The 69,606-nt window shown below is 42.9% G+C and overlaps 1 protein-coding gene and 1 pseudogene across 2 annotated transcripts; both read right to left on the bottom strand.

The window, feature by feature from the left end:
- Positions 1–9,492: 9,492 nt before the first annotated feature.
- On the bottom strand, positions 9,493–20,944 carry LOC309813131 (DLA class II histocompatibility antigen, DR-1 beta chain-like; annotated as a pseudogene). Its single transcript has 4 exons — positions 20,849–20,944; positions 15,231–15,512; positions 11,710–11,979; positions 9,493–9,554 (listed from the first exon to the last, which is right to left on the bottom strand). The product of its transcript is annotated as a DLA class II histocompatibility antigen, DR-1 beta chain-like (transcript).
- Positions 20,945–29,435: 8,491 nt separating this feature from the next.
- On the bottom strand, positions 29,436–68,820 carry GCLC (glutamate-cysteine ligase catalytic subunit). The gene is made up of 16 exons (XM_082638001.1): positions 68,219–68,820; positions 50,031–50,143; positions 49,013–49,195; positions 46,684–46,797; positions 45,048–45,106; positions 44,799–44,932; positions 40,279–40,353; positions 39,690–39,806; positions 38,486–38,624; positions 37,952–38,064; positions 37,382–37,474; positions 36,980–37,084; positions 32,482–32,563; positions 32,302–32,405; positions 32,091–32,211; positions 29,436–31,031 (listed from the first exon to the last, which is right to left on the bottom strand). The coding sequence occupies exons 1-16, from the start codon at positions 68,366–68,368 to the stop codon at positions 30,820–30,822; spliced, it is 1,914 nt and encodes a 637-aa protein (XP_082494127.1). The 5' UTR covers positions 68,369–68,820; the 3' UTR covers positions 29,436–30,819.
- Between the last annotated feature and the right edge of the window lie 786 nt (positions 68,821–69,606).

The raw sequence follows: 69,606 nt of genomic DNA, 5'->3' as shown, positions 1-69,606 counted from the left end.
TTATGATTTTTTTGCTATACAGGTTGCTAGTCCTACCTCATTCACTTAAAACTTGGTATATTAGTCCTTTGCGTGGCTATACCACAATTCATCCATTCTCTCTCTTAATATTAAGACTGTTTCTTTTCTCTTCAGTTACTTTTTTTATATGTCATCTTGGGCACATGTATGAGAATTTATTTAGAATGTTTTTATCTAGGATTATCCAACTACCCAAAGGGATATACACCAATATTTAACATATTTTATAATTTTTTGATGTACAGAATTTTCATAATCAAGACAAAGTTGTCAGTTTTTCTTTTTTTTTTTTTTTTGCAGTATGCAGGCCTCTTACTGTTGTGGCCTCTCCCATTGCTGAGCACAGGCTCCAGATGCCCAGGCTCAGCAGCCATGGCTCACGGGCCTAGCCGCTCCGCGGCATGTGGGATCTTCCCGGACTGGGGCACGAACCCGTGTCCCCTGCATCGGCAGGCGGACTCTCAACCACTGCGCCACCAGGGAAGCCCAGTTTTTCTTTTTGAATTTGGAAATAATTTTGTTATTCCTAACCTGGTGCAACAAACATTCAATTACAAGTCTCTTTAAGCTCATGTAGGATTGTTTCTTTTAGATAGATATTATCTTAGTCCATTCAGGCTACTACAACCAAATACCATAAACTGAGTAGCTTATAAACAGCAGAAACTTATATCTCACAGTTCTGGAGGTGGGAAGTCTGAGATCAGTATACCAGCAAGGTCGAGTTCTGGTGAAAACCCTCTTCTGGGTTTGCAGACTGTCAATAGCTCACTGTGGCCTCACATGGTGGAAGGGAAGACTCTGGTCTTTTTGGCCCTTTATAAGGGCACTAATCCCATTCATAAGGGGTCCACTTTCAGGACTTAGTCACCCCCCAAAGCTCTACATCTTAATAGCATCACATTAGGGACTAGGTTTCAGCAGATACATTTTGTAGAGGCACAAACATTCAGAACATTGCAGATATATGGATGTGGATTTTATTGTTGTCAATCATGTAACATTTGCACTTTAATATTTTAATAGATACCACCAAGCTCCCACTCACTCATGATGCTACTAATAATAGATGAGAGAATCCATTCCCACAGACTCTTGTAAATCCTTTATTTAAAAAACCCAGACTATTATATTTGTCAGTTTGGGGGAGAAATATTTCATCACATTGCTATTTGAATTTGTATTTTTTTCTGATTATTGGTGTGTTTGAGTAAATATTTTATGTTTATTGGCCTTTGGTGTATTTGCTTCTGTAAATAGTCTGTATCTTTGCCCACTTTTCTGTTGTTTATTTTTGTTCATTTTTTTGTTGATTTGTTGGCAATTTTACATAATAAGAAAGTTAGCCCATTGTCAGCCTTGTGTGTTGCAAAGTTTTCTGAGCTTTATATATTTCTTTAAAATTTATTTAATCCATGCAAGAAATTTTAAATTTTTATTCAAATACATATTTTTCTTTATGCCTTCTAGACTTTCTGTCTTGCTTAGGAGGGCTCTTTTTCTTTTAAGAAAGATTATTTTAACAGGCTTCTTGAGGTATAATTTACTTACCACAAATTCACTCTTTGTACATGTAAATTTTTTTTTTTTTTTTGCAGTACGCGGGCCTCTCACTGTTGTGGCCTCTCCCGTTGTGGAGCACAGGTGCAGGCTCAGCAGCCATGGCTCACGGGCCCAGCCGCTCCGCGGCATGTGGGATCCTCCCGGATGGGGGCACAAACCCGTGTCCCCTGCATCCGCAAGCGGACTCTCAACCACTGCGCCACCAGGGAAGCCCAGATAACTTTTTGTTTTTTTACTTTTTACCTTTTTGAAAGCAGGTCTTTTGCCTCTTTCTTATTTGCCCATTTCTGTTCCCCTCTAACCTTAAAAGAACCTAATTATAGGAATGAGATCACTAGGCAATTGAAACTAACTCCCGACTTATGCTCTCCTGAATGCACACCATGCCTTGTCTAACCTGTTGATTCTTTTCTTAGATAAAAAACAGTTAAAAAATAACTAGCTCTCTACCCCCAGCAGCTCAAACCCCCAGGCAATCCTGCAGGAGATCACGCAGGCAAGATAACATCTGAAGAGAGAGTCAGCCAGTCTGCACTCAATGGACAATGATGCAGAACCCAGCCTCCTGCCTTGGTGATTCACTGAGATTCTTTCCCTCCATTTTTCCCTTTAAAAACTGTCATGGCTGAGCAGAATCTTTGGAGTTGGTTTGGGAAACAAGTCCACCTTCTCCCCAGATTGCTGGCGCTTCTGATTAAAGCACGTTTCCTTTCTACTGACACTTGCCTCTCAAATTATTGGCTTATGAGTGGTGAGCAACTGAACCTGGGTTCAGTTACATTTTTATTTCTGGTAGAAGAGCTCCTTCTTACATCTCTTGTAAGGAAGGTATATTTTGATGAGCTCTCAGCTTCCGTTTGTCTGAGAAAGTCTTTATTTCTCCTTCATCTCTGAATGACAACCTTGTCGGATAGAGTATTCTTGGCTGACAGTTATCTTTCAGTATTTTGAGAATGTCATCCCACTCCCTCTTGACCTGTAGAATTTCTGCTAAGAACTCTGCTGATAAACTAATGGGGTTCCTTTGCAGGTTACGATCCTTTTTTCCCTGGATGCCTTTAAAAATTCTCTGTCACTGACTTTTTTTTTCTTTCTTTTTTTGGCTGTTCTGTGCAACATGTGGAATCTTAGTTCCCTGACCGGGGATTGAACCCGTGCCCCCTGCAGTGGAAGCATGGAGTCCTAACCACTGGACCACCAGGGAAGTCCCTGTCATTGACTTTTGACAATTTTAACATAATGTGTCTTGGAGGTGGTCTTTTTGCATTGAGTTAATGAGGGGCTCTATTTGCTTCATTGACTTGTAGATTCAGTTCCTTCCCGTGGTTGGGAAGTTCTCAGCCATTTTTTCTTTTTAATTATATTTTTAAAAGTTTATTCTTTTTTTTTTTTTGGCTGCGTGGGGTCTTCGTTGCTGTGTGCGGGCTTTCTCTAGTTGAGGCGAGTGGGGGCTACTCTTTCTTGTGGTGTGCGGGCTTCTCATTGCGGTGGCTTCTCCTGTTTCGGAGCAGGGGCTCTAGGCGCACGGGCTTCAGTAGTGACTTGTGGGCTCTAGAGCGCAGGCTCTGTAGTTGTGGCTCACGGGCTTAGTTACTCCGCGGCATGTGGGATCTTCCCGGACCAGGGCTCGAACCCGTGTCCCCTGCATTGGCAGGTGGATTCTTAACACTGCACCACCAGGGAAGCCCCTCAGCCATTATTTCTTTAAATAAACTTCTCTCCTCCCTTCTTGCTCTCTTCTTCTGAGATACCCATCACCCTAATGTTGCCCTTCCTAAAAGAGTCAAATGGCTCTCACAGAATTTCCTCATTCTAAAAAGATTTTCGTGCTTGCGTTGGCAGTACATATACTAAAATTGGAACCATACAGAGAGAGATTAGCATGGCCCCTGCGCAAGGATGACACGCAAATTCGTGAAGCGTTCCATATTTTTATAGGTAGCTAGTGGGAAGCAGCCACATAGCAACAGGGAGATCAGCTTGATGCTTTGTGACCACCTAGAGGGGTGGGATAGGGAGGGTGGGAAGGAGATGCAAGAGGGAGGAGATATGGGGATATATGTATATGTATAGCTGATTCACTGTTATAAAGCAGAAACTAACACACCATTGTAAAGCAATTATACTCCAATAAAGATGTTAAAAAATAAATAAAAAGATCTTTCTCTTTCCTCTTCTACTAGTATCATTTCTACATTTCTATCTTTGAGCTCACAAATTCTCTCTTCCATATGGTCTTCTCTATTTCCAGTGCTTTCTTTTTTTTTTTTTTTTTTTTTTTTCCTTTTTGCGGTATGCGGGCCTCTCACTGTTGTGGCCTCTCCCGTTGCGGAGCACAGGCTCCGGATGCGCAGGCCCAGCGGCCAGGCTCACGGGCCCAGCCGCTCCGCGGCATATGGGATCCTCCCAGACCGGGGCACTAACCCGTATCCCCTGCATCGGCAGGCGGACTCTCAACCACTGCGCCACCAGGGAGGCCCCTATTTCCAGTGCTTTCTAAAGAATTCTTCATCTCGTTTATTAGTTCTTTAGCTCCAGAATTTCTGTTTGGTTCTTTTTTTTTTTTTTTTTTTTTTTTTAGCGTTTCAATCTCTTTGGGAAAGTATTCCTTCTGTTCTGCTTTTGTGAGCTTCCGTTGCTCGTTGAGTTTCTTCCTGACAGCTGTTTTGAATTCTCTATCAGTTAGATCACCATATCCCATGACCTTATGATTGGTTTCTGGAGAAGTGTCTTTTACTTTTGTGGTACACTGTTGCTGTGGTTCTTCATGGTGCTTGATGAGTTGTCCTCTGCCAGCACATTTGAAGTAGCGAGCACACTTCGATTCTAATGAATCGTGGGTTTGGAAGTTAGAGGCTTTTCTTTTGTTTTCCAGTAGGTGGCACTAGAGCACACGGTTTTGGTTTCTCTTACCTGAGCTGCCTCTGGTTATATTTGCGTTCTTCTGTCAGAGGTGTTGCAAGGTGCTCTCACTGTCACTTCTTGTGCCTCTGGAGTCATTGGTGCTTTGCTGCTGCCAGTGTTGCTGGTGTTGCCACCTGAGGCCCTGAGATGGGGGCTCTTCTGCTGTGTCTGAGATCCCCTGAGTTGCCACTGGCTGTTGTTTCAACCTCCAAGTACTTTCTCTTTCCCAGAGGTCAGGGAGTGGGTCTGATCACAGGGTTGGTTCTCCATGCAACCAGCCCCCACCCCTAAGTGGGGTCCAACTGTCACCTCATTAATATAACGAGACATCTTTGTGGCTCTCATCACTTTGGAAATTCCAAGGGTTTTAGGAGAACTGTGCCAGATGGGGAAAAAGACCAAATATAGATTTCATTTTATGAAACCCAATATCACACTCTGGGAAAAAGTAAGTTGCCTCTTGTGTAATTAAAAATTTGTTAAGATGGTAAGTCTTATGGAAAGGATTCTTATCACAATAAAGGTGGGGAACACAGGGAAATTTTTGGAGGTGATGGATATATTTAGCCATTGGACAGTTACATTGATCAGCTCTGGAGGTGCCCTACCTGGGGCCCATCTGCTATGTAAAATAAGTAAAAAAAAAAAAAAAAAATCAAAGCCAAATTGATTGGGTTTTTTCTACTACTAGCAGCAGAAAGCGTCTTCATTGAAATAGTCATGCCATACATTTTAATTCAACCTTATAATTTCACACCAGGTTTCAAATAAAATGAGAGGAATCATTTCTTCATCTCAGATAACAAAACAAGAGTAAAGCTGCAACCTTAGGATCAAATAAAACTTATCTCAACTGTATGTCTATTGCAGACATGACTATCCCCTTATTTAATTCCTATAGCATGATGACTTGTTTAGTGTAAATAATACACAATGCAACTAAGATGTTCAAAAAATAGACTGAATTTGCTTAAAAATTGAATAATAGTCTCTGACACTGGAGGAATTGTGCTCAAATGATTATTACTTTGAAATAAACTTCTAAATCAATCACTTACACTTAGGATTTCCTTCTATTTGAAACTGACTCTTCAAATGGAACAAAATAGCAGAATCCTCTATTTTCTCAACCAATTTCTTTCTCTGAGACTCGTCCAACAACTTTATATAATCTATATTACTTATAATTACTTCTAATATAATAATTTACTTATATTCTCAAAGTCTATGGAATTTAGAATTATATAATGATTTAATAGTTGCACAATGTTTTATACAAGGGTAGAATATTTCTTTGATTTACTTTTCTAGCTTATTTCGAATCACATACTTTTTGTCAAGTTTGCTTCCATTCTTATCATCTGTTTTCAGTTTATGTATCTCCATTTTAATCTTTTAGATTAAATTTACCATTTACCATTTACCAAGCCCATTTACCATTGCAACAAAAAGAATAAAATACCTAGGAATAAACCTACGTAGGGAGACAAAAGACCTGCATGCAGAAAACTATAAGACACTGATGAAAGAAATTAAAGAGGATGCCAACAGATGGAGAGATATACCATGTTCTTGGATTGGAAGAATCAGTATTGTGAAAATGACTATACTACCCAAAGCAATCTACAGATTCAGTGAAATCCCTATCAAATTACCAATGGCATTTTTTACAGACCTAGAACAAAAAATCTTAAAATTTGTATGGAGACACAAAAGACCCCAAAGAGCCAAAGCAGTCTTGAGGGAAAAAAAATGGAGCTGGAGGACTCAGACTCCCTGACTTCAGACTATACTACAAGGCTACAGTAATCAAGATCATATGGTACTGGCACAAAAACAGAACTATAGATCAATGGAACAGGATAGAAAGCCCAGAGATAAACCCACGCACCTATGGTCAACCAATCTATGACAAAGGAGTCAAGGGTATACAATGGAGGAAAGACAGTCTCTTCAATAAGTGGAGCTAGGAAAACTGGACTGCTACATGTAAAAGAATGAAATTAGAACACCCCCTAACACCATACACAAAAATAAACTCAAAATGGATTAGAGACCTAAATGTAAGACTGGGCACTATAAAACTCTTAGAGGAAAACATAGGAAGAACACTCTTTGACATAAATCACAGCAAGATATTTTTTGATCCACCTCCTAGAGTAATGGAAATAAAAACAAAAATAAACAAGTGGACCTAATGAAACTTGAAAGCTTTTGCAGAGCAAAGGAAACCATAAACAAGATGAAAAGACAACACTCAGAATGGGAGAAAATATTTGCAAATGAATCATTGGACAAAGGATTAATCTCCAAAATATATAAACAGATCATGAAGCTCAATATTAAAAAAAAAAAACAACTCAATCCAAAAATGGGCAGAAGACCTAAAAAGACATTTCTCCAAAGAAGACATACAGATGGCCAAGAAGCACATGAAATGCTGCTCAACATCACTAATTATTAGAGAAATGCAAATCAAAACTACAATGAGGTATCACCTCACACCAGTTAGAATGGGCATCATCAGAAAATCTACAAACAACAAATGCTGGAGAGGGTGTAGAGAAAAGGGATCCCTCTTGCACTGTTGGTGGGAATGTAAATTGATACAGCCACTATGGAGAACAGTATGGAGGTTCCTTAAAAAACTAAAAATAGAATTACCATATGACCCAGCAATCCCATTACTGGGCATATACCCAGAGGAAACCATAATTCAAAAAGAAACATGTTCCCCAATATTCATTGCAGCACTATTTACAAGAGCCAGGTCATGGAAACAACCTAAATGTCCATTGACAGATGAACGAGTAAAGAAGATGTGGCACATATATACAGTGGAATATTACTCAGCCATGAAAAGGAACGAAATTGGGTCATTTGTACAGACATGGATGGATCTAGAGACTCTCATACAGAGTGAAGTAAGTCAGAAAGAGAAAAACAAATATCGTATATTAATGTATATATGTGGAACCTAGAAAATGGCACCGGTTTACAGAGCAGAAATTGAGACACAGATGTAGAGAACAAATGTATGGACACCAAGGGGGGAAAGTGGTGGGGGGTGGTGGTGGTGGTGTGATGAATTGGGTGATTGGGATTGACATGTATACACTGATGTGTATAAAATGGATGACTAATAAGAAAAAAAAATAAAGTTGTACCTAATATAAAAGGGGTTTTTAATATGTGTTTGCCAAATAAATTAATCAATTAATTAATTTACTGGTGCACACCATATTTAGTGTTAAGTGATATAAAAAATAAATTTTTGATTACATAAAATATTTGAAAGTTCTTCAATTAAAAATGATTAAATAAGATATTCAGACAAGTCAAGCTTTCAAATCTGTTCATTACAACATATTTTCTCATTGTCATTTAGGCCACCACTTTTACAAACCTTCCATTGTTTCTATATACACATGTGAGTAGAATAGAATGGAATGGAATGGGTATAGCTAGATATTCTTATTCTCCTCCTCTAATTTATTAAGCGAAATGTTGTATACTACACATAGTCTCCTGTACCTTGCTCCAAATATATTTTGGAGATTATTCCATAGCAGTGTACAGAGAGCTTCTCATTTTTTTCTAGCTGCAGGGTACTTCATCGTTTAGATCAGTGTATTCATGCATTCCCTTTTGTTTCCCAGCATTTTCTCTGTTTTCTGCTAAGGTAAGGTCCACACAGTATTCTCTCATGACAGACAGTTTGTCACACTATCTTGGGGGGGGGGCCCTCAGAAATACATCTTTTCCACTACAGTGGCTTTGTCCTGATAGCTTTCTGAAAAGAGCACATCCCAAGTCAGCGTCAGCATGCCACTGATTTTTATTCAAGAGATAGAAAAAAAACTGAGGTGTTGAAGTCTACCCTTAATAATAAGGGTAGAAGTACCCAGGTTTAGATATTTTCTTTTAAAAAAATCAGGGAAAAGAGACAAAAGAATGTGATTGAAGGCATCATATACTTACAAGTTACCTGCATGTCTTGTATTTGTTGTCCCCTTTCTGTATCCCATGGTGTGAAGGGACTTGTGTGTTTGTCTTTGAGAATGCAAAGATGTAGGAGACCAGGAAGTGGGTTCAGCAAGGGCTTTCTCCTAGCTCAGGGCAACACGCCTAAATACAGAATGCAGAAAACCCGAGATAAAACAGGGAAGGAAGCAAGAAAACCTTCCAGGTCACATGTGTCCAAAATTCCGGAATGTAAATGAAAACCATCTTTGTTTTGTGATGCAACTCTCCCTTTCTTTTTTCCTTCTATTTCTTGTCCTTGATGCTGTATGAAGCAGAAGATTCACTCCCTGTGTATTCCAGAAAATAAATATAAGGAAATGTGGGCCAAAGGAGGCAGCAAGCGTAGAAAACAAAGAGGATCAGGAAAGAATGAAATAAGGTACTGGAATCAACAGTGGGAACTTCCAGGTCCAGGTGAGGGGCTGAGGAAGCCATCCAGGACATTTCCTGCAGGGTCATTCAACCAGATCCTGAGCAAACCAGATCCTGAGAAAGTACTCTTGTGAAGAATGAGTGCTAAGCAGGAAACCTTTTCGTGCTGTGAAGAAGCTGGGACAGAAGGTTCTTCTTTTTTTTTTAATTTTTTTTTTTATTGAAGTAGAGTTGATTTACAATGCTGTGCCAATCTCTGCTGTACAGCAAAGGGACTCAGTTACACACATATAGACATTCTTTTTTATATTCTTTTCCATTATGGTTCATCACAGGAGATTGGATATAGTTCCCTGCACTATACATTAGGACCTTGTTGTTTATCCAACCTATATATAATAGTTTGCATCTGTTCATCCCAAACTCCCACTCCATTCTTCCCCCACCTCCCCTCCCCCTTGACAACCACAAATCTGTTCTCTATGTCTATAAGTCAGTTTCTGCTTTGTAGATAGGTTCATTTGTGCCATATTTTAGATTCCACATAGAAGTGACATCATATGGTATCTGTCTCTTTCCGACTTACTTCACTTAGTACGATCACCTCTAGTTGATGGGACAGAAGGTTCTTGCTTGAGTGTCACCATCTTCGCTCCAGCTCTGGAGTCCTACAGGAGACAGAGGAGAGGGGGTGTTTCCAGACCTACCTCTTCATGCTGCTTCTTTCCCTCTTTTTGGGGGCCTCATGTTAAAGCCCTGTAGTAAGAAGGGGGAAATCATTCTTATTTTATTTATTTATTTATTTTTTTTGCGGTACGCGGGCCTCTCACTGTTGTGGCCTCTCCCATTGTGGAGCACAGGCTCCGGACCCGCAGGCTCAGTGGCCAAGGCTCACGGGCCCAGCCGCTCTGCGGCATGTGGGAGCTTCTCGGACCAGGGCACGAACCCGTATCCCCTGCATTGGCAGGCGGACTGTCAACCACTGTGCCACCAGGGAAGCCCGGAAATCATTCTTAAGCCTCCCTGAGCCAAAGATACTTTAAAGCACAGGCCTCTTATATTATTTATTTATTTATTTTAAACTGAAGTATAGTTGATTTACAATGCTGTGTTCATTTCTGCTGTATAGCAAAGTGATTCAGTTACACACACACACACACACACACACACACATTTTCTTTTCCTTTATGGTTTATCCCAAGATACTGAATATAGTTCCCTGTGCTATACAGTAGGACCTTGTTGTTTATCCATCCTATATGTAATAGTTTGCATCTGCTAACCCCAAACTCCCAGTCCATCCATCCCCCACCCCCTTCCCCTTGGCAAACACAAGTCTGTTCTCTTATTAGCTGGTGCAAAGCTTTATTGCAAACCGCCTAATCAGAATTCAAAGTCTTTCTCATTTTATCTGTCTCCTGTCTTGTCATCTCCACCACCATTTCTAGGAGGCCAAATCTATCTAAAAGAGGATGAAAGGGCATTACCTGTGGGCTGAAGTCCAGAGTATCCTAGGAAAGGGAAGGGAGGATGTATACTTAAAAGATACAGAGGAAAGTCTGTCCCCGGATACAATGTCCCCAGCCCCTGACTCCCCCCTCTCACCTGAGATTTCTCTACATCACCACCCATATCACCTGATGCCAGGGTGGAGAGGAGAGGAGAGAAGTCCCTGAGAGCATGTGACCTAGGAAGCTTCCGTCACACAAATCCAGCATCATTTCATCAGGCTTAGCGTCTCTTCCTGCATTTGCCCCAGGATCTCCATCTGAGATCTCCATGCATGATAACCCTTCTCTTATCTCTACAGGCCATCACCTCTTATATTTCACCCATAAATAACTGTGGACTGTTGATTTCTGGATTTCCAGGAAATTTGAGATCGACTGGGTAAAGGTTGCTCAATGTGCCCTCTGAATATCGATGTCCCTGTATGATGACCCTGTAGGATAGGGTCATCGATATTCAGAGAACTCACTGAGCAAAGGCATACTTCTTCCTCCAAAAAACCTGCAGGGCATCTCAGCTAATAACAGCTTCCTTACCATTTTAATTCCTGATTAAGAGCAGCCCCACCCCAAGGAAGAGCAGACCCATAACACAGGCCCCGATTCTACTCAGCATCTTGCCTTGTGAAGGTTCATACCGTGTCCCTGAGAAAAGAAGCTAGTTTGGGTGATTTTTACCCTGAATACAACTTCTCTGAGACTCTGAGAGCTTTGACTGGGGGTAGAAGCCTGATCTGAAAGAACTAGAATAATTGGCCATTCCTAGAAAAGGAATGGCTACAAGGTTCAGGCAGTGAATCGTTTAAATATCACAGCCCTGGCATCTTCAACACACGTCTTCAACATCTGTTGGATGAGGAGCCTGGGACTGGATGAGATTGAACTCCCCTCAGGTCAGGAACATCCCTGTAGAGAATGTGCCCCTTCTCAGGTCACAATAACATCTCAAAGCAGGAGTGTCAGAAGCACAAGCCCAGCCCAACACAGGGGACTGGTGTCCGGGACCAAGGGGTGACCATGACCTGTGATGTCATGGGAGGCTCAAAACAGGGACATCCTCTATTCTGCTTGTCAGGCAGAACTGCCTCCCCAAGGAGTATAGGTATTTGTAGAAACCATCATGGGATGTCTGTAAACTATCAGGGGATTTCTATCACAGGGTATCACTGGGCAGCCCCAATAACCTAAGCTGAAGGAGAGAAGAACATGGAGCAAATGCACATATGCTGTGGGAAGAGGAGAAACTTGACACTCGGGGGTAAGCAAGTCTCCTCCCTGATGGATAAGGAATTTTCGAGGTTAGAAAGCTTCTCACTCCATTCCACTGTGGCAGGGCTCATCCAGCTGGGGTGCTCCACGTGGCAGGTGTAGACCTCTCCACTCTGAGGAACTATTTCAAGCATCACTATGGTCTGGAAGGTCCAGTCTCCATTAGGGATCAGGCCTGTGGAGACCACCCCCCGCCTCCTCTTCCTGGCCATTCTGGAAGCACCTGACTTCAGTGTGGCCTGGATAGAAACCATTCACAGAGCAGACCAGGAGGCTGTGGTGCCACAGGGGCTGGGTTTTGCAGGATACACAGTCACTGTAGGCTCCAGTAGGAGAGAAAATGTAGAGGGAATAGTGAGGGAGATAGTAAGTCTCCTGACCAGATGCAGCCTTGGGCAGGCCAGGCTGCCATGTGGCTTAGGAGAAGTCAGTGTCATGGGTCTTTAATTTAACCCTTAAAACAGGGCCTATTAGAGTTGAGAGATGTTGAGCAAAATTGTGGGGTTTCTTTTCATAATTCAGAACAGGTACTTATTGTTGAATTATTTACAAATTTTGCAAGACACAGCGTGCCTTCAATAAAAGGGTGATTTCTGTAACTAGGCTGCCTGGGTTCAAATCCAGGCTCACTTCTAACTGGTTAATCCTGGGAGAGTTTTTAAATCCCTCTGTGCCTCAGTTTTCTCTCCTCTAAAGGAGGATAATGATATGAATTTACCTCTTCAAGTTAAATGAGTCATATATACAATGGAATACTACTCAGCCATAAAAAGGAATGAAATAATGCCATTTGCAGCAACATGGATGGACCTAGAGATGATCATACTAAGTGAAGTAAGTCAGAAGGAGAAATACAAATACCATATGATATCACTTATATGTGAAATCTAAAATATGACACAAATGAACTTATCTATGAAAGAGAAACAGACTCACAAACATAGAGAACAGACTTGTGGTTGCCAAGGAGGGCGGGGCTGGGGGAGGGATGGAGTGGGAGGCTGGGGTTAGCAGATGTAAGCTATTATACTGTATATGGAATGGATAAACAACAAGGTCCTACTGTATAGCCCAGAGAACTATATTCAATATCTTATGATAAACCATAATGGAAAAGAATATTTTAAAAAGGATGTATATATGTATAACTGAATCACTTTGCTGTACAGCAGAGATTAACACAACATTGTAAATCAACTATACTTCAATAAAAAATATTGATCATCATATTAAAAAAAAAGAGTTAATGGACTTAAACTATGTAAAGAAATGGCTGGGGGAATTCCCTGGTGGTCCATTGGTTAGGACTCTGCTCTCACTGCTGAAGGCCCAGGTTCAGTCCCTGGTCAGGGAATTAAAGTCCCACAAGCTGCACATGGGGGCCAAAAAAGAAAAAAAAAGAAGTGGCCAGAACTTAGCTTTCAGTATATGTCAGTTACTTATTGAATGTTTTTACTGTGAAAGAAAGTGTGATTCACAGCTTCAGGGTAAATTAGGGAACAGTAGTGGGGTAGATAGAGATATAGAGTCTGAAATCCTGGTTACACTGCCTCAATGGACTCACATCTTAGAATAGCACAGAAATGGTTCTTCCCCTGAGAAGCAGAAATAGACAGAGGTCATTCTCTAACTCTATGAGTTGTGTCTCAAGGAAAGCATGAGTCCTGCAGAGGAAAAGGAACAAGGAAAGTTAATCATTTAAAAAGTTTTTTATTGTTTTATACTCAGCTGATGGATTTCTCTCTCTCTCTTGTTCTTTTTTTTTTCCCCCCCAAAAGCCACATCTAGTTTTGCAATTGTTATCGTTTTAGAATTCTCTCTCCTTCTAAACTGACATTTGAGATCAGGGCAGGGTCTGGGACTCTTCACATCTGAGACAACCTCTAGCACTCTCAGGCCCTCAATAAATACAATTATTTTAAAAGAAAGGAGAGGGATTTCCTCGGATGTCCAGTGGTTAAGACTCCGCCCTCCCAATGCTCGGGGCTTGGGTTTGATCCCTGGATGGGGAACTAAGATCCCACATACTGCAACTAAGCCTGCGTGCCACAACTAGAGAAGCCCTCGTGTGGCATCTAGACCCAGCACAGTCCAAAACAAACAAATAAATTAATTAATTAATTTTAAAAAAAAGGAGAAATGGGGGACACATTTGTACAGTACCACAAAATAGCAGATTTAAGATTGATGGTAAATCATTAGTCACAATTTTTCAGTTTCTATTTCAGTAAGTAAAACATGTTAAATTCTTTATATGGAAAATATTGAACAGGATCTAATAGAAACCACAAACTGGAGAAAATGTTGAATCAAGTATCAGCAAAGTGTTAATAATCTTACTGCATAGACAACCCATAAAATGACTGAGAAAAACACTAGAACCCTAGTGGCAACAGATTAATAGATAATGCTTTGAGCAGTCATTACAATTGGGGGTGGGGGGAAGAGAGAAGAACTTTAGAAATAAAAGAAATGTAAGTTAAAAATAATAAGATAAATTTCCAACTAAGTGGCAATATGGAAAATAAAATCTAACAATGGGGAATGTGAGGTAAATTGTTTACAACCATACAAAGGGAAAACACAACTACTTAAGTACTATTAGCATTATAAAAATAGTAACATCAGTATGGTATTATTAACTAACAAAATTGTATCTGAAAAGCTAGCTTCACAATCATTTCAAATATGTAAAAATATACACACTAAGAAAGCAAAAGAGTAGTTGGAAATTTAGACCTAAAAGTAGCCTCAGAAAGGTCGGAGGTGAGTGGGAGGTTCTTCTCCGCTGCACCCCTAATTAGTCTCCCTCACAAATTTCATTATCAAAGAAACGCGCCTGCACACAGACGCCGGCACATTTTTTTTTTTTTTTTTTGCGGTATGTGGGCCTCTCATTGTTGTGGTCTCTCCCGTTGCGAAGCACAGGCTCCGGACGCGCAGGCTCAGCAGCCATGGCTCACGGGCCCAGCCGCTCCGCGGCATGTGGGATCTTCCCGGACTGGGGCACGAACCCGTGTCCCCTGCATCGGCAGGCGGACTCTCAACCACTGCGCCACCAGGGAAGCCCACGCCGGCACATTTATTTCAGGGGTTTCAGGAGTAAGGAGGTGTGTGCCCAGAGCAGACTGGGGCTCCTCTCACGTTCTCCCAAGCCTCTTACATTCCTCACCTCTCCTCCCCTACCCTCCCCCAACCACAGACACCTGGAGGTCCCTTCCCGCATCTCTGATCATCCACCCCAGCCAGCCTTTTCCTCCGTCTCCCCTGCCCCAGACTCTCCCAGGGCGGCAGTGGAGGATGCCTGGAGCCCTCTCTCCTGCATCCCTCTCCCCATACCCCGCTCCCTCCCGGTCCTCTCAGACCCCAGGCCCACTCCCCCCACCATACACACACTCTCTCCCCTCTCACCAGCACACGTCGACAAAGTCTCACATTAGTTTTCCCACAGAAGGCTCTCACGTGTACCCTCCTAACTTGTATTTGTCCACAATCCTACACACTCAGCCTGGACTCAGTCCCTCTGTCTCTGTGTCTCTGTGTCTCTCTGTCTCTGTCACCCCCCACTCCCGCCCCGACCTCGCCGCCGCACGGTGCTGCTCTCCAAGAACTTGTAGTTGATCCTGCAGAAGGTGTGCACGGCGGCCCGCGCCCGCTGCAGGGCATCCTTCTGGCGGTTCCAGAGCTCCGCGGCCGGCCGCCCCAGCTCGCTCACCTCCGGGTCCTCCCCAACGTGGCTGTCGAAGCGCACCAGCTCCTCCCGGTTATAGATGTACCTGTCCAGGAAGTGCACCTGCCGCGTGCTGTTGGAGAGATGGCACTCGGACTTTACCTGCACCATGAAAAGTGCTGTGGGGACAGGAATGACGTTGTCACCCGGGCGCATGGGAAGAGACTGGCGGTGACGCCCACCAGGCTCAGGCCGGGGGCGCTAGGACTCCCTCGGAGGCTCTACCGGCACCCCACGGGTTCATCTTCCACCTGCCAGCGGTGGAGGAAGGACGTGCTGGGCGGAAGAGACCCCTCTGCTCCTGAGCCATTCGGGCTCCACTTGGCTTCCATGCTCGCCTGGACATCTCCAAGTGTGAACTGGACCGGGATTTGCCCCATCACCATATCCTCTTAGGAGCCTCCTTCATTCTGTAAGTACTTGGTTAGGGCTGTGTTTGTGCCCAAACTTTGCTGTCCCTTGGGACTCCAAGGAAGGGAACACAGCCGTCTCCCCTCCACTTGTGGAGCTTAAAATTTAGTGAGAGTGATGGACAAAAGCCAAACACGCAAGAATTTATACAGAAGTGAGAAATGTCAGGATAAAAGTGTGGCATTCGTATAGCAGAGAATGATAGGATGACCTAAATTAGGTTAGGGTGCCAGAGAAGTCATCTCTGAAGACCACTTTAAGTGGTAACATAAAAGCTTACGTGGATGTGAGCTAGAGGAAGTGTGTGTGTGTGTGTGTGTGTGTGTGTGTGTGTGTGTTTAGGGGAAAAAGAGAGACACATTTTAGGTAACGGTAATACTGTGTGGAAAAGCTGAAAGAATTGATGAACTTCCTCTAGAAAGTTCACGGAAGCACAGGGAGTGAGAAAAAGGAGGGGAAAAGATTAGACTGGAAAAATCACATGGAACCAGGCACTTAAAATCCTTTTTTGAATTTTGACTTTATGCTAAATGTAATGAGAACTATTGAAGAGTTTTAGGAGATTAAAACCATAACCCCAATACAGGTCCACAATCCCTTTTCTGCATTTCCAAATCTGGACAGCTCAGAAAATCAAATTTTCTAAAAATTTGCTGCTAAAATTCGTTTGGCAAATCTGACCTGTTGAGGGAAGGGGTCAAAAGTGTCTCAGAGCTCTTATTGGTTACATGTGGTTCTGTAGCTTCACTGTGTGTAAAGATACATATAGACATAAATATACACATATATGTCATATGAATACACATATTTTTGATTTTTTGGTATTAAATTACAGTATCATTGACATTATGTTAGTTCCAAGTGTACAAGATGATTCAATATTGTTAAAGGTTATACTCCATTTAAAGTTATTACAAAATAATGGTTATATTTCCCTGTGTTGTACAATATATCTTGTTGCTTGTTTATTTTATTCATAGTAGTTTGTATCTCTTAATCCCATACCTTTATCTTGCCTCTCCCCCCTTCTATTTCCCCACTTGTAGCCACTAGTTCACTCTTTGTATTTGTGAATCTGTTTCTGTTTTGTCATATACATTTGTTTTATTTTTTAGATTCCACTTATAAGTGATAACATAGAGTATTTGACCTTCTCTGTCTGACTTATTCCACTAACCATAATACTCTGTAGGTCCATCCACATTGTTGCAAATGGCAGAATTTCATTCTTTTTTATGGCTGAGTAATAGTCCACTGTGTGTGTGTGTGTGTGTGTGTGTGTGTGTGTATATAAACACCACATCTTTACCCACTCATTTGTTGATGGACACTTAGGTTGCTTCTGCATCTTGAATATTTGTAAATAATGCTGCAGTGAACATTGGGTTGCATGTATGTTTTCAAATGAATGTTTTTGTTTCTTTCAAAAATGAAAATGAAAATAGTTTTGTCTTTAGATTTAGTTGAATTGTGAAAATGTCAAAAAGAGTTAAAGAATAACCCTGTGTTTAAAAGTAAGAAGAATAAAAGGAAGTTTCTGGTATCATTAAAGTAGCATTGCTGCAGAAATTTGAGGCATTTTATTGAAAAATATTGTAGCAGCCACCACTATTTATGACTTAAAAAGACAAGTTGTTGAAATAAAATAGAGATGTGATGACCAAGAACTCGTGACATTTTGAAAAACATGGTGTAAGGCAAAAAATAAAAATGAAGATCTTGAACTTGCTTTGATTGAACGGATTCAAAAAGAAAGGAATGAATTTGTTCAACTGTCTAGTTTTGGGGGTAATGAAACAAGCTAAATAAAACCACGAAGAGCTGAACTGGAAGGTGAGTGTGTGTAGAAAGTGTAAGTCTAGAATTTTTAGAAGCAGCATAGTGTATATAAAGCAGTGTTTTCAACCTCAGCACTATAGACATTTTGGACCAGGTGGTTCTTTGTGGCTGGGGAGAGGGAGCTGTTCTGTGCGTAGTAGCCTGTCTATCAGCTTTCCTGGCCTCTACCCGCTAGTTGTCAAAAGAAACCCCCTGTGTGCCAACTAAAAATGGTTCTATCTGGAGCCAATATTCTGCGGCGGGTGAAGGAACGGGGAGAAAGTGTGCTGAGCTGTCGTTGGGTGAGAACCATGGGTGTAAATCATATGAAAAAACTGTCCTGGAGAAACCACTCTCAATTATGGAGCAGCTGAGAGTGGCATAGAAAAATTTGCCAATATTATATCTGTTGAAAATCTTGGTCCTACATGATATATGTTTTTTAGGAAGCCAGTCCCAGTGAAGAGCTGTTTTTTCCAATAAAATAAATTTGTTCAGTCCAACCAAAGTTGACTGATTTCTTTGCCTTGGCAATTAGTCACTGTGATATTGTGATTTATGATAAGAAACATGTATTTGTTCTTCATCCACGTTTCTGCCACAGATCTCCTAAAACTCTGGAAATTTCCTAAGGGGTAAAATCAATAAATGAGTCTTTTATATTAATTAGGTGACTTTTGGATCCAGTCTAAGGAGATGTACTGGTCCATAGTCCTCCCTATCTCAATAAACAGCGTCACCATCCACCTAGTTATCATGCAAGACAAAATCCTGAGGGATAAGCTTTTGATTTTCTATCTTCCAACTCCCACCATTTAATTCATTAACAAGTCACTCAACAATCTATCCCAAATCTGTTCACTTCATCGCTACTACACTAAATGAAGTCACAGGCACATCTTCCCTGGAGAACCCTTCTACTCTCTCCTAACTGGTCTCCGTGACTCCACTTGGAACCCCTGCAATCCAATCTCCATGCGGTAGCTAGAATTAATTTTTAAAATAAATATAAATGGACTCTCCTTGTAACCCCTTAGTAGCTTCATATAGCTCTGTAAATAAAAGTCAAATTTCTCACTATGGCCATCAGGGCCTAACATGATTTGACTCCTGACTTTCTCTCTAACCTCATCTTATTCCACTCCCCAACTTGCTTTCTCTGCTTCAGCTCCTCTAACCTTCTTTCCGTCTCTTAAACACAGCAAACATCTTCCCACACTTTGACCTTTCCCTTGGTCCCTCTCCCTGGAGCATTTGTCCCTTAGATCCTTCCCATGTCTGGCTTCTTCTGATCATTTATGTCTCAATTGAATGTCACAGGGAGAGCTCTCTAGATACTTGCACTGAAGTCAGGTGAATACAATTTTCTCAGTCCCTTAACCCTTATATATATTTTAGAGCATTTATTGCTGTTTGAAATGTTTTTCTTGGTTCAATGTTTATTGGGTTGTTGTCTTTCTCTCTTGTCATTAGGTAACTTCCATGATCATAAGCGACTTTTTTTCTGTTATTCAAATAGAATCCTCTGTGCCTAGGACAGAGCCCAGTATATAATAGTTGTTCAAAAAAGTATTTGTCATCTAAATGAATAAAGCCATAGTTTTGGGAATGATCTTTGTGGGGCTCTTGGTAAAGCAAGAGGGGCTCCAGTTCCAACATACTTTTGTAATCATGACACCTTATGTCTCTTTTACTTTCCTGTGAGAAATTCAGACTAACTTCCTCTTTCTCCTCTTACTACTTGGAAGAAATATTCACAGGTAAGGAAAAGGTGTTTTAAGAGATAGGGAACATTTCATGAAGTTTCATTTCATCCAATGTGTCTGTTATAGTGCTGAGGGTTTGTGCAAACCAGGGATTTTTAGTAACAGTGATGACATAGTAGGGGAAAGAATAGGGAAAAACCAGAAGGAGAGGTAACCAAAGATGGCTAATTATGGAAAATAGATGGCATGATGAATGAACCTATGAAATTTGGGCCCAAGACTCCAAGAGGCCAGTGAGTTCCCTTGATTTCCTTACTGGCTTTCAACCCTATGGGATGGAAACAGCCTTCACACGCTCTGTATCCTGCTCAGGGTGTATGGTTTGAACCATATGAAATTGCTGATACTTGACTATTTGGCGTTTATAAAAATATAATTTCATAATTTATTCTATATTAGTTAAATCTCTTCTTGTGGGTTCAGGCCAGAGAAAGAGGAGATATAGGAGAAACTGATAGGATAGAAAGGTTCAAAATAGAATAAGCACTAATAAGCACTAACCTGTGTCAGGTTTTCAGTTCTTATGAGTTCTTTAAGGCATCATAGATTGCCCCTTAGATGCTCCTTAACTACAGGGTCATTCTCAGTACTAAGGATCCCTGCTTCAGGTACAGAGTGCTTTACGCAGGAGAAATAGGGAGAAAACTAACCTCAACTTTTGTCAGAGTACCTCCAGTACAGGCATACAGGCCTTATAAAGAGCGGGGTTTAGGGAGAAAGAAAAGGAGACAATAGATAACCAACAAGGACCTACTGTACAGCACAGGGAACTCTACTCAATATTTTGTAATAACCTATAAGGGAAAAGAATCTGTAAAAGAATATATATATATAACTGAAGTGCTGTGCTGTACACCTGAAACTAACTCGATATTGTAAATCAACTATACTTCAACTTAAAAAAAAGAAAAGAAAAGGAGACAATGGTGAGGTCTCTTGATACATCCTCACGTATTAGCGAGAGGTAGCTGCATCACAGATCCCATGGACATAACACAGGATCTTCTAGGATGATCTTTCTAATTCCTTTTGAGTCCCCATAAAATTTTCAGAGGATTGTTCCCATTTTCTGGCATAACTCAACAGAATAAAGGGAACCACGGATGGGAATTATTTTGAAATCATTAATAATCATTTTAGATTATTTTTGAAAGCACTTCTAAATCCTCTCAAAACCCCGAAGGAATGGGATGTAAGCTGGAGAGGTTTTATTAGAAGAGAGTTGACAAGAAATAGCCTATATGTATATATACGAAGGCACCTTATGCTGGTCTCATAAAGAGGGCAAGTACCCAGGCTCCTTTTGTTTGTGGAAGGAATTGAGGCTCCATATGATAAAGGTAAGTAGTCACTGAAGAAGATGTCAGGGTTTTAAGTGACATGGCCTGGACCCAGACAAAGCTAACTCCCTCCCTTCCCCCACATCCCAAAATAGCTCACCATCCAAGGTGTGCACTTACCTCTCCAGCCCAAGCCAGGAGCGGGCTCAGCACCATCAGTATCACTGTCAGTATTACTGTCCAGGAGCCTGCGGGGAACCAAAGGCACACCATGCAGGAGAAGAGAAGAAGACAAGGTGCAGGGGAGCAGACAAATCTCATTGAGGACTAGGACCCTCCTCCAACCCACATCTCAAATATTACCAACCAAGGAACTCATTTCTTAGTTCCTGGATTGGGTCGTCTCAGTTTTGGAGAACCAATCAGATTCATCTGTGAACATCATCATCAGTTGCTGGTTAGATACTCAGTATGAAGTTCCTCTTTTGAAACTTAGATTTCCTTCCTTAGGAGAATTGTTTTAATTTCGTGCTTTAAAGGTTTGATCCAGTTGTATTTATAACATTTTAACTGGGGCCCTATAGTGAGCCAGCTCTGTGCTGGTCAGTGATGGTCACCCAAGTTTTTCAGGATTGTCTCCAGATGCTGTCACTGAGTTTAGTGGGACCTCCAGGATACACATAGAGAAAGCGGCTTATCAGGGGCAATCCTTGTGGAATGGAGGGTCTTGAAGGTACCTTTGTAGAGCATGTAACTAACAATGTAATAGGGTCAATGTCCAAATCACATTCTACAGGGGACTGAGAGATTGATAATGGACTCAAATCAGCCCTTGACACAGCAACTCTGCTTTAGAATAATTAATATTTTATGTGAAAAAGTGATCAATCCCTTCCTCCTAGTTCCCATTTTGACTTCCTCATTTAATTGAGGATATTTCCCTTTCTTTCTCTTTTAAAAAGTTTTTAAATTTTATTTCATTTATTTTTTTATACAGCAGGTTCTTACTAGTTATCTATTTTATACATATTAGTGTATATATATCAACCCCAATCTCCCAATTCATCCCACCATCACCACCCCCCACCATCAGTTTCCCCCCTTGGTGTCCATATGTTTGTTCTCTATATCTGTGTCTCTATTTCTGCCCTGCAAACCTGCTCATCTGTACCATTTTTCTAGGTTCCACATATATGCATTAATATGCGATATTTGTTTTTCTCTTTCTGACTTACTTCACTCTGTGTGACAGACTCTAGATCCATACACACCTCTACAAATGACCCAATTTCATTCCTTTTTATGGTTGAGTAATATTCCATTGTATATATGTACCACATCTTTATCCATTTGTCTGTCGATGGGCATTTAGGTTGTTTCCATGACCTGGCTCTTGTAAATAGTGCTGCAATGAATATTGGGGAACATGTTTCTTTTTGAATTATGGTTTCCTCTGGGTATATGCCCAGTAATGGGATTGCTGGGTCATATGGTAATTCTATTTTTAGTTTTTTAAGGAACCTCCATACTGTTCTCCATAGTGGCTGTATCAATTTACATTCCCACCAACAGTGCAAGAGGGATCTCTTTTCTCTACACCCTCTCCAGCATTTGTTGTTTGTAGATTTTCTGATGATGCCCATTCTAACTGGTGTGAGGTGATACCTCATTGTAGTTTTGATTTGCATTTCTCTAATAACTAGTGATGTTGAGCAGATTTTCATGTGCTTCTTGGCCATCTGTATAGAACTGTCTATTTATGTCTTCCGTCCATTTTTTGATTGGGTTGTTTGTTTTCTTAATATTGAGCTGCATGAGCTGTTTATATATTTTGGAGATTAATCCTTTGTCCATTGATTCATTTGCAAATATTTATCCCATTTTGAGGGTTGTCTTTTCGTCTTGACTGTAGTTTCCTTTGCTTTGCAAAAGTTTCATTAGGTCCCACTTGTTTATTTTGTTTTTATTTCCATTATTCTAGGAGGTGGATCAAAAAATATCTTGCTGTGATTTATGTCAAAGACTGTTCTTCCTATGTTTTCCTCTAAGAATTTTACAGTGTCTGGTCTTATATTTAGGTCTCTAATCCATTTTGAGCTTATTTTTGTGTATGGTGTTAGGGAGTGTTCTGATTTCATTCTTTTACATGTAACTGCCCAGTTTTCCCAACACCTCTTATTGAAGAGACTGTCTTTTGTACATTGTATATCCTTGCCTCCTTTGTCATAGATTAGTTGACCACAGGTGCATGGGTTTATCTCTGGGCTTTCTATCCTGTACCAGTGATCTATATTTCTGGTATTGTGCCAGTACCATATTGTCTTGATTACTGTAGCTTTGTAGTATAGTCTGAAGTCAGGGAGTCTGATTCCTCCAGCTCTGTTTTTTTCCCTCAAGATTGCTTTGACTATTCGGGGTCTTTTGTGTCTTCATACAAATTTTAAGATTTTTTGTTCTAGTTCTGTAAAAAATGTCATTGGTAATTTGATAGGGATTTCATTGAATCTGTAGATTGCTTTGGGTAGTATAGTCATTTTCACAATATTGATTCTTCCAGTCCAAGAACATGATATATCTCTCTCCATGTGTTTGTGTCATCTTTGATTTCTTTCATCAGTGTCTTAATAGTTTTCTGAGTACAGGTCTTTTACCTCTTTAGGTAGGCTTATTCCTAGATATTTTATTCTTTTTGTTGCAATGGTGAATGGGATTGTTTCCTTAATTTCTCTTTCTGATCTTTTGTTGTAAGTGTATAGGAATACAAGTGATCTCTGTGCATTAATTTTGTATCTTGCTACTTTACCAAATTCATTGATTAGCTCTAGTAGTTTTCTGGTGTCATTTTTAGGATTCTCTATGTATAGTATCATGTCATCTGCAAAGAGTGACAGTTTCACTTCTTCTTTTCCAATTTGGATTCCATTTATTTCTTTCTCTTCTCTGATTGCCATGGCTAGGACTTCCAAAATTATGTTTAATAATGGTGGTGAGAGTGGACATCCTTGTCTTGTTCTTAATCGTAGAGGAAATGCTTTCAGTTTCTCACCATTGAGAATGATGTTGGCTGTGGGTTTGTCATATATGGCCTTTATTATGTTGAGGTAGGTTCCCTCTATGCCCACTTTCTGGAGGGTTTTTATCATAAATGGGTGTTGAGTTTTGTTAAAAGCTTTTTCTGCATCTACTGAGATGATCATGTGGTTTTTATTCTTCAATTTGTTAATATGGTGTATCACATTGATTGATTTGCATATAATGAATATTCCTTGCATCCCTGGGATAAACCCCACTTGATCATGGTGTATGATCCTTTTAATGTGTTGTTGGATTCTGTTTGCTAGTATTTTGTTGAGGATTTTTGCATGTATATTCATGAGTAAGATTGGTCTGTAATTTTCTTTTTTTGTAGTATCTTTTTCTGGTTTTGGTATCAGGGTGATGGTGGCCTCATAGAATGAGTTTGGGAGTGTTCCCTCCTCTGTAATTTTTTGGAAGAGTTTGAGAAGGACGGGTGTTAGCTCTTCTCTAAATGTCTGATAGAATTCATCTGTGAAGCCATGTGGTCCTGGACTTTTGTTTGTTGGAAGATTTTAAATCACAGTTTCAATTTCATTACTTGTGATTGGTCTGTTCTTATTTTCTATTTCTTCCTGATTCAGTTTTGGAAGGTTCTACCTTTCTAAGAATTTGTCCATTTCTTCCAGGTTGTCCATTTTATTGGCATAGAGTTGCTTGTAGTAGTCTCTTAGGATGCTTTGTATTTGTGCAGTGTCTGTTGTAACTTCTCCTTTTTCATTTCTAATTTTATTGATTTGAGTCCTCTCCCTCTTTTTCTTGATGAGTCTGGTTAATGGTTTATCAATTTTGTTTATCTTCTCAAACAATCAGCTTTTAATTTTATTGACATTGCTATTGTTTTCTTTGTTTCTGTTTCATTTATTTCTGCTCTGATCGTTTTGATTTCTTTCCTTCTACTAACTTTGGATTTGTTTGTTCTTCTTTCTCTAGTTCCTTTAGGTGTAAGGTTAGATTGTTTGAGATTTTTCTTGTTTCTTGTGGTAGGCTTGTATAGCTATAAACTTCCCTCTTAGAACGGCTTTTGCTGCATCCCATAGGTTTTCGATCATCGTGTTTTCACTGTCATTTGTCTCTAGGTATTTTTTTATTTCTTCACTGATCTCTTGGCTATTTAGTAACGTATAGTTTAGCCTCATGTGTTTGTGTTTTTTACATTTTTTTCCCTGTGATTCATTTCTAATCTCATAGCATTGTGGTCGGAAAAGATGCTTGATATGATTTCAGTATTCTTAAATTTACTGAGGCTTGATTTGTGACCCAAGATGTGATCTAGCTTGGAGAATGTTCCGTGCGCACTTGAGAAGAAAGTGTAATCTGCTGTTTTTGGATGGAATGTCCTATAAATATCAGTTAAATCTATTTGGTCTATTGTGTCATTTAAAGCTTCTGTTTCGTTATTTATTTTCATTTTGGATTATCTGTCCATTGGTGTAACTGAGGTGTAAGTCCCTCAGTATTATTGTGTTACTGTCGATTTCCTCTTTTGTAGCTGTTAGCAGTTGCCTTATGTATTGAGGTGCTCCTATGTTGGGTGCATATATATTTATAATTGTTATGTCTTCTTTGATTGATCCCTTGATCATTATGTAGTGTCCTTCCTTGCCTTTTGTAACATTCTTTATTTTAAAGTCTATTTTATCTGATATGAGTATTGCTACTACAGCTTTCTTTTGATTTCCATTTGCATGGAATATCTTTTTCCATCCCCTCACTTTCAGTCTGTATGTGTCCCTGGGTCTGAAGTGGGTCTCTTGTAGACAGCATATATATGGGGCTTGTTTTTGTATCCATTCAGCCAGCCTGTGTCTTTTGGTTGGAGCATTTAATCCATTTACATTTAAGGTAATTATCGATATGTATGTTCCTATGACCATTTTGTTAATTGTTTTGGGTTTGTTTTTGTAGGTCCTTTTCTTCTCTTGTGTTTCCCAGTTAGAGAAGTTCTTTTACCAGTTTTTGTAGAGCTGGCTTTGTGGTGCTGAATTCTCTTAGCTTTTGCTTGTCTGTAAAGCTTTTGATTTCCCCATCGAATCTGAATGAGATCCTTGCCAGGTAGAGTAATCTTGGTTGTAGGTTCTTCCCTTTCATCACTTAAATATATCGTGCCACTCCCTTCTGGCTTGTAGAGTTTCTGCTGAGAAATCAGCTGTTAACTTTATGGGAGTTCCCTTGTATGTTATTTGTTGTTTTTCCCTTGATGCTTTCAATAATTTTTCTTTGTCTTTAACTTTTGCCAATTTGATTACTATCTGTCTCGGCATGTTTCTCCTTGGGTTTATCCTGCCTGGGACTCTCTGCACTTCCTGGACTTGGGTGGCTATTTCCTTTCCCATGTTAGGGAAGTTTTCAACTATAATCTGTTCAAATATTTTCTCAGGTCCTTTCTGTCTCTCTTCTCCTTCTGGGACCCCTGTAATGTGAATGTTGTTGCGTTTAATGTTGTCCCAGAGGTCTCTTAGGCTGTCTTCATTTCTTTGCATTCTTTTTTCTTTATTCTGTTCCATAGCTGTGAATTCCACCATTCTGTCTTCCAGGTCACTTCTCCATTCTTCTGCGTCAGTTATTCTGCTATTGATTCCTTCTAGTGTAGTTTTCATTTCAGTTATTGTATTGTTCATCTCTGTTTGTTTGTTCCTTAACTCTTCTAGGGGTTTATTCTTTAATTCTTCTAGGTCTTTGTTAAACATTTCTTGCATCTTCTTGATCTTTGCCTCCATTCTTTTTCAGAGGTTCTGGATCATCTTCACTATCATTATTCTGAATTCTTTTTCTGGAAGGTTGCCTATCTCCACTTCATTTAATTGTTTTTCTGGGTTTTTTTTAATCTTGTTCCTTCATCTGGTACAAAGTCCTCTGCCTTTTCATCTTGTCTGTCTTTGTGTGAATGTGGTTTTTGTTCCACAGGCTGCAGGATTGTAGTTCTTCTTGCTTCTGCTGTCTGCCCTCTGGTGGATAAGGCTATCTAAGAGGCTTGTGCAAGCTTCCTGATGGGAGGGACTGGTGGTGAGTAGAGCTGGTTGTTGCTCTGGTGGGCAGAGACCAGTAAAACTTTAATCTGCTTGTCTGCTGATGGGTGGGGCTGGGTTCCCTCCCTGTTGGTTGTTTGGCCTGAGTTGACCCAGCACTGGAGCCTACCCGGCTCTTTGCTGGGGCTAATGGTGGATGTAACCCACCCACCAGCCACTCCATGACCCCGGCTTCCTGTTCCTCTGGATTCCGGGAGCAAGGGGGTGGCTGGTGGGGGCGGGGTGGGGGGAGGGCATCATGGGACTTTTTTTTAAAGGATGAGGCTGCAGATGGTCAGGCCAAATGCCTTGGGTCCTAAGAGGAAGGTACTGATGAGGATGGGGTACCCAGGGCATCTTTCAGGGTAACATTGGAGTAAATAAAATGGGAAGCCCATGGAAAATGTCTCTGCCCATTTTTTAATGGGATTTTTTTCACTATTGAGTTGTATGAATTTCTATATATATTTTGGATATTAACCCCTTTATCAGATACATGATTTGCAAATATTTGCTCCCATTCGGTAGGTTGTTTTTTCATTTTTTGAAGGCTGCAAAGGAATTTTTTTAGTTTGATGTAGTCCTACTTGTTTATTTTTACTTTTGTTGCTTTTGGTGTCAGATTCAGAAAATCATCATCAAGACCTATGTTAAGAAGCTTAACACCTATGTTGTCTTCTAGGAGTCTATGGTTTCAGGTCTTACATTCAAGTCTTTAACCCATTTTGAGTTAATTTTTGTGTATGATGTGAATATTGATAGTAATCTAATTTCATTCTTTTGCATGTGGCTGTTTTCCCAACACCATTTATTGAAGAGACTGTCCTTTCCCCACTGTATATTGGCTCTTTTGTTGTAAATTAATTGACCAAATATATGTGAGTTTATTTCTGGGCTCTCTATTCTGTTCCACTGATCTGTTTTTCCAAATTCCATACAGATTTGATTACCACAGCTTTTTAATATGGTTTGAAATCAAAGCTGGAGGAACCATTACTCTTAATGCATCTTCCATACTTAACTTTATAATCTTTCATTTCATAAAATGTTAAGAATGAAAGGGGCTTTAGGGACTACCCAGCTAATTTCAGCCTCCACTTACGAAGAAAATGCAAATAGTCGGAGGAGTGTATCTTTCCCAGCCAAGGTCACCCACCAAGGCCTCCCCACGTCCAGTCCAGACCTCATGAGTTCTCTTCCAATTTACACTCTCCTAAATATCACTTGGCATGTATGTTCCGAAGTTTTTACAGGGAATGTTAAATATTTATACAAAAGCATAATGGAGAGGAGAGAGCAGCTGGTAGATCTCAGTGGCTTATCTTCAGGGAAAGCCAGGGGGAGCCTTAACCTAAATGGAAAGTTTATTAGCAGCAGCCCCAAGAACCTTGCAGTGAAGCAGCCTATGTACAGTTCTGAAAAGGGCCCCTTCCCAGCCAAGAGTCTTGATGCCCAGGCATCCCAGGCACACATCGCACATCCCTTCCCCCATGTCAGACACCACCAGCTGCTTGAAGGATACTGTCACATTTCTTCTGCAAGATCCCCAAGAAACCTCCTGAGACATGGCCTCTCACCACATCCTGGGCTTCCACACTTCCCACTCTTAGTTAACTTTTGTGTAGGTGGTTTAGAAGGTGGCGGCCAAGGCCAGCTCTCTCCACTGAGGGACAGAAGGCTCACATACAGCCTCAGGGAGGAGCCGGTGGCAGAGGCAGAGGCAGCCTGGGACCAGGAGGAAACCTCTTGTTAATCCAGAAGACTGGATGGGTTAAGTTAGGGCCAGTTGTGTTCTAAGTGAGGGTCCGGGCTCAGCCACAGCTATTTCCACCAAAGAAGAGGCCCTCTTTGCTTATTATCTTAGTGTTCATCATTCTGTTCTGAAAGCCCTGAACCCTCAGCTGAGTTCAGGCAGGAAAGCTTATGAAAGGTGGTACTTTCTGTCTTGGATATAGATAGGGTGCCGTTATTTGGTATTCAGATACACACATTCGAATTGAAGACCAGTGTCATTTGAGACTTAGAATTGATTTGTGTCTGAGATACACAAGTGATCTAAGTCCTTGTTACTTGACGTGGCCCACACACCAGCAGCGTCAGCATTACCTGGGGGCCTCTTAGAAATGCAGGAATGTGGGCCCCCATGCCAGGCCCACAGAGCCAGAGGTGCACTTCAGTAAGAGATATGTATGCAGATTAGTTTGACAATGACCCTGCCCTAGGATCGTTCAGATAAAAGTAGGCAAGCAGATGAAGCTGAGAAAAGTGGGTGGATAAGATGAACTAGGGGTTGGGGGTAGGAGAGGGATGTGATTCCAAAGACATGGGTTGGAAATGGTTCTCTGCAGGGCCTGCTGAGCCAGTCTAAGCAGGACAGCACCCCAGTGCGCACACAGCCCGGGTTACCTGTAACTCACCATGTGACCACTGACTTGGCACAGCGACAGTTTGGAGTAAAAGAAAAATTCACTTCCAGTGGTCATTTCTCCTCTCCCCACAGGGGTTGACAGCTACTAGGGAGGTGAGGCATCTGTTTTCATCACTATGCATCTTTCTAGAAAGAGCTGAGGATCATGATGAAGAAATCATTTCCTGGCATATCTGGGCTAATTAAAAAAAACTAACCCTCACCACCATCCGTTTAGTTGTAGAACTCACACATTCAAGAGTTTTCACAATGCTAATTCCATTCTTTTATTTCCTCATACCACAAACACTTTACTACCTTTTTACAAACTGAATTTACACAAGCAAATTGCAAAGGAAAAACAGGCGTTCTTTAATCCTCCAAAATGCATGTATGAAATATAGCACAAACCCTAGTATCTATACATAAACAGGTTTAGCTGAAGCTTTATGGCAATTTCTTAAAATAAGCATGACAGTTTAGATATTTATGCCTGTAAAGTTTGCATAATCTACTATACATAGTTTTTTCAGAAGCAGTTCTAAGACTTTTAACTAATTGGGGAAAAAAAACTTCAACAAAAAGCTCTAACAATTCTGTGAAACTTAAATTATTTACAATTAAACATTTAGGGTCCTGATTCACAAAACTTAGTGCATATCATGATTTATTTATGAGTTTCACAGAGAAGGTAAGTAGTATGTAGAATAATCCCCAGGTAAAATCTAGAATGAATGGCTTTTAGAAGAATGTCAGTAATATGCTTACTGGAAACTAGAGAAAAAGTAACAAAACAAAAACTTCAGCAGCTGCATTTGATTTGAAAATTTAAGTAGACAGCAGCAATCAGAATAAACAAGTGACCACAACAGAAGAGCTGGTGGCATTTTTGACATTACTCTTGGTATGTACAAGAAGAAAAACGATTCTCCCCCTTTTTTCCATAAAAAAAATCACCCCCAATAATCACTACACGTGAACTCAGAGTCTTTCTCCAGAGTTGTCTTCAAACTTGATGCCAAAATTAGCAAACACAGACAGAAAGTACTGTCAGTTCAGTGGGTTCTGTTTAGTGGGAAAAGCTTGGGACAGGGTTACCGAGGGGTTAGCTATTCCAATTACAAAAGAATCATCATAGATAAGGTGCCGGAAATCTAAGCTTCCCCTCAAAGCACTCTGGTGGATTCAACAGTGATTTCATGTATATGCCAAAGGAGATGACTCAAAGAAAATTAGCAGGACAAACTGTTTTCAAGGTGAAGTGATAGATTTCAGTGAATCAGGTCCAGGTAAAGTCTTTAAAAAACCCCCAAAATTTACAGTAAACATTTTAAACTCTGGAATGCAGATATAGTAATCAGTAAGTTACATTTACAAAACCGTTTCCACAGTAGTTGCTCCAGAGTCAGAACTGAAAAATGTACAAGCCAGCTCACAAATGACTTTAGATACAGTGTTATTAAAATACATTGTTAGTCATAAAAATACTTTACTATGTACATGTACACTGTATAAACTCTAGATTTGCCTAAACCCACCTCTGCCGAGCAGCCCAGGAAACAGGGCAGTGCTATTATCTGGTCCTCACACCACGCACACGGGCTGATCCTGCGGTCAGTCCTTCACTAACACAGTGAAGCATTCCTCCTTCTGCAGGACGTCTAGTTGGAAGAGTCAGTTTTACTTCCACTGTACTTTACTTTCCTAAATGCTGGTCCAAGTAACTCTGGGCATTCACACAATTCATTTGCGATTTGGTTACACTTTAAAAGAAGGCTATAGTTCATCTCGTCAGTTATTACACTGTCTTGCTTGTAGTCTGGATGGTTTGCGATGAACTCCCTCATCCATCTGGCGACTGTCATTAATTCTCCTGAAAAAAAAAATTTTTTTTTTTTAACAACTTAATGGAAGTGTTTTTTTTTTGTTTGTTTGGTTTTTTCTTTCGTAAGTTGACATTTGTTGGCCCACATAATACAATCCTGAAGAAGAATCAGTGTGGCCTTCTGGTGTAGCCACATGGCAGGGGCCAGGAACGAGCTGTATTACGTGGCTGTAATGTTTGAAGAATTCCTCCCAGAGAAGGGTTTCATGTTGCAGGCAGGCAGCGAGAACACACACATCCCACTGCTATGGGACCTGTTAGATGCCACCCGCATGGTGATGCTGCCGGCTCTAAGGCACGGGAGCCAACGTGTGTGGACTAGAGCCCGAGTTCTCCCATCTGGCCAAGTCCTGCCCGTGCTGGTGTCACGAGACTGCCCCGGGACAGGAGGGCCCCCGAGTTCCCCAGAGCCATCTGATCAAAGAGGTGGAGAGAATAATGAAAAGTAGATGCATGAAGACAGAAACTGGCAGATACAGCATTTGGGGGCGGGGTATATCCTTTGTGGATCTGGAAATTTTACAGAAGCCTTGAGCAAAATACAGATGCCACTGCTCCTGTCCTCTTAGTCATGGCTGACAGCTCCCTGGCCACCATGATCTCAAAGCTGAGAAAGTGGGGTTCCAGGGTGCCCCTGTAGGGAGGCAGGCTGGAGGGTCACCATCCTAGCTGTGCTATTAGTTAACCTGAGGACTGGCTTAGACTCACTGTGCAAAGAGCCCAGGGTGCCTCACGACACACATAGTTGGGCATAAATGTCGAACAGGCAATCCAGATACTGTATTTCATTGCCTAAGAGGCCATCGGCTTAAAGATGCAGCATTATTGTACGAACCAGTAAGAAAAAAAGCACTGCTAATTAAACTGTGACTGTCAAAGACTACAAGGTGCATCCAACCGCTGAGATGGTACAATGTGGAAAAGTGCATTGATTTAGGATACCGTGTACTTTAATAAAAGATTGCTTTAAAAACTGAATATTGTAAGGTTGTGAGGTTCTGCCTACGTTAAGAGATTTTTAAAAAAGCAAAGCACAGAATGCCATACCAGATGCTCTCTTCTTAATCAGCTTCAGGTAGTTCAGAATACTGCATCTGGTGTCCACATCCACCTCCATGTTTTCCAGGTAAGAGTTCAGGATGGGGATCAGCCCGGGGAACACACCTTCCTGCAAGAAGCGGGGTGCGCTGTCTGCCGACTCCCCGGGGGCAGGGGGTGGGGTGGGGGAGGGGCGAGGTAGCTGGGGCGTGGGCCCTACCTTGCCGTTGATGATGGTGTCGATGGTCATGAGCGCGTACTCCTCGGCTGCTGGCTCGGTGCTGCCCGTGGTCTTGCCGCGGCCGTCCACCATGGCGTTGCCACCTGCCAGAGGGGCGCAGAGGGTGTTAGCGGTCCGTGTGGCCTACAGGGACCCCAAAAATGCAAGAGAAGGCAGTACCTTTGCAAATATCTTTTCTGAAATAAAACAATCCCTGCAGGACGGCATCTCGCTTCTGTGCTACTTTCATGTTCTCATCAACCTGAAGGAGGAAAATCATCGCAGCCAAGTCAGAACATTGCCGAAGTCAGGGCACTCCCGCTCTGGCGCATTTGGGGGCTGTGGTGCCTCGCTCACCTCGCGGTCTGGACCCATCTGGGAAGAAGCCTCCCACAGCCAGCGCTTGCTGGCGGCCAGATAAGACTTTGCACTGTCAGGTGGGGCTGTGTCCCTCAACCCCAGACTGCTGGGATGTGCTTTTTAATAACAACGGGGCAATTCTAAGAGAAGCTTACCTTAAAAATAAATGCAAAACTTAACACTCATGTAGGCCGCCCACATCTCGAGGTCCCTTGAGACACCCTGGGATGAATCTATAGCATTGGGAGGTCAGAGGGCTGGTCTCTCCTCACACCCCAGACTCACTCTCCTGCCTCTCCTGCCACCTGGAGTTGAGGGCTGTGCCCTCCCCACCCCTGGGGTTTTGCTGCCTCATAGGCGGGCTGTGGGATCTGGAATAAGGTGACCCCTCCCAGGGCAGGTCACCGATGCTGCCTGCTCACCTGCGGCTCTGCCGTGCCCACTCCCTCAGGAGACCCCAACCCCTATTTGTGAATTCTCCATTTCTCCAATGACTTTTTAAGACCCTCAAAGTAGAGCTTTTAAAACTTTTTAGTAGTAGTCCCTTATTTCTATAATGAAATCTTAGGGGACTCTCCATATACAAAACAGACACAAGTCAGAGGTCATGTTGAAGAGGGATGGTCAGTACAGAGTCTTTGATTACTTAGCTTTGCCCCCTCACACTGATTAATTCCTATCATTATTTTTTTTTAAGGCACATATGACCTTCGGATTAATCTAGATACAGGAACATACTCAAGCAATCTAAAATGCTATCATGGCTAGGAACATCTAGCTTCATTTCTAATAACGTTTGTATTTTTCTTAGTCTTGACAAAAATTCACAAAGATCATCAGTTTTAATTTCTGCTTTTATGAATTCCTTTTAAAAAGCTGTAATTTTACTACAGCTCTTTAGATTCTTATTTAATTACTTAGGTTTATTTTTAATATTTCTGTTTATAGTAGTTAAGGCTGTGATTTTCCCTTAGAAATTATCTTTGCCGTCATCATTTTCCTAAACAATCTATAATTCTAGTTTTTTTTAAAATTTTATTGAAGTATAGTTGATTTACAATATTGTGTTAATTTGTGCTGTACAGCAAAGTGACTTACTTATACACATATGCATTCTTTTCCATTCTAGTTTATCGCAGGATACTAAATATAGTTCCCTGTGTTATACAGTAGGACCTTGTTGTTTACCCATTCTATATATACTAGTTTGCATCTATAATTCTAGTTTTGACTTAATCTAGAACCTACTAGGAAAACGATTTAAAATTTCCAATAGTTAAATGTTTTCTGAACATTTTCTTGTTCAACTTTGGTGGGAATGTATCCTGTACAGTGTCTGCTTCTGAGAAGTGAAAATTTTCCTTAATTAATTTTTGTTATTCTTCCTCAGGGCATTTAAAAAAGGTGTGCCAAGGTATAAGATTTGTGATCAGGTGACACAACCAAGCTTATTAACTGTGTCATTTAATTCCCCGTGGCCTTTCTCATCCTTTGATTATATGGCCTGTCAGTTACTGAGTAACACGCCAGAAACCCTGCTAAGTGACTTACTCCACGAACCCCACATGGCCTTACGACAGCCCACGTGTCTCTGTTCTATACCTGCGAACTGGGGCAATGAGAGGACAACTAACTTGTCCAGGTGAAAAAGCTAGTAAGTAGTGCAAGTGATTTATGAATTGAGTGCTCACCTGGAAGCTACATCTTACCCACCGTACTACAGTGCCTTTAAATTCTTCTTATGCTGCTGAGAAATGTTTGCTACACTTTATGTTAAAAAAAAATGGCTCTAATGTTATCTTGAAAGAGTATATAAAATTGTTTCCTGTATCTCATTTAAGACCTTCTCACATTTTGTCTGTTAAGACTTTGCCCTTCCTGAATTGTTAAAAGGTCATTATGGAGCTCTTCACTGTCAACATCTGTCCTTGTTTTAAGTATATCTTATGCAAACAACATGTACCGTTACATTGTTATTTTATATCACCCGTTTTAGCTTTTGAATAGGAGAATTTAGTCTATTCAAATTTGTTTTCATCTTATTTTACCACTGTATGTTCTCTGGACCATAATGTCTTATCACGCCCATGGCCCCAGACCCACTTTTGTGGCATCAGGAAGCTTTACTTTTTTCCCACCTCTTTAGCTAGGAGATTAGAGGCGACAAATCCTATTTCTATACTATTAGTGGTCTTTCTTACTTTTAGACAAGTAGTTTTGAAATTCTCTCTCCAAATGTCAAGCATTAAGAAGTATCTACCATTCCCCTCCTTCCACTATCCCCTTGCTAGATAAGATTTCTGGCTTACTTTAGCCCTAACTTGATCTTTTTTGTTACAATCACTTGGAATTTAAAGACTAGTTTGGCTGGCATGGTTCTAATTCTTTACCCTTCAGATTCTGTAGACCTCTTGCCATCTCTTCTAGCGTTTAATGTTGTAGATGAGAAATGATATCAATTGATTTTCTTCTCCCTCTTGGCAGGAAGTTTAGGTATCCTAATTTCCTCTCCTGTCTGGACAACTGATCTGCTCTTTGAGATTCAGAAATTCCTAGACTTGGGTTCTTCTTTAAATAATTCTGTCTCACCCTCAGTGGACTCTCACTCAGGGGAAATTCTATTTCTTTATTTTCTTTATTGTATCTCACATCTCTTTTGTATAGAGTGTTCTCTTCTTCTAAATTTTGATACAAACCCTGAACTTTCCAGAGAAATCCTCTCTTCCTTTTCCCCATAATCTCTGTTTCTTTGCCATCCTGCTGGGATGAATCTCATTTTGGTTCCCCTAAATAACAGACTTTGATCTTCAACCACACCTGCTTACTGGTAAGCATACTGAGTGTGGCTACCATGTCCCTTGTTTCTGAGAACTCTTACTTTCCAAATGTTCTTTGGTCCACAGGGCTTGTTTATTTAAGATGTGACCTTTCTCTAGAATTTCTTCGAGGGCACTAATGAGAATTTATTTAAAAATTCTTTCCAGTTTCTAAATTAACTGTGTTTTGGGACTTCCCTGGCGGTCCAGGGGTTAAGACTCTGGACTTCCACTGCAGGGGGTGCGGGTTTGATCCCTGGTCAGGCAACTAAGATCCCACATGCTACACAGCCAAAAAAAAAAAAAAAAAATTAACTATATTTCACTGAGGATAATATACTCTGCAGGCCCATGGGCTCTTCTCTAAGTTTTCAATTTTATACTGACTTTCAGACATCTATATCTGACCCCAGAACAATGTGGGTCCACCTCTATGAGGATTTTTCCAGCAGTAAATACTACAGTATTCCATGATCTGCTGATGGTTGAATTCTCGGATACGGAGGAACTGACTATAAGTTACACGCATGTCAAGTGTATTTCATAAGCAAAGGCTTGGACTGGCAGCTCACATGAACCCCCCTTACGTGCATTCATCTCCCCAGTGGCTGTACCACATTCAGTGTGTGTGTGTGTGTGTGCGTGCGTGCGTGCGTGCGTGTGTGTGTGTGTGTGTGTGTGTGGTGGAGGGAGGTGCAGGCTGGAGAAGACCCTCGAGGAGGGAGGAGCGGGGGAGGCGCAGATGCTGGGCTATGCAGCTTTATTCATGGGACAGGGCAGCTCTGCTTCTCTTCCCTCCAGCCCTGAGCCCCAGCAGACCCTCACTCCGCCCGGCAGCCTTTCCCAGCCACTCTCTGTGCCAAGAGACCCACTGGCCAGGACCCAAAGGTTTCTATACTCACTTGGCTACTGCCCCACGGCCCCAGCCTTGCTGCCTCACAGCCTGGAACTGTTCCAAGGCAATGCCGGGAAACTGCTTCCAGAAAGCTCCTTCTTGGTTTTTGTTGGGCTGAGGCTGATTCAGATTTGTTTTTCCAGTAGTGCAGCACCAACTATGTTCTCCAGAAACCTCTCCAGTTTGGTTCCATTCCCTGCACTACCGAAGTTACGCGTCCCTCCATCCTGAGTCTAATATCGTGATCGGCCTGGGACTGGACAGGATGAAACCCATTTGTGGGAATCCCTCCTGCCATCATCTTGAGTCAAAAGCCTCTAGAAACTAGATATTGTTCAAATGCAACCCTAAATGTCTTCCAAATGGGCTGAGTTAAGGAGCTACTATTAACATTTTTTTCCAGGAGTCTCCACCAAAACGGTACCAAAATCTATAGCATAAACTTAGGTTTAAAAAGAAAAAAAAAAAAATAGGGTGGAAGGAGAGCATTTTATTCTAAGGGAGGAACAATCCTAAGTGAGGTCAGAGTTGAAGCAATTATTATACATAAATGAGCAATGGATGATAACCTACAGACACCCAGCCCTACACTGAAACTCGTCCTTACCTTTGACAGCGGGATGAGAAAGTCCAGTTTGTAGGAAAGGATCACCCTGGTGAGCAGCACCACGAACACCACGTACGCGGAGTTCTCGAAGTCTGTCAACTGAACCTGGACATGGGGCCCGAGACATTAGGGGCCCACCGTGCAAAAAGCTCCTCCCTGAGAGGCCCCTGAGGGTCATGTCTTTCCCAAGCATCTCCTAACCTCCCACCTGGGTCTGGAAGCCTCTGCCCACAATCTATTCTCAGAAGCAGTCCTCCCGAGCTGCTGCACTTGCGTGTAACACGCACACACGTGATCTGTGCTGCCTTCCAAGTAACCCGAGCTTCTGACAAGGGTGCGGGTGGGTGGCAGGTGGCTGGGAATGGGTGCGTCCAAGTCGGTTCCTGCCGACGGGCTGCGTACCTCCATGGGCCGGAATTCCACTCTCCATCCAATGTCGGAGTTTGGAGGAGGAGGCTTAAATCGCATTGTCTGCCAATTTGTGGACTGAATATTCTGTATTCAAAAAGCAGAGAATAAAACCAATTTTCCAGTAAGGTATTAAGATGATTTGATATTTAATACGTGAAGCAGACTGTTTACTGTCCATACTAAACACTCTTCAATTTACAAATACAAAAAGGTACAATTTAAGATTTTCATGGAGTGTGACCTGCCAGGGGGAGAAAACAGAAAGTGCTTAGTGGAAGTCAGGTGACACAACAGCAGTCCTGAAAGAAGCGGTCGTGTTATTTTTCCGTTCAGCATATTTGCATTTTTCATCGCTATGAAAACGAGAGAATACTGAATGAAAAATTCAGAACTGGAGAGTAAGAATCATAAAATAAGGGTACTTGAACCAATTTAAAATCTTTGCTGCACTGGGTCATGGAGGTCATAGAAGGCTTCTACTGTCATCAACTCCTTGCCCCTCCAGACAACGGCCTCCACCCTGGATAGTGAAGTGAAACGCCTTCAAAGCGGAGCAGATACCTCAAAATGGTCGGACTCGTTGGCATCGTCCAGGTGGATTTTCTCTTCAAACAGAGTCAGTGGGTCTCTGATGAAGAGATGAGCCACGTGCTGGGCCAGGAGATGATCGATGCCTGCAGAGAGAGGTCATACCACTCACTTCAGAGTTGTTCTCCATGCCCAGAAAGACGGCAGGACAGCTCGGGAAGTCTGAAGAAAGGGCATCTAGAAGCTTAGGAAATGGCTGGGCTGTGCAGGATTCTCGTGTCTCCCAGGATTTTATCCTATGGAGTGTGTTCGCTCCTTACACAACGCCCGTGGGGGCAGAGCTGTGGACCGAGGGACAGACCTCCAAAGTCAGCTCCTTTTGCTAAAAGTCAAGATCTCACAAGTATCTGGAACTTGAAACTTTAAGAACAAGCAGCCTCATGAGAAAAGTTAAGAGACTTCACACTAAAAATAGAAGCCAGACCAGGAGTCAGCAAAGGAGTTTAAAAGGGCTTTGAAGAACTACAGGCTTACAATCAAATCTAGACAAGAGGAACAGAGGCTCACCTTCCTGCAACAGCTGTTCATAGATTTCTTTGTCTTTCGTCAGGTCGATGTCATTATATTTCTCACCGCACTCAGATAAGTAACTGTCTATTGAATCGTATCGGGACTTACTGATCCTATAGTGGTTGTACTTCAGTGGCTAAAATTGAAAAAAATACAAATGAATGCCATATAAAATGATGTGGAAACAAACTAACGCCCCAAGTAATTATATTAAAAGCCTATATACTATATATGTAATTACATAAAACTGTCCAACCTGAACACGAGATCCCGAAAAAAAGCTAGTTAATCCTGAAAAGTACTAGAAAAATATTAAAAAAAAAATCTGGAGACAATTTAAGTAGTCTGTTTTCTGATATGACTTAAATATATTTCTTTTTCTTTTTTTTAAAAGTGGATCACCTTCATTCTCATTAAGATAGGAAAATGCCAATGTTGAAAGCAGAACTATAAAACTATAATGTAAAACAAAGCTATTAAAATGATTTCTGCTTTAAAGTTTATTTCTACTTTCTACAATTTATGAACAATTACATAAAGACCAGAGCATCAGTAGGGCAGCCCAGGTCGAGAACATCAGAATCACCTGTGAGGGCTCCTTTGGTAACATGTATGTCTAGGTCCCAGTTCTGGACATACTTACTCACTGGGCTAGTGTGGGCCTGGGTACTTATTTTTAAAGATCTCTATAGGTGGTTCTGATGCACCGTCTTGGTTGGAGAGATGCAGTTCAACATGCAAACAAGAGGCACAAACCTACCCTTATTAGGCAAACCTAACCCTCTGTAACAGGCCAAAGAACCTGACAACAGATTATACTTTCCACAGCAGAGAGCACCACAGACAAAGCACTCATGTAGCACCAAAAAGCTTTCTGGTAAAAACAGCCATCAGCACTGACTCCCAAAATATAGAAAAATTGTACTACTAATTTTAGAAGGTAAAACAAATACTGGTTTCAACAAATGATGAAAATTAACTTGAACACCACCACCCCCGCAACCGAATCACATTTCCCACATTCTCACCCCAAACACACATTGTGGAGCCAAAGACAGGTTGATAACCTGTCAGCTTCTTCCCATGTGTGACTAATCCACTCAGGACAAAAATTAAAGGGCGACTTCAAAACTGTGAGTAGTGACAATATCCCCATTTTACCTGCTGGACTTAAAAGACTATTCAGGAAAATCACTCCCACCTCCAGTCCTCTCTCCTCCCGAGTTCTATCATCTACAGATGCAGAAATCACGCCCCAGCGACAATCAATGTCTGACACATAGCCTCGGTAAAAAGGAGACGCAGCGCTCAAAGCCATCTAAAAACAAACAGAAGTCAGCACCTGCAAGTTCAAAGTGTCATTTACATGCTGAAAAAAGCTTCATGCAGTTACCTCTGGTCTGGAAGAATCAGTTTATGCAACCCCTACAGATTTCTACTACATCTACTGCACCTGCCTTCTCATGGTGAAATACACCAGAAGTGACTCCAATCCTTGCCTCTGATTCATTTAAATCATCTTCTCTATACCGTGAGGACAGGTGGGATGGGAGGGGGAAAACGGCTACGCTCAAGCTCGACACTTCAACACAAAAATGCCTTACTGGCAACGTTAAACTCTACAGCTTAGACTCTTATCCATTAGCTCTAAGTCTGCATATTATTCATGTTAGTTCGGTTCTAAATGAAGTCTTAACTGGACTTAAATAGTACATGGTCAGCAAATTTTGCACGTGCAGTCTTTATTTTATACAAAGAAGTAGATAAAATTAGGTGTGATTTCTACTTACGACAATTGGGCAGATAGTGGCCAACTGATCATAAAGGTATCTGGCCTCAGATATGCTGCAGGCTTGGAACGTTACCTGTTTAAGAATCCCAAGTTATTAAACAACAACACAAAATCAGCACCATCCTCCACAAGGAGCCAAGTCTGAGAAGGAAGGTGGTTGGTCATGGCGTGTGCTGGTCATTCCGTTGATGACAACATTGAATACAGGAGTTTTAAGAGCTGTCTCGGATGAATTTTGCTAGAAAATGGCTTTAATCATGTTCACATCTACTATACATAACTGTGTTCCAAAGTTAAGTAAGACTAAGAAGTCAAGAAAGTAAAATAAGACCTAGATTAACAATGAAGTTCAGCCAGGCGTTTCCTCTTCCACTGACTTATTTCCTTCTACAGCTGCCCATCCACATCTGTGGGCTTGTATCCCCCTTTTGGTACAAAAGGGGGATCTGGAGATGCGAATGATGGGTTTCAGAGTTCACTGGTGGCACAATGGGGGATAGCTCGGGAGGGGGCAGGACTGGAGGAAGGAAGAGAGGGCAGTTAAAACACTGCCACTGTCCAGGAAAAAACTGAGCAAGTCTGGTGGGAAGAGGCACAGCAGGGCCAAAGCAGGCCTGGTGACCAGTGGGCACAGAGGAGTGAGGAGTGACCTGGGTTTTGGCCTGGGTGCTCCTCGGACAGATGGGAAGCAGCGGCGCCAGGACACAATGGGCTTATGAGGCCAAGGAAGAGCGAAACAGCCCTGTAAGCGGCTTGGTCTCCAGGGCTGGGGCCAGGAAGAAAAATCTGAGCTGGAGAAGTATTTGGGGAGTAGGCCCAGATGATGTACTAAGAAGGGCAGATTGCCCAGGAAGCCCGCACAAGAGGGGTAAGTAGGACTTCAGAGTTAGGCAGAGAAGGAGATCACGTAATTGATTAGTGCAAATCCTCTCAAAACAATTACCCAAAAGAAAAAAAAAAAAAAAAAAGTGCTACCCTCTGCAGGGCTGGGGCAGCGGAAGGGGCAGGGAACGCAAACTGTGGTTGTGTTGGCACATTTGTAATAACCGCAAACTGGGAACAGTTCTCATGTCCTGTTGTTATTTAATAATGACAGTTTGGATTTTGTGTTGGTGCAGTAAATAATTTAAGTGCTTAATAGTTGAACTAGCAGCTGAGTGAGTGTTTACTATTCTAATCGCAACCTGTTAGTTCCAGTAGTTTCAGCCAGGTCTCAACTTTGCTTTTCTTTGTTTTGTTTTGGCTTTTGTTTAAATGGCAGAGGACTTCTGTTGGAGACTCAAGGGTCTCACCGCTGAATTCATGGCATTTCACGTCAGTGTGGTGACTGACTACAGAAAACGATGACTCAGACCATTTACTGTGTCCTGACTTTCCTACCATTTCTATGTGAATTATTAAGTCAGTGCTATATTTTAATTAAAACATAATGATAGGTACCCAGCCATTACAAATTAATTCAACACACGGAGAAGAGCTGTGTCACAGGTGTAAAGGAGCAAGAATGTCAAAGGTGAAAACAGAAACTGAGAAGAACTGACAGGTCACTAATAACCCAAACCAGGGCAGTTTGTGCCAAGAGGTGGGAATGCAGAAATCAGCTTGTCTGTGGGTAAGAGTTAAATGAGAAGTGGGGGAGATGGCGAGCAGAGTATTTACAGGCTTATCTGCTGTGACCCCACCCCTAAAGTGTAAGCCCTAGGAGGGCAGGGGTCTGCCTTGCGGTTCTCTATCCCCAGTGTGTAGGACAGGGTCTGACATCCACTTAGTCCTTAATATTTATTAAGTGAATAGAGTATCTTGAAGGAAAGAGGGTGCTAAAGAGGAGAACACGGGAGCAAAGATAAGTTTTATTTTTATAAAATGGTGGGATACTTGAAAAGCTGACCCTACAGCCCAAACTTATATGGATTGAGATTAGGAATACCTAAATGTTCCCCCAAGTGTTTTGACTGCTGAATCCTTTTGAACATACGTCTCTTAGTTTTTATTTAGGTCCTTTTTTGAGTTACTCTTAGCTATTTTAGAGTCTGTTATTTTTGTTTTTAAGAAGATCCTATGATAAGCATTTTTTCTTTTCAGTTTTTTGATTGGCTTCTCTTAGATGGCCTAGTATATACTAGACAATTCACAGGCAAATTCTGAAAAAGTCAACCCTAGAAAAATATGCTTAAGAAAGCTGGCAACTGGAATTCAATAGCCGAGTTAGAACAGTGATACGACTTAGTTAATCTAAGTATATTTAGTAACTAGCTTCTTTACCCCAGGGCTGATTGAGCCATTGAGACATCACTGTGGTAATGGCTTTAGTGGGGGAAGAAAAAAGAGTTCTTAACACCTTAAAAAGATATGAATACATGAACGGTTTTGGATTCTGGTATCCTTTTAAACTATCATATAAAGAAGAGAAGCAATGTCACTAGGAAACTGATGAGGGAAAAAAAAAGAGAAAGTATGGAAAATTGATGTTAGAAACCTAAATATCTAAAATTTGTCCAGAACCCAGTGTTGAAGCCATAGGATTTTCTTGGGGGGCGGGGGGAAGCCTATCATAATGTGCATGAACTTATTAAATGATTCCTGCCAAGTCCCCCACCAAGAGTCAAGAATTTGAATATAGTTGAAGTACTTTTTGCTCTGTACAGTAAGATGCTCACTAACCTTAAAAAACAAACAAACAAAAACTTTGAAACCATTTTTTTGCCTTATTGTAATAAGTAGTTTCTAGTTTTCCTCTTAAGAGATAAAGCAGAGATTTCTGTGGTGATTGATGGAATTTGTCTCATTTACCATATACTTACATTATCTGTGCTAAAGACTTTTAAGTGGAGTATTGAAAGTGGGGTGGCTGGACACACCACTGAGAAAAAGAAAACCTTAAACCCATGACAAAGCTTAAATTGGATGGAAAACTGTATCTACAAGCAATAAAAATGTAAACTACCTACCATTAGGACATATTTATTTGTGTAAACACAGTGTTTCAAGGGAAAGACTACCCCTTTGGAATGGGGCAACTGTGCTGTCCATGGCAAAACACCCTGGTTTAATATTAAACCAAGAAAAAAAGGCAATCGGTCCTCCAAGAGCACTGATAGATTTTAAAGCTGTGCACTCTAAGTTCTAGAGCTTAATGGTTCTCTTTAGAAATATTTGGAATTAAGATAGGGAAGCAGATAAGGCAGTTAAAAGTCAACAGGTCTCTTTTTTATGAAGTGTGTCCATCTGGAAGGAAACTCATAGCCTAGGTTTGTTTGGAAGATACGTTTTACACCACCTATATAAGTCAGGGAAAGCACGGGAAATGGTATCCTTGGCCATGGTTATTTGAACACACTTAGCATGTAAAAATCTGACTCTGGCATTCAATTTTGATTACACATAGTTGTAAAATAAACACATCCATGATACATGTGCAAGAAGGTGTGTGTCTGTGTGCAGCTGCCTGAAATGATGGGATCCTGGGTCCCCAGCCGTGTGGAGGGCAGGCAGACTGAGGGCTGGGGGTGGGCTGGGGGGTGCTCATGTGGGGTGAGGCTTCACACCGCTCCAATCAGCAAATAATCAGAACTGGATAAAATCTCCTTGGATAATAACGAGGCCCTTTTTTTTTCTTTTGAAATTTTCAGTTTGAAACTTTTAATTTTGTGCCACTTTTACTTCTGTTCTAACATGATTTTAAACAAATTAAAGGTTAAAACCAATACTGTTGTTAATAAAAACAATTAAAGAATATTAGCTCAGAGACAGACCTAGAAGCAGCCTTAATATAAACCCTTCTTTCAGCTGTTGAGAAAACCGAGACCAGAAGAAGGTGAGTTACCCGAATACCTGAGAAGTCACAGCTAAAGCCCAGACACAGGCTTGTGGGCAGCCTGATGGGTTCCTGCTCCCCGCTCCAGGTCCCCTGTGAGGTGGGACACCATCCCTGCCAGAGGTGCCAGTAATCTGATTAGATCCAGGGCAAGTTTTAACCAAGTCATTGACAGAAAGGCTATTTTACAATACCTCCTGTGAAACTTAGCCTGGGGCAAGGCAAACATGGGCTGCTAAATATTTATTCTTTTTATACAACTAGATGGCCTTGCAGGAAAATAAAAATTTAAAGTCCAAATAACCCTTCCCTTGGATCACAAGTTCACTGGAGTGCATCCAGAATTCATTTTCAGAAATGATAAGATTTGAGCAATGTTTACAATCTCAAAGCTAGTCACTAGATGGCAGCAAAAATTAGGCACAGAGAGAACAGAGACAGTGACTGTGGAATATTTCACATTTTAAGTTCATTAACAACTATGTCTTTGTAGTGAACTGTAGATTCCGTAAATTCTGTCCAGAGATAACTTCCAGTGAATTAACTAAGATAACTTCATTGGTTTTCAGAAAGAAGTAGTAACTACTATTTCAACCTGATTAAAATGTGATTTTTAAAAAGGAAACATGCACATATAAAGAAAAGAAGTTAATAAATAGAAACGGATGAGGACAGCTTGCCTCTCTGGATATTTGAAATGATACCTGCAGACAGCAATTGCCCATCCCAAAGCCCATAGCGTCCATGTAAATGTGGTCGGGCTTAGAAGCCTTTGCTGCCTCATCATCCTCAGGAAATGTTTCTATAAATGGAGATGGTGTATTCTTGTCCTTAAATACTGCAGTATTAATTGAAAAAAAAAAAAAAGAAAGAAAAGAGCAGGAAATGGGTGAGAGTCAAGGATTAACAACAATGGGGGGGCCCCCTCCCACCTGCCACCTCTGTAGACTCACTTGGGACGTTGATGACAACCTTCTCTCCTCTTCTGTGCCGGATGTTCCTGGTGAGGGTACTAAAAAACAGACAACAAATGTCCTAAGTTGGTCACCTAAGAACCATCATGCAAAAGAAGAATTTGACAATATGCAAGTACACAGAATGAAATCCTCCCTCAAACTAATCCTCTAAGACATCCCTACCGAAAATTCGTGTGGACCGAGAGACTGAGGGGATTTCCTCAAAGAAGGCTTTGCATTAATACCATGTCCCCTGGCTCTTGTTTGAGAATGTCATTCTCTCTCCTGCCCAAGCCCTGATCCCCGGCTCCGTGAGACTCACCAAACCAAGCTCAAGTGTTCAAGGTCTGCCGTGGTCTGGCCTCACCCTATGTTTCTAACATTTTCCATGCTAAGTCCAAAGACTTGAGCCAAACTGTGGTGCTCATGTTCCCCGGGCATCTCTGGACCCCAGAACCTCATCACTCCCTCCACCCATCCTGCAGCATTAATACTATCCTCCAGCCTGCGATGTCTGATCCAGAAGCCCCTAGGCAAGCTGTGGCTGTGAGCACTGGACGCGCGGCCAGTCCTAATTAAAATGTGCTCTGAGGGTGAACACACAGCACATTTTGAAGACTTGGTACAGAAATAAAGTAAAACTTATTAATAATTAAAAAATACTGGTCACAAGTTGGATATATAGAGTTAAATAAAATACACTGTAAGTTCACCTTTTTCACTTTTTTAACGTGGCCAGAAAATTACTACTAAACTTACACATGTGGCTTGCATTATGGTTTTACTGGGCAGTGCTGCTGTCGACGGTGTAAATGTCACCTCTCTCAGGAGGCCTGCTTTTGACCCCCTCAATCAGAAGCACCTTCCCTCTCTCTGGTGTTACCATCTTTGGACACCTGTCATAATCTACCTTTTCTTGCAGCTGAATATCTCCACCTTCCCCTTGGCACACTATCAACACTTGATGTTGGAAACTATGTTTATATGTCTTTATCTTCCCCACGGACTCTGCACGTAGCAGGTGTGCAGACCTGTTACAGGAATGAACACTGAGAAGTCACAGGTCCCTAACTCTAGGTCAGGAGCCCGGGTTCAGTATGACAGGTGAGACTCAAAGGTACAAAGCTAAGATCAGACTGGTGTGGGCCCTGAAGCAACTTGAAACCCTAGAATTGAAACCACAGACTAACAGACTTAGAAGTTAGTGGAACAGAAGGTAGAGCGTGCCTACTATATACACAGGTATTGTACATATTTTACCTTATTGTCAAGGTATATGGAGTGGGATGAGAAGACCACAGATACTGGCGGTGATTTTCAGAGGAGGAAAAGGTAAAAAGGATGACAAGAAAGCTTCTCCAAACAGGTGTTAACAGAACTAGGATTGAAATGCATCTGTGGTTAAGTGTACAACTTTAGGATCACTTGGAAAACAGGCAGATCCAGCCTGGAAACAAGCAGCACCAACCAAGCAGCCTTGGGGGACTGAGAACAGGCGTAGCTGTGGGTCTGTAGGCTCCTCTGGTTAATTACCACAGGAGCTGGAATTCAGGAGCCACTCAGTAATGATTCCGGGAGGGACACAGCACCCTCAGGGCAGGGAACCAGGGATCCAAGTCATCCACACACTCACCTGAAGCGCGGGTGCTTGTTTATCGCTTCATCAGGAAAGAAGAGGGACTTGGAAGCTCCTCCTTCTACTGGGTTGGGCTTGAACTCGGGCAGCGTGAACCCAGGGCAGCCTAATCTACAACAAATTGAAGAACTAAAGAGATAGAATCTGTCTTCAGGGATTAAAAACGTGCATGTGTAACGTTGCCTTTTTCAGGGGTCCGGCATACAGGTGTTCTGCAAACACTGTGGCCCTTGCAGCCACGCCTTTGCAGTCGGTCTTGCTCACCAAGCTCTTCCCTTGTGACTGCAGCCCTTTTGCCGATTTTATCAGAAGCCTCCGTCCACTCAGGGTCTGCAGAGCACTTACTTATGTCCTGGCCGCCTTGGCTGTTTCCCCCACGCAGTTTCTGAGGCGTCTTCCTTTACCAGCTCTGACCCCTTCACACCACCACCTCCCCATCAGCTTGGTTCGACTTGGGACAGGCCTCCTGTTTCTTGCCTCTGCCAGGCACCTCATGAATCCGTCCAGATCAGGCAGGTTCTCTGCCGGTGCCCCTGTCCACCCCCAGATCTCCCTCTGGAGGCTGAAACCCAACCCTATTATCTCACTTGACCCGAGGAAGAGCTTTAATTCCAACAGAGAAACAAAGCAGGGTGTAGATCGGCAGTGGGAAACTTCTGGCTTGGGAGCCAAGACTAGCCGGTGCCTTATTTTCAACCTCACGTTTTATAAAACTGGCCGCCCATGTTCGCCTTGTGAACAACAACTGAACTTGCCGAACTTATCTGGAAAACAGCCCCAGCTATGATGGGGCTCCTCAGAGTTCCTGCAGCTCCGTACATTATTCACTGACAGCCTGCAGCCTTAGGAAAAGCCCTTGCAGAGAGTGACAAACTGAGATCTGGGGGTCTCTCTGCTGACCGGAATCAGGCTGGAGAAGCACGTGTGTACTTGGCAGGAAGCGGGCAGCCAGGGCTCAGACCGGCACCCCCAGCCCCACTTTTCCTCCAGACCAGCACTGTCCAACGGAACCTCTGCAGGGATGGAAATGCTCATGACCCGCACTGCCCAGATGGGTACTGAGCAGGTGGAAAGAGGCGAACGAGACTGAGTAACTGAACTTCTCTTTGTATACAAGTCGGATTGATTTAAATGTAAACAGTCACATGACCACTGTTTGGGTTACTGGGCCACACTACAGTTGCACCTGTTTACGGAAAGAGAATCACTCTGTTTACACTGAAGAAACTCAGTCTTCCTTCCTCTCCCTCTTGATTCCGAAATAAAACTTCCCCTATCATTTAACTGTGGATGTAAGGTGAGGCTTCTACAAACAAATAATTATTATCTTTGTTTTGTTTACAAATCCAAAAATACCCTCTCATCATAAAAGATATGGTTAGGCTTTTTAAAAAAAATTAGATTTTTAGAATAAAACTTATTCCTAGCTCAACTCTCCTCCCTTCATAATAACTTAAGAGAAGGAAAAAGATACTTCTCTAAATGTCTGATGAGTTGCTTAAATAAGGTTTCAACTATTTATATGTGACCATGGAGATTTTAAAAAAGAAAATTCCTTTTAAGTGTCCTAAGACCAGTGGTGTGACTGTGAATGCCTATGTTCATCATGGACATTTATCAGGAAAAAAAAAGAAGGCATAAAAATAGTTCAGAGTGTTCTAGGCCAGGGATACCAATCCCCAAAGTGCTTTTGAACTTTGGGGAGGTAAGCATACTTTGCCACAATCTGACAGATATCTAGCAGAGATAACCAGATTTACGATTTGGTAGAACTGCATTCTTGCAACAGATCCTACCTATAATTGTGTGATATTTACGTACCTCATACTAAGCTAAGGGCAGAATTTCACTGTTCATATTTACCTTATATTTACTCTTATGAAACTTTAGCCATAACTAGATTTGATGACAAATCCTAAATCTTTTCAGCACAATCCAAACATGACCCAGTGACTCCCTTGTTCTTTGTTAATATGTATCAACAGACCCTGGGAGCACTGATGTCAGCCCCCCATCGGGGGTCCGCTGATCTGACCTGGGGGGCAACGCACATCCTTCCTTGTGCACTGCTCCTTCCGCTCGGCCTGCGGAGTCTGTGGCCCTTGGGTCCTTCCACAGTCCCCCTGGCCACCACCACCACTGGCAGAGGCTGGCATGTGACTCTGCCTGCAGCTCTAATGTTACAGATTCTACCAGACACAGTGTGATGAGGATGAACTGTCTGCAAAGCATGAGAGCTGTGGGGTCAAGTGCTGGGTTGTGATCTGCTCTCTTGATACCCGGATGCTCTGAAATGCCAGCCACGCACGTTGACACAGGGACTAACCTGGGAAACGAAGTGATCGTGCAGAGGGCCTGGTTTTCCCCCAGTAGAGATGTCGCTTCCTTGCGGCGCTTCCTCATGTTGTCCTCGACCGTGTTGAACTCAGACATGGTCCCTCCGTACGGCTGGCCAGGTGTCCCCTCGATCATGTAGCTCCCATACTCTGGTCTCCAAAGGGTAGGGTGGCTACAGAGGAGAAAAGGTTTCAGTCCATCTTATTCTTCTGCTGCAGTCTGCTCCATTTTTAGTCTTGAAAAAGTTGCTTCCAAAAATTTAGAAACCACTGGGTATACAAGAAGCCAAGAACTCTTTACAATTCCCAGTGGCTGTTAATCTTCCACAGCTTTTCAACTACGTAAGGGTTACAAGTGCTGGGTCTAAAATATTTATAAATAACTGAGACACACACAGGGCATGCACTGTCCAAGGCAAGCAAGCCTGTCCACTCTGCAGGGAAGGACGTGGGGATTTAAGGCCTCCTTCAGTTTAAGACTGGGTTCCAAATGCAAACCCAGCCTCCCAAAACTTAGTGGGTAGAAAAATGAACTAGAGGTACATGCCCCCTTCACCTCTGTCTACTGAAATAAAGAAATATTTAAAAAACATCCTGCCAGCCAAGCAAAACCCATCTGCAAGTTTTCTCTGACACCATGGTTTGTGATCTTGGTAACTGCCAATTTTTTAAAAAAATATTTAAATAGTAAACAAACTTTATATTGAGTTTACTCTTCTAAGTGCTTACTAACGTATTTGGAATGTCTACACCCTAAGAGGTAGGTATTATTATTATCCCTGATTTACAGTTGAGGAAACTGAGGCACAGAGAAGTTAAGTACCTCGCCTAAGGGTACCCAGCTATTAAGCAGAGGAAGCAGGATTTGAACCCAGGCAACTGGGAACCAGAGCCAGAGCCCTAAACTGCTGTGTTCTCCTGTCTCCTGTACGTGGGAGGAGAGATGATATTCCAGTGGTTCTAACAGTTTCAGAAACCCTCAAAGAAGCCTTCAGTACATCAGCTTACTTTGGGTTTGTCCTTTCCCCCTTTTCTTGCAGAGTTTCAAGAAGTTCCTCTCCAGACAGTACCAGTTGGGCTTTTTTATTCTCATGATCAAAAGATACCAACATGTATTCCACCTATTGGAAATAAAGGAGAGAAAGATGAACATTCCTCCAGACTCGTGCTTGATGCGACCTTTAGGAAAAGTAGGGAAACGTGAAGGTTGGAAAGGATGACAGTGTCCTGAGGAGTCACATCTGCTTACACAACGGTGCTTAGTGAGTGAGGTTTGCATAATGCGAAAACCTGGAGAGAATGGCCAACAGTGGCCTTGTGGGAGGACAAGGGCTCTTACGTGATTCCGTCTTCCCCTGTTCTACTTAATACCTTATAGAAAGGTCAAGATGCCCATTCTGACAAATTGTACTTCGAGAAAGAAGTATTTCAAAGCCAGGATTCTGTAAATCGCAGTTGCAAGTAGTAGTCGCATTTTACAACGTATTTCCTTGGTGGGCTTACTGTAAGTTTATGAAAGGGGTTACCTGAGCGTTCTAATCAAGGTAGATTATCCTTCCTCACTGGTAGGTTATTTAATCATCCCACTATGAGCCTCACTAATGGACAGTTAAATCCAAATCAAATACACCAATATAGAGGTATTAGTTTAGGAGTTTGGGCAATTTTGGTTTGGTTTTTCAGGAATAATTTAAGACCACTTCCCCACTCTGCACTCACAGAATTTACAATGCAAGGTGCACTAGTGCATTCATAACGATACCTGGTGGAATTCTGATAAAAAATCAAGAGTGAAATACCAAAGTAAGACTTTTCTGGGCAGAGTGCAAATAGAACCTGCATTTGTTTTCCCTGAAATCGCGTGCTGTAATTCATGATAGTTGGTATTAATAGTGAAGATTGTGACTCACTGCTTACGGTTAAAATAAGACACACATCATCCATAGGTAAGTGAAAAGATTGGAGCTGGACCATTCAGGCAAACACTTGAGAGCACCCTTTGCACAAGACCCCAAGACAGAGAAGAGATGGCAAACTTGTGGCACGTGGCAGACCAATCCCCAGAAAGTACTTTGTTTGGCTTATTATAAAAGAGACAAGCAACAATACATCCACTATCTACCTTATCTACCTGACATTTCACATGGAAATCCAGATCGCAGCCTTAAAAACAAACCAAAGTGCGGAAGCCCAGCAGGAGGCCTGGGTCCAGAGGGGCTGGGGCTGGGGAGACCCCCTTTGAGGGGGGCTCTGGTCTGCAGACCCACCGTCCAGGTGGAAGGCATCTGAGTCAGCCCTCCCTATCACAGAAATAGTACCATTCAAGAGACTGGTTTGCCCTTCAGCTAAGAAATATAAAAGGGGGGAAAAATGTTAGTAACCACAGGGAAATAGCCTGGCAGGTTTAAATGACAACAAAAATAAACTTTTGATGAATTTTTATTAGTTGTTGTTATGGACTGAATGTTAGTGCCCCCCACACCATTCTTATGTTGAAGCCCTCAACCCCCAATGTGATGGTATTTAGAAGAGGCCTTGGGGGGGCGGGTAATTAGGTCAGGAGAGTGGGGCCCTTGTGACGCGATTTGTGCCCTTATAAGAGATGAGAAAGATGATTTCTCTCCACTGTGTGAGAACACAGCGAGAAGGCAGCCTTTTGTAAGCCAGGAAGAGGGACCTCACCTGGAAACCAAATCTACCACCACCTCTGACCATGGACTTTTCAAACTCCAGAACTGTGGGAAGTAAATGTTTGTTGTTTAAGCCACCCAGTCTGTGGTATTTGCTACAGCATCCTGAATAGACCGAGAGAGTTGTCTTACTGATGAGTTCAAGTCATCAGTGCTGAGGTGAAAATAGCACTTAATTTGGAAACAATCTAGTTCCATAAGACTCAGAAGCAGCTACAGGCAGTTCCCTATTTAGGGAGACTGTACTTTGAGAAAGTTCCTCTGTTAATTTCTGTGTATATTAGAAAAAAGGAATTTTCAAATTCCTTTGAAACAATGTTATACAAAGGTCCCTGGGCCACCTCTCTAAAGTATTTAACCTACCATGCGTCTGACCTCTGGAGAGAGGGAACCCATCACTGTGTCCCTGGGGGACAGTGAGGTCCTACACTGCTTCCCAGGCACCGGGATGAAGACTCCGGCCTCCTTACACCCTGGAGAAGGGGTTGCAACCAGGTGGTCAGGCCGAGGAGGGGGAAGGTGCGGGGTAACTCAGCCCAGGAGGACTGGGCTGCAGGGCGGGGTCCGCAGCCACCCTAAAGAAATTCACAATTCAGGATTCAGGGCCAGCTCCTCCATTCCACCGGCCCAAGCAGTAAGCAGTCTTGACTTCGGCTGGAACCACCCATTCCATCTAAGAGACCTGGTTTTCTCCTTACACCGACTCCTGGACAAGCCCGCAGCCGTCTGGTGATAAGGCTCTAACTAGCTGATGACCCATCAGTGCTGAAACACAGCATCCTGCTGCCTCCACACTCTTTGTCCTTTCACCCAAAGTCCTGCGGTTGGCAGGTGCTGGGGGCACTGCACAGAGCCAGGTGGATGTGACTCCTGCTGTCAAGCTCACAGGTGGCTTAAATGACAGCCAGTAACTCAAGGGAGCTAAATGGTCTGGGGCACGTGTAACAGGAGGGTCTGGTCCCGCCTGGGGTATCAGAAGGTTTCCTGGGGGGAGGGAGGTGGCCAGGCAAAGGAGAGGGTCGTCATAAATACAGCCCCCACCCCCAACCCCTGTGCTTCCCCTGACCACCACCCTGACTGCAGCGTAATCACCTGGTTGGCTGCCCAGAGATGCAGATAAACTGGGCCCACCCCTGGAGACCATGTCACAGTAGTCTCGCCTCTAGACTGTAAACTGTTTTAAAGCTAGTGACTGTGCCTTCTGCCCAGAAGATGGTTTTCTCACACAGCAAAATACTAATGACCAATATTTTTGAGCACTTTCAACCATCCAGTTGGATGGCACCCACTTCCGTATCTAGCAAGATACTTAAGCCTGGAGCACCCAAAGGGGTGCTAGAACCAATGGTGATGCTACTTGGTTTCAAAATCACTTGTAGTGAAATAGGGAAGACCTGCGTGGCAAGACCAGAAGAGCAGCTGTGCCTGAAACAGTGGGTGAACTTGAGGTGACCACCACAGGTCCAGGAACCCTTTGTATATGGTGACATTTTAGACTCTAACTGTTGAAATGTTATTTTAAACTTCTCTATTTTCCCTAAAAGGAAATGTTTTAGTAGTTTACTCTAAAGTTACATCAGGGAACTATACTCAATATTTTGTGATAACCCATAAGGGAAAGAATCTGAAAAAGAATATATATATGTGTATACATATATATGTATGTGTATATATATGTATGTATAACTGAATCACTTTGTTGTACACCTGAAACACAACATTATAAATCAACTACACTTCAAAAAAAAAAAAAAAAGAAACACACAGGCCAAAAATAAAGTTACATCAAATTCTTATAATATCTGCTATATTCTGACTTTTCCCCCACTATGAAATGCCATTTCATACCACAGAATAACACAGGGTGTACGCCAGGGAAGTTTACACAAAATAAACGTGGTCTTGCCCTGGCCTGGTCTTCCTCCAGTGTCCTAGACCAGGACTTCAGCTAACAGAGCAGGAGGTTCTTTATGCATAATACATTAATCTCAATTTTAACACTGCGTAAAATGATGAATTTCCTATACGATTACGTAAAGTAACTTCCTTGAATCACTACCAAAACAAATTCTTCACATGCCAAGATTAGTAATATGAAGCCTCAGTGAAAAATTTTAAGATTCAAGAGAGAGCAGGAAAAATTGTGATGAATCTCATAAAGGGGCCAATGACACCTTTCAATAAAGGAAAGGAAAAAAAAACACCCTCTCCTTTATGGTAGACACTAGGCATGTGTGACCTTTTTAGATTTAAAATTAAAGTAGGGTTTCCCTGGTGTTGCAGTGGTTAAGAATCTGACTGCCAATGCAGGGGACCCGGGTTGGAGCCCTGGTCCAGGAAGATCCCACATGCCGTGGAGCGACTAAACCCGTGTGCCACAACTACTGAGCCTGCACTCTAGAGCCCGTGAGCCACAACTACTGAGCCCATGTGCCACATCTACTGAACCCGTGCACCTAGAGCCCGTACTCTACAACAAGAGAAGCCACCCAATGAGAAGCCTGCGCACCTCCATGAAGAGTAGCCCCCAGCTCGCTGCAACTAGAGAAAGCAGCAATGAAGACACAATGCGGCCAAAAATAAAATAAATAAAATAAATTTATAAAAAATAAAATTAAATTAGAGTAAAATAAAAATTTCAGTTCCCAAGTCCCTAACTGGATATTGCAAACAATTCAATTACTGCAGGAAGCTGTACTGGACAGCACCCGAGAGAAACCACCTCTTGGAATTATATCTGGACACACTTACTGATGCATTACTGCTGGTGCAAAGGAAAGCCCTGCATGCCGATCTGCTCTTTCATGTCCTACAAATGGTGTGAGACATTTACTTTCTGGGCCTCTGAATTGACACTGGCTGATTTTTTTTAACCATGCCACTACACTTCAGGCGTGTGTCAGTTTTCATTTTCTGATGGTTACAAAGACCAGGCTAAGTTACTCCTACCTTATTTCTGAACCAAAGTAGAACCCAACCAGTCTGCTCCCACAAATTAACCTCACAAAAGAGAGCACATCACGTGAAGTTACCAAAGGAGATGTTTGCTGTGGCCACCAACACGGGCACTCTGCAACTTAGAAACCTAAGCCAGAAGACACGTCCTCCTAAAGAAATAATATTGTAAATATAAATAGTTCTTATTTACCTCAAAACACTTGCAGGTTAGTACTATGGCTTCTGGGTTCTGAGGACAAGTGAATTCTTCGCTTCTTTCCTGAGAACAGGGTCCTGGTCAACGTGGCTGACAAGAGAGGGTGTCTTGGACCAACTGCTCTGCAGCGCTTCGGTGGGGAGGGGGCGGTGAGGGAGTGAGAGGTCAGGGCCCCTGAAGGACTCCCACGAGGTAAAGGAGAACCCAGGGCTTCAGCAGGGCTGGCTCAGGGCCCCAGGCACTCCTGGAGCAGGTGACTGACAAAGCAAGCTAGGTCCCTGTAAGTGTGTTTAGAGATGAAGTTGGCCCAAATTCAGGGACCACCATCGAGAGATGAGAAATTCAGGGCTTTAGTTCTTAGGAACTGGTGATAGATTAACCCACCCAACAAAGGGAGGGTGATGCTTTCTAAAGAGACCTAGATCCAGTGCCAAAACAGGACGTGCAACTCCTAAGTCACTGCTGTGCTCGGAGGGGCCCTTGGGCCCCCAGGGGCAGGTGACAGCGATTCCAGACCTCCAAGTCCAATGCCATTCCACCACAGTGAGGGTCTCCTTCATAACCGCATCTGATGGTGCCTGGATGCTGAGGCAGGTCCCACCAAGAGACCAGTTCTGACCTGCTGAAGACAGGGTTTGCAGGATGCAGACTTGCTAATACAAACTCCTTCCTGCCATACCTGGAATTCACGGGAAAGGATTACAATCTCTGTTTGAGATAAACCAGAGCTCCTGACTTGGGGCTCTGATGCTGGCCCACTACCTGCTGCCCGGGACAAGGTCCGCCTGGCAGCATAGCTATCAAGTGAGGTCAGCCTCATTCCCACAGAGGCTCATCCATGTCTGCCCTTTCACAGGGCTAGGCTGCCAGCAGAAGATTAGCTGGAAAGGCCGCAGCCACATCGCTAAACCTGTTAGCATTTGCCCTGCGGACCGAGAAACTGACCACACATCCTCGACTTTTCAGATCTGAAAGTGTAGCTGGCATTCCACTAGGAGGGAACCACTGGTCATCTGGTAACCAAGAACACCGAAGCCTGCACTTGTTGCTCGAGACCTTTACCAAAGCAGCCCACCCCCCTTGTTACCCCACCCCACACTCCTTTCCCTTCCACCTCCAGCCTCGCCTCGGGTTGGAGCCTCGTCTGAATCTTAGTAACATCTGTGTTTTTTTCTTTTATAAAATGAGGATAACGCCTACCTCAAGGGGCCCCTGGGGAGGAGTACATAAAATAATGCGTGTCAAGTGCCTAAAGTGGTAGTTGAGTACACGTATCCTCACGCGTTAGTGATCATTTTCTAGCTCTCGGGCAGGGACACACGTATTGAGGTAGAACAGTGTCTTTTAAGTGTTCTTACGGGTCCGTGGTGGCCTGTAATCAACATTACCAAAAAACGTTGAAATGAGTAGAATAAATACCAGAATATGTCAGTCATGGGAAAGGAAGTACTATTTCACCCAAATACTGTTTTGCGCAGCGTTTGTTTCAGGTGCTCGCGGTCTCAGTAAAAGGAAAGACTTCGTGCAGAACACCGCCAGCTCTGCGACAGCTGGCACAGGTCAAGTCACCCTCCTCCCGGACACTTTCAAATGGCTCAAACTCAGCACATCTTAGCACCCTCACCACGTGTGCCGCCCCTCCACTCCAGCCCCGACCCCCAGGCTGCACCCACACAGGCCTTCCTTCTGCTTCTCTGCCAGCCAAGCACTCCAGGGCCTGGACAGCACCGCTGTTCTCTGCTTGGGAAGCTCTGACCGCAGGCCCTCAAGTAGCTGGCTCCTGCCGGGCTCTAGTCAAGTGCTACCTCTTCAGAGCAACCTTGGCTAGCCCCCAACACTAGGACCTCTCTTGTCCCACGCCCAGGGGTGCCACCCACACTAGTGCCTTGTGGAGTCGTGGAAGTGGTTGCCCAGGCCAGAGCAGTCTTAATTTCCCCTCTGTCCTCACAAATATTACAATTATGGACATTTGGAACATGTCCTAATCTAACAAAGTGTCCCTTCCAACTCTAAACTACTATGTCTGTCATTAAACTCTTCCAGAAGTTCTTGTGGTATAAAACCATCCATTTTTCTTTCCCTCTCAAAGATAAGGCAGTACACACACTGCATTGCCAGGAAGGGAATTTTTTTCAAATGCATCGTCTTGCTACCTAAAGCTCACCCCTTCTAAGCACATGGTCTCTTAAACTGTATGCATACATCAGTGGAAATCTTTCTAAAACTGATTACGTCCTCTTCTGCTACAATAGGAAGATACTAAACATACTCCCACTTTTTTATTAGGGCTTCAGACTCGGGGAAATTTCATTTCTTCAACAGAGCAAGGCCCTGAGAGGCACCGGCTGCTGTGTCGAGATCTGCTTTTCCAAGCTGCTCTCCGACTTGGTCTCTGATTGCTGCCTCGACTGATTTTTTGTAGTTCATCCTGAACTGAGGAAGGAAATGACCAGCTTGCAGGAATTGTGTGTACAGTGAGCAATCTCCGGGTGAGGGTTTGAGACAGGCTTCCAGGAGTAGAGTGTGTGCACTCTGTACTGAGAGGGCTTTTGCTTGCTTCCTAGTTCTCGCTGTCTGTGTTTTGGGGCCGGCGGCTCCTGAGCCCTGGATACCACTCACACAGCCATGGAGGGAGGACCACAGGCAGGGCTGCTGCCGCACGGTGTGTTGGACGATATGCCTTCCAAGTGCCCGACTTGTGTAAATACGCGAACGCTTTAGCGGGAAATGAGGGAAGCACTCCCAAATAACCTCTTTAACGTTGTTCTGAGGCTTACAGTGCTCAGCGTATCCTTTCAAGCAAAAAACTTTTTAAATTAAAAAACGTAAACTTTCACGGAGGCTCTTGCCTTCAGGGTTTGTTTTAACTCTGCTAAATCAGCATCCAGTTCAAAAAAAGGAAGGTGTTAACTAAATCCAAAGGACTGAAAAAAGGGCCTGGGGGTTGGGAGACAAGACAGTGGGTTTGTGTGAACATTTATGTAATTAGGAACATCTGGTTTGGGGGTTCTTTTGTAATTTTGTTGTGGAAATAAGTTTAATTACTAAATCCTGACCATAACAGACACAAACATCTAAGAACACAGAAAGCTCTCCAAACAGTGTCCAACAGAGTAGAGCCGTGGCCATATGAATGCTGCAAAAATATACCAACCCAGATAACCAAGTTTTCTGGACACTTATAAAAGATGTGCTCTTTTGGCTAGAAGTCTGACGCTTATTTATGTTTCCTTAACTTCTGAAACGTCTGAAACAATGCCTGAGAAACCCAGCCTTTAAGTGGAGGAGATTTAGGGTCATCATTCTAAATTACTCAATCCTTTATGATCAGTTTCAATATACAATCCCCATGGTTACTAAGTAACCAAAATGCATATGCTTTCCCAATTCAATTCTGTTTCTTTCTGAAAATCATAACCAAGATTTCAAGGACCCTACAAGCTGTGAAAACATGCATGGGCTCTGAGCCATTTATTTTGGCCGGAAACCAATATTTGCTCTTTTCCCAAGTTCTAGTATGTTCGAGATAGGTCGCTGCCAAAGCCTCCAGTCCCCTAACCGGCCAACTCCGGCTTCACTTCCGTTCCCATCCTTGCATCCCTCTCGAAAGCCTGCCATCCTTCCTGCCCCCAGGGCAGTTCTACTGCCCCCACTGGTCCTTCTCCAGATCCCACACACGTCCAGGTCCTTCTGTGTGTATCACCAGGGTTTGGAGGGGATGGCCATGTTTCCTCTCTGGGTTAGTCATCTCGCTCTCCTCCTTGGTTTTAAACCCCATCTTTAGGCCCGTGGCTGCCCTGCCACACACACAGCCAGCTCAGATGTTGCTCCAGCCCCCTCTGCACTGTCTACCCAGCATCTCCACTGTATGAGCACTGGGCTCCTTCACCTAGGAGGTCCCAAACCAGAAGATCCAAGCAGTTCCCCAGGAACTATCCCCACAGGCTACACTCTCTCCCCTCCCTCAGCATCGAGGTGACCTCTGCAGTGGGAGCTCCCAGCATCTAGTTACCCTCCCAGCCCGTTTTCCCCACCACCGCCGAAGAGACCCAGGATGAGTCTCCCTGTACGATTCCTGGACTGACAATACCACGTCTCCTGGCATGGTCCATTACAAAGGACCTTGACATATATACACTAATATGTATAAAATGGATAACTAATAAGAACCTGCTGTATAAAAATAAAATAAAATTCAAAAATTCAAAAAAAGAAGATATATGTATATGTATAACTGAATCAATTTGTCGTACATCTAAAACTAACACAACATTGTAAATCAACTATAGTCCAATATAAAAAAATTAATTACAAAAACAAAAAACCCCCCAAAAAACAAAGGACCTTCGACAGCCTCAGCCTCTAGCCACTCCCCTTGCCCTGCTCTGGTCCCACGCCACAGCAGTGATCCTCAACTTCAGGCACTTCACAGTCGCACGTCTGCAGGCACCTTTCCCTTGCGCTCTCTGTCTCCCTTTGAGATCCTCCCAGAAGGTCCCCCACTCCGCCCCCCATCTCCAAGACTCCCAGGATCTCCAGGCAGAGAGCAAACTCCTCCCCTCCTCCCTCCAGCCTGTTCCCCGACCCTGCCATGCCACTGGAGTTCTTCAAGGACAGGAAGCTTCTCCTTTTTCTTGGTTTCTCTCTTCAACCCCATGACCTACCACAGGAAGTCCTTGATAAACAGGAGTCACTCAATAAATACTTAAAAGTCATCCATCATGGAAATAAAGCCTTTTGTGTTTGCCACCTGTAAGTGAAGCTTAAGTCTCAGTTTTTCTGAAGGAAACAGTCTGCGATAATATCTTGTTGTTTTTTTTTTAATAGAAACATTATGGGGTTCAAACAGGTTTACTTAGGAAGTTAAGGAAAAGGTTTTAGAAACCTAATATCTATGGATTTGTAATTAGATTACTTTTTCAGTAGCCAGTAAAGTACGTTCTCTTTGAAAAATCCTAAAACCCAAAAGGTGATGGGATAACGAAACGGATTCTACTATATCTTGTACACATTTCCTGATTTTTTTAAGTTGTGTGGCATTTAAAGCATTCTGAAAGTCAAATTGTTAAAAGATACAATTAGAAATTATATATACATATAAAAGCATGCAATTCAAAACCAAATGATAGAATTTTTTGATTACTCTTGCAGATGAGGAAATTGTGGTCCAAAGAATTTAAGTTCTGTATCTAAGATCACACAACTGTTTGGAGGAAGACTTGGGGCTGCACTCCCATCTTCAAGTTAGTCCATTCTTAAACATGTATGCAAACTTCAAAATAATTGTGTTTCCACCAAATACCTAGTCATAGGATGATAACAGTGGTACTAAGTGATGAACATTACAGCATAAAGGCAAAGAAAATCCTGACTTTAAAAACTTGGCTATATCTAGGTTGCTGGAGATATAATCATGAGGGTAGCTAGCCTTTGGACAAAGTTTATAGACAAAGGAGAGCAGAGCTCAAAGAAAAGGTAGAAAGACTTCCACGTCTGATCAAGATGGAGTAATAGCGATCAATTTCACATACACCCGCCCCCCCCCCCGAAAAAAAAAGAGAGAAAGAGAGAAAATATATAAAAGAATTTTCAAGACACTGGACATCAGATAACAAAGGGTAGAGATCCCTGTGATAGGAGGGACAATTTTAAAGTGAGTGAGCCCTACAAATGCCCCAGCTTCCTGCCTGGTGAGAGGCACTAGATCATGGGCAGGGAGGTGAAGCAGAGCCCAGGGTGGGAGTGGGGGTTTGGTGGGGGGAAGGACTCCCTGAATTGAAGAGATAGAGCTGAATATCTGAGGAAACCAAGTAATTTAGAGGTCACAGGACCAAGTACCAAAGAGAAGAGAGCTGCACAGACAATTCCGGAGATCTGCAGAGGGTCCCCCCCTTAAGGACTCAGTAGTAAATCGACCCACACATGAGAGGTGAGGACCCAAAGCTGGGACAGGGTGCCTCCCCCCCCACCCCCGCCAGAATGGAATAACTCCTAGTTCAGGGCGTTGAGGAAGGTACCCCTGAAGGCCTTGCCTTGGCAGAAGAGAATAATTAGCCCTAAAGTGACACTCTTCTGGACCTGCTGAATAAATTGTAAAAGCAAGACCTGAAAGGATCAAACCATCTCCAAATAACTATATTCCAGAACAAAGCTTAAGAATACGTTTAGGAACACGCAAATATCAAGCACCCAACGAGGTAAAATTCACAATGTCTGGCATCCAATCAAAGACTACCAGGCATGCAAAGAAGCAGAGAAACCTATTCAAAATGTAGAGAAAAAGTCAATTGAACCTGACTTTAAATGACAGAGATGATAGAGTTAGCAAAGACATTAAAACAGTTACTAGAACTGTATTCCCTGTGTTCAAAAACAGTATAGTAAGGTTTCAGGATACAAGATAAATATACAAAATCAATTTTATTTTAATATAGTAGCAACTACAATCAGAAATTATAACTTAAAGAGTAATACCATTTACAATAAAAAAATACGAAACCTTCAGTGATACATCTGACAAAAGACATGAAAGACTTGTCCACTGAAAACTACAAAACACTGATGAGAGAAATTAAACAAGTGGAGAGATATACTTGTTCATGGGCTGGCAGCATCATTGTTAAGATGTCAATTCTCCCCAAACAATCTACAAATTCAATGCAACCACAGTCAACATCCCGGTAGGGTTTGTTTTGGGTAGCAACTGCCAAGATGTTCTAAAATTCACGTGTAAATTCAAAGGACCTAAAAGAGTCAAAATGAGTTGAAAAAGAGCAAAGCTGGAGAGGTAAGACTACCTGATCTCACAATTTATTATAAATTATAGCAATAAAAAGGGTGGTATTGGCATAAGGACAAATAGAGCAATGGAACAGTACAAAGAGTCCAGAAATGAAACCACACACAGACAACTGATATTAGACAAATGTGCAAGGGCCTTCGGCAGTGGAGAAAGGATAGTCTTTTCAACAAGTGGTGCTGGGGCACCGTGCAAAAGCAACCAAACCCAAAAATCCATACCCTGCATCATACACAAAAGTTAACTCCAAAAGAATCATAGACCTAAATGTAAACCCAAGACCATAAAACTTCTAGAGGAAAATACAGGAGAAACCCTTAGATAATGAAAGATTTCCTAGACAGAAACACAAATTCTATGTTAGAGGCTCAGATAATATTCTGACATGTTTTCTCAAGGTACGGGGCCTTACACTGAACATTACCTAGGTTTCTCCTTCAACATGAAGCTACAGAGTTCTAGTTAGTACACGTGCCAACACCACTACGAGACATTTCTAGAAGTGGTACCTTTGGAAGTGATATCCTGGACATTCCTCTTCACAAAGAGGAATTCAACAGTGATGTGGTGGGGTCGCAGTAACTTGTTCAGGAGTTCAGAAACTTGTTCTAGGGGAGCCAGGTGTGCAGAAGGAATAAACATTTTCCTCCCATTGTGTTTTCGCCATATTTAAAGTACATCAAAACCTCTACGTATCCAAAGACCTCTACAAACTAATCCTACCTGTTCACCGCAATGACAACACCACCAGGCACAGAACGCTCGCACACCAATGCTATTTCTCACCTTTCTGCCTTTATTACACTGTTCACTTGCCTGGAATGCTTTCCCTTCTCTTCCCTTCTCTTCATATAAATAATGACCCTAATTATCTAGGGCAGCTTCCCAAAGATGGTGCCTGAAGCATCAGAATCACCTGGGGTGCTGTGTGTCTCACACATCTGCAAAGGGCACAAGGGAACATCTGAAGGGTGATGGAAGTGTTATATATACTCAGATGTTTCCTATTTCTTTATTTTGACTGTGGTTGCAGATATCTGGTTGTATACACTTGTTAGAAGTCATTGAGCTCTATGTTTAAAATGGGTGCATATTATTGTATGTAAATTATAATTCAATGAAATTGGTTTAAAAAGAAAGTCCACATAAAACTATATAACACGAAATGAACATGGGGAAAAAATCCCAAACAGAAGTGATAGTCAAGCTCGCATTTAAGCCAAGCTTAAATTCTTAGCCTCAATTCCTAATACACAGTTGATCCTTGAACAATGAGGGGGTTAGGGATGCTGACTCTCCCCACAGCCAAATATCTGCATATAAATTTTATGGTCTGGTTCATGTGGTACTCTAGTACGTGATTTATTGAAAAAAAATCCATGTATAAGTGGACAAGTGCAGCTCGAATCCATGTTATATAAAGCTCAACTGTACACACAATCAGTTTTCTGGTTCCCTAACCTTCAACAATGAACCTCTTTGTTATAAAAGGTAATTTTGAAAAAAAAAGAAAATCACCAGAAAGCTCTAACCATATTTCACTCTTTTTCCTGGATTTCACCACCATGCTTTAGACACATCAGTAAATTCTGATAAACTGATGTCCACAGTGACAGCAAGAGACAGAAAGATGCAGCAACTGTGCTTCGTATACAGAGAGCACACAGTGACCTACGGAATCTTCATGAATTCTCTGAGTAATTTGTGCTCAATACCTTATTCTAAGAAGTCATTGTCAAATAATGCATTTTAAAAACACAATTTAGATTCTGAAATGCAGTTTAGAAATACCATAAACAGGGCTTCCCTGGTGGCGTAGTGGTTAAGAGTCCGCCTGCCGATGCAGGGGACACGGGTTCGTGCCGCGGTCCGGGAAGATCCCACATGCCGCGGAGCGGCTGGGCCCGTAAGCCATGGCCGCTGAGCCTGCGCGTCCAGAGCCTGTGCTCCGCAACGGGAGAGGCCACAGCAGTGAGAGGCCCGCGTACCGCAAACACACACACACACACACACACACACACACACACACACACACACAAAACAGAAATACCATAAACAATTACTAAGCTAATGGAATACGATTATATCTGAATGGGCAAATTTCAGTTAAAAACCGGCAAACATGGAATGTCTCATTCCCAAATAACCATGGCTATTTAAATGAGATATCCTGGGTACTTAAGCATTTCCAAGTGAACATTTATGAGTCTTACTTAAAAGACTAGGCACTTACTTGTAAACCATTCCAACAACATTATCTCATTTAATCTTACTAACTCTATAAGGAAGGTATTACTCTCCCCATCCCCATTTTACAGATGACAAAACTGAGATAAGCGCTTCATCCAAAGCTACACAGAACCTTCAATTAGACTCAAATGACTATGCTTTTGTCCATTCTAGATTTATAGCTCAGGATGTTATTTTTGCTATAGGATCATAAGCTTACTGATTAACAAGCTATGCATTTTCTAATTAGTCATGTAAGCATTCTTAACCTACATAGGTAATTTGAAGTTCAAACTATGAATGATATGCCAGCCCTTTATAAATCCCATCTCAGTTCTTATTGGTTTTACACATGATAATAACACACTTATAAATTTTCTTTTTTTTTTTTTTTTTTTCCCGGTACGCGGACCTCTCACTGTTGTGGCCTCTCCCGTTGCGGAGCACAGGCTCCGGACGCGCAGGCTCAGCAGCCATGGCTCATGGGCTCAGCCGCTCTGTGGCATGTGGGATCTTCCCGGACCAGGGCACGAACCCGTGTCCCCTGCGTCAGCAGGTGGACTCTCAACCACTGTGCCACCAGGGGAGCCCCACTTATAAATATTAAAGATGTATATTTCAAAGTTCTCATGGATTTACCTGCTAATTAGAGCACAACTGACCTTCTTGCCTTTGAAAGGCAAAAAAGAAAAATCAGAAAAAATGTTTCCTTTAAAATGTTTTTCTGACACCTCTGTAACCTGGAGAGTCTGAACTCTGTAAAAAGAGATTTGATGAAATCTCATACATTGTAAATATTCCAAAACCCTGTGTAATGTATTTTAAGAAGTGGACCGTGGAGTCAGACAGATTTCAATTCTGATAATGCCTCTGCCACTAAGTAGCTGAAGAGGCTAGCAGGTAGCTGACACTAGAGGGATATTAGGAAGCATTCAAGAGTCGTATTTACCGTCACATTTGCAGTGTTTATAAACTTCCTAGGTTTGTCTTTTAATGTGCATACTCCAACTTACAAACAAAATCTGTACCTAAAAGTTGTGTGTGGGCTGTGAAGAGAGAAGTGCTTACTTTTTTGCATAAAAGAACGCTTAGCAGGCATCAGGGCCCCCAGGGACACCCATCTCACCTCCCCCTCACCCCCATCTGGGGCAGCATGAAGTATCTTCCCAGTACCTGGGAGTCAGAACTTCGATAACCCACAGTAACAGCATGATCAATGGGTTGGGACCAGCCACGCTAAAGGCAAAACTCGCATTTGTAAGCTGACCTGGGAATCTGCCTGTTTCTAAGGTTCTCACAGGAAAATACTTCTGAATTCCAAAAAGCCAGCAGACACACACACTTGTACAATACAACCATTTTTACCACAGTGACTGGTGGCAGCCTTCTCTTCACTCAGCAGTCTAAAGATGATCCCAGGCGAGTTTCAAAGAGGAACAACCCTCTCATTTTCCACAGGAGGAAACTGAGGTTCACAACCACAAAGGTGGTTGGCAAGCCTTGGAATTCAACACAAGTGCAACTCCAAATCCAAGTTCTTCCTGATAAATACCACCAGAGACAAATACTGTCCTAGCACCAAGCATTTCCAAAGTGGCAGGCTCTCCTTCCAACCAGATCTACAACGATGGGTTTAGGCTGCTTTTTTTCCTTTTTTAATCCGAGTCCATGGTCCTGTAAGCGCAACATCAAAACTTCCACAAGGAGCAGTATTTTGGTATCACGCTGACCCAGCCCAACATATCACGTCCCAAACACCCCTTTCTGTCTGGTGGGGCCATCCTTCATCTCCAGGGCCACGGCACCCACCACACCCTTCTCCACTTTTATCGGCCCAGCCTGATTCTTGCTTGTTTCCTAGGCTTCTGCATACAAACAAGCTCACTTGCAGGCTGATCCTGCCTGCAGACTTTTACTCAGTAGATGTGACAGGGAGTTCCCACTATGTGCAAGGATCAACGCTAACAGTGTTAACGGCCTGCTCTTTCTCAGAGGCTCACCTCATCAGGGAGGCCTGCCATGATAAATGTGGGACTCTGACTTTCAAACCCCGTAACTGCAACCACAGTAAGAAATAATTTACATGCACCCAATATACCACCCCTACACACACTCTCAAATAACTCAAGTTTGACATAATAGTCTCACTATGTGTGATAAACCAATACTCTTCATCCTACCCCATTTCCATTTTTAAAGTCTCAGAGAGAAAAAAATCTAGGGGGAGAGGAGAGATCATAAAATACACACAAGACACAAATAATACACAGTAGTCCCTCGGTATCCACGAGGTACTGGTGCCAGGACCCGCCAGAGACACCAAAATCCGCAGAGGCTCAAGTCCCATAGTTGGCCTTCCATTCAGCATCTGTGGATTCAGCCAACCGTGGCTTAGGTTGTATTCACTATCCGACAAAAAAACCTCGTATAAGTAAACCTGAGCAGTTCAGACTCTAGTTTTTCAAGGGTCAAAATGTCAGATGCTGTAAAGAAACAACGAATTTCAGACTTCTAAAATCTTCTAAATTTATTTCTCAACCCACTAATGGATCATGATCTCCAGTTTGAAAAGTAATTTTATGTAACATAAGAGTGATTACCTTTACATGATGCTAGAGGAACAGAAGCATCAGCAAATGCTTAGGTGTGAGACAACCCCCCCTCCCCCACCCAAGTCACATCTTCTCTCTGTCCAGAGATGCAGAGGTACAACAACGGAGAGTTAGCCCCTACATGCCATAGGTCAAGGAGAGGAGACAGAATCAAACTGGGGGAGACCAAGGTTTCAGTGAAGTGCTATTCCAGGAGTAGGAAGAGTGGCGCTTTTTTCTTAACCACCTGGGAAGTCTTCACAATCTCAATTCTTCCCTTTGGGTCATGCTGCTTATTTCCAAGAGGACTGTCAATACTGGCAGGCAGGAATTTTATTCTTTTTGAAAATCTTACACTCTACCCAGACATGACTGAAGCAGAATTTAAAGTAATAATAAATGATCAGCGGGTTATTTTTTAAATCTAAGGTAACTTTTCTACTCCATGGTTTCTGTTAAACAGTAAACTCCTCATTCCAAAGGACATGGGTTTGTTAGTGGAAAAAAAGGAAAGGGAGGTGTGGGAGAGAAAAAAAAAATCTAGAGGGAACAGAGGATAGATCATAAAATAAACACCATACACAAATGAATATATAAAATGTCGGATGCTGTAAAAAAAACAACAAAGAGCTTTAGTCTAAAACTGAAGAATCATCACCAAACACACTGTACCCCTCTTCTGTCCAATAAAGTATGGCAAACCACCTATGGTAGAAATGTGAATTACTAGTCATGATACTTTTTCTAGCTTAAAAGAGCACAATTCCTTCAACTGACAGGCAGAAGTGTTCTCCAATCATAGAAAAACTAACTTTTTGCAAGGAGAGAGATTCGGCACTGGTATAGCAGCACCTTGACACTTAGGTAAAGAGTGATAACACTGACAAGGAGATAAATTATTTACACCTGAGCAAGCCATGGAAGGCAAAAGGTAAAAACACGAAAAATATAAACGAAACTTTCCAGAAGTCATTTGATTATCTGAACTGTATATACACGTGATTTTTAAAAACAGGAAGGGAAGGCATGAAACGCTTTGGCAGAAAAGACTTTAAAACTAACAGGAGGCAGTGCTTTCCAAATCATTCCAATAAACAATGGTTCAATATTGAGAATCTAGAGGCATTTCACCTCGAAGCAGCAGATTCGGAAGCACAGATTCGGAAAGTTTAGATACTAGATCTGGGCCATGGAAAGGCACTAACAAATCCTAATTTTGAAGCTCTCAGAGTTCCCATTTAGAATTAAACCAAGCCATGATTTGTTTTAATTTATATCTATAAAGTGGTGGTCGAGGGGTGGTTGATGAGGAGAAGCTGGAAGTTTAAAAGGTACCAGGATGGAAGCGAAATCCTGAAGACCTGATTCCTAACAGCAACCGGCCTTCCAGGACAACTTTAGTCCCTTTCACGTTAATGGCATTTTGAGACGGGACCGTGGGTCGATAGGCGGCGGGCAGACACCCCAGCCTGAAAACTCCTCCAGGCACCCAGTGGCACACTTTTGCACGCTCACGCCCTCCCAGCGCCTACTCCGCACTTGCTGAATGGAAACGAACCCCGAATGAATGAATGGGAGGGAGAAGTCCGGCCAAAGGCTCGGAGCACGGCCCTGGACAGCGCTGGACGCCCGCGGGCTGGACGGGGACCCTCAGGGCAGCGCAGGGCATGGACCAAGGGCGCAGGGGCCTCGCTGAACAAAGGGGCGCGGGGCGGCGGGGGCCGGGCGCTCACCTCGTCGCCCCACTTGAGCACGTCCTTGTGCCGGTCCTTGACGGCGTGGTAGATGTGCAGGAACTGGAGGATCCCGTGCAGCCGCACGTGGTCGGCGTGGCGCTGGGTCTCCTCCCAGCTCAGTGGCGAGCCCTGGGACAGTAGCCCCATGGCCGGCCCCTCTCGTCCTCGTCCTCTGGGCCGGCGGCGGCCGCTCCGGGCTCCCGGCGCGCGGCGCGGGCCGGACACTCAGCTGCCCGCGGAAGGCGGCGGCGGCTCAGCCCCGAGGGGGCGCCCTTGGGCCGCAGCCGGCGGAGGGAGGGTCCGGTCCGCTCCGGCTCCCCCGCGCGAGTTCCTCGCCGCCCGGGGGACCGACCCAGGGGTCGGGTGTACAGCGCGGACGGAGGCGGCGGACCGGGGGGCGGGCTGGGCGGCCCTCTGCCCGTCGGCCTGGCCCCTCGCCCGCTCCGGCTCCCGCCCCGCTCCTGCTGCGAGGCGGCGGCGGCGGCCCCCACAGCCCCGGCGCGGCGGTGGCTCCCGCTTCTCTTTGCCGGTGTCCTGCACTACCTCCTTCCTACTTGTGACCAAAACCTGCGCCGCTGAGCATGCCCAGTGCTCCCGATAACTCGCAGCTCCCGAGCGCGATCCGCCGCTCCGGATTTTATAGACTGCGGGCTGGGGCGGGGAAAGGAGGCGGTGCGGGCGAGGAGGGATGGCCGAGAGCACCCGCAGAGACTCAGAGGCTGTGGGTAGGCGTGCGCAGGCGTGGTTAGGGCGGAGTCCAAGGGGCGGGGCTCACCAGGCCGGGGTCGGCCTCGCTTTAAGCAAACGCGATGTGTAAAAGTCCGCTTTCTCTAATCCAAAGAGAGAAACTCTGCATTGGGGAAGAAGTTTGATTATTCGAATTAATGAAGAATCCACAATATTATTTTTTTATGGAGAGAAGCGCCTCAAACTTATAAAACCGGGGTGAGAGCAGCAGGGTGTGGCAAGAAAATTTGTCTACAGGTTTTTAGACGTGTACATATTATAAGTATTTGTGTAGTCTCTATTTACTTGACGACATATGTTCTTTGGATGGCACAGACACCATTCATTGCAACCAAAGGGGCTTTGTCAACATTTCCATAAGGATCGTTAGAAGGAATCATCTCCAAAGTATATCCCCCATCCAAACCTAGGATTCAACCATCAAGTGATTAAAACGATGCTCATGTGAGCTTACCACGGGGTGGAAGGTTTTAGAAACAGCTGGGGTTGGGCCTATCCTGGCGGGAAAGGGAAGGAACGAGGTACCTCGCCCCCCAGTAGTTGTTCAAAAAATGTGTCAAAAGAGCAATGAGATGACAGATCAGGGGAAAAGTGACAGCAACTAGATCATATGTGTACTGAGACCAGAAAGTGTGTAC

Source organism: Mesoplodon mirus (assembly GCF_964341445.2).
Source record: "Mesoplodon mirus genome assembly, chromosome: 12".
In the NCBI taxonomy this organism is placed as follows: Eukaryota; Metazoa; Chordata; class Mammalia; order Artiodactyla; family Ziphiidae; genus Mesoplodon; species Mesoplodon mirus.
The sequence above is the reverse complement of the archived record's forward strand: the minus strand, read 5'-3'. Positions and strand labels throughout refer to the sequence as shown.

Coding starts and splice junctions, on each gene's coding strand:
- GCLC (XM_082638001.1), bottom strand. CDS start 68,368: ATGGGGCTACTGTCCCAGGGCTCGCCACTGAGCTGGGAGGAGACCCAG. Junction 45,107..46,683: donor AACAAGCACCCGCGCTTCAG/GTGAGTGTGTGG, acceptor TCTGTTTTTTAG/TACCCTCACCAGGAACATCC. Junction 32,212..32,301: donor ACACCATCATCAACGGCAAG/GTAGGGCCCACG, acceptor CGCTTCTTGCAG/GAAGGTGTGTTCCCCGGGCT.